Source organism: Camelus bactrianus, chromosome 8 (assembly GCF_048773025.1).
Source record: "Camelus bactrianus isolate YW-2024 breed Bactrian camel chromosome 8, ASM4877302v1, whole genome shotgun sequence".
NCBI lineage: Eukaryota > Metazoa > Chordata > Mammalia > Artiodactyla > Camelidae > Camelus > Camelus bactrianus.
Window position 1 is genome coordinate 84,924,575 of NC_133546.1, and position 72,089 is coordinate 84,996,663.

At 37.3% G+C, this 72,089-nt stretch overlaps 1 long non-coding RNA gene across 1 annotated transcript; it reads left to right on the plus strand.

The window, feature by feature from the left end:
- The first annotated feature begins 9,087 nt into the window (after positions 1–9,087).
- Positions 9,088–55,382, plus strand: LOC141578411 (uncharacterized). The gene is made up of 3 exons (XR_012508804.1): positions 9,088–9,980; positions 46,988–47,129; positions 54,538–55,382. It is a non-coding gene; the product is annotated as an uncharacterized LOC141578411 (long non-coding RNA).
- Positions 55,383–72,089: the final 16,707 nt, after the last annotated feature.

Here is a 72,089-nt window from a genome sequence, read left to right on the forward strand (position 1 = left end):
CTAGGCACACAGAGAGCCCAGGGGTGAGGGTGTATGACTCTAAAGAGTGCCACCTGGCTTCACACCAGGGACTTTATGTGAAAACAGGAGAATCTAGGTTGTCAGCACGTGTCTACTCAGTGACCTCCCTAAGCCTAGCTCTGTCAGGCACCAGGTGGCTGTGAAATGAACATGAAGGTCCCACCCTGAGGACCCCAATGAATGAACATCTTGACATTCTCAAGCCCCTTCCCCTGCAACACCACCCCACCTCATCTGGGTCTCAGGCTCTGACCCTGATATCAGTGGCACCTTTGTTCCCTATATCCAGCTCCTCTGGACGTCTCTGTGATGAGCTGTTCCATGTCAGCGAGCCCCAAACTGAGCTCTGCCTTTACCCCATGAATGCTTCCTCCCTGTGAAGCCCCTTGTGAAGGAGCCACCACAAGCAGGATCCTTCAGCCCTGAGTCTCTGCCTTCCCCACCCCTCCGATTTCCCCCAGCCCATGATCCCCTCTGGAGGTCCCTATTATCCTCTCCCTCCCACTTCAGTCTTGGGCTGCACACCAAATCCCTCTTCACAATCTCCCACAAGACAGGTCCAGGTCCACTTGGGGACACTGAGGTGACACATGCGGGTGTTGCTGGGAATGAAGAGCAGGATCCTGAAGCAGAGGAGAGGCAAGGGCTCCCAATCCACCAGAACACAGGCTAAAGTGGGGGCAAGACACCCATAAAGGGTGAGGCAGGCATCACACTGCAGCCCCGCCCTCTGTTCCCCCAGGGTGCCCTGTGTTTCCTGCTTTGGCCTGGGGGACTTCCCCCCTCATCTCTGTTAGAGGGGTGCCCATTCATTCATTCACACCCTCATTCACCATGTACATGGGTCCTGCTCAGTGCCAGGCCTCAGCTGGATGACAGCTCATCCTTGGGGACACAGCTCAGATCTCACCTCCTCCATGAAGCACTCCTGGATTCCCACCCCTCCTGAAGTTCCTCTGGCCTCAGTTGGGACCACTAGGGCTGAGACCACACTCTGATTACCTCCCAAGTCTGTGATCTCTCTGAAAGCCCTGGGCCCAATGTGGAAAGAGACTCAGAAAAATGGGGCCAAAAGGGGCTAAGAAAAATGTTACTAGTTCTCTATTACAGAGAAGGGCACTGAGCAGAGAGAGGGCAGTGTCTAACCAAAGCTACAGAGGAGGGTCTCAGTGAGCCCTCCCTTGGCCCTGTTACTAGTTCTCTGTTACAGATGAGGACACTGAGCCACAGAGATGGAGCAGAGCCCTGCTATAGCCTTGGCCCCACGGCCTGTGTCCTTTATTACTAGCTCAATGCTGCCAGCAGGGGTGTGGGCCTGGAATGGAGGTTGAAAGCAGCCTGACCCCCAGGACCACTTCATACACAAAGTCAGTCTCAGGAAACACCCCTCAAGACATACTCAACACCCCTGGGATTGGGACCTGATTGCTGTTCCTGGAAGCTGGCTGGGCTTCCCTGTGAATTGGCCCAGGAGATGCTTGGGACAGACACAGGGCCCCTGAGGCTCCCTGTCCCCAGATGAGCAGCTCTGGTCCCCTTGACTGTCCCTGGCAGAGGCCTGATGACACGAGGTGTTGGTCGGGTAGCCAGCTGTGGAGATGAGGAAATGGGAGCCACATGCAGGTACATGCAGAGGTTCAGGTATTCACTCAACAATCATTGATTCAGGCCTTGCAGTGTGGCTGGCCTGGGCCCAGGCCTGGGTGTCCTGTAGTGAATACAGTCAACCCCTTGAGCCTTCTGGGAAAGCAGTGCTCAGAGAAACGGGCCCTCAGAGCCCCCATCTTGCTCCCCATGAACAATCACACTGAGATGAGGCTGCAGCCATGGGTCCCAGTGGAGGGTGAAGGGAGGAAGGAAACCCAGAGTGGGCACTGACCATGAGCCTGGACACTGGAAACAGATGGCCTGGGCTCTGTAATCTGGGGTGGTCACCTCCCCTGTTCTCTCTGTGCCTCAGTTACTTCTGCAGAAATGGGTGATAACGCCTGTCCCTGCCCCACAGATTTTCATGAGGAGTCAGTGATCTCTTATGCGTGTAGGACAGTGCCTGGCTATGGGTCAGGATCCTGCTCACCTCACAATAGTCTGTCCCACTTTAAAGATGAGAAAGCCAAGGCTAAGGGGGTTATGAGACCAGCCTGGGCTAGCCCCCTTCTCATGCTCTGCTGTCCAGGTCTCCTGCTTTTACATCATCCCTCTGCCCCCATATCCACCCAGCAAAGTAGGTGCTGAGAATCTGAGCAAATCAGAGTATGAATGGAGACACACCCTCTCCCCAACTTGGGCTCTTGGGGCGGTGGGCAGGATGGGGATATCGGGCTCCCCCAGACTGTCCAGGAGGCCCAGCATGTCCGTCACCTCATTTCCACTCAACACTGAGGTGTGTGTCCAAGGGCCAGAGGGCGATGGAGTAACCCAGGGTGGGTGGATGCTAGGTAGGTGTGGGAGGCAGAGAGTGGCCCCTGGAAGACAGTGTCCAGGCAGCCAATGTGTGGGGAATGAGGGTGCCCAGAAGGGGCAGAGGACAGAGTCCAGCCTGGACACCACCCCCTGCTGGACCCTGATCTGGGGTGAGAATTGGAACAAGCCAGGGCCCCGCTAGGACTCCTCATCCAGCAAAGAGGTGAGGAAAAGTTAAGGAGACAATGGAGGCTGACCCCACCATGCTCCCTGTGTGAAGGCGCTGCTTCCAGGATCCTGGAGTTTCCTTAGACCTTTGTGAAGTGGCTGCTGTTTCCAGCCCCATGTGGGCAGAAGGACTGAGGCAGGGAGGACAGAGTGACTCAGGACAGAGCTAGGATTCATCCAAGAGTGTCTGCTGGGCCTCTCGCTGAGAGCAGCCTCTGGGCATCATGGACTCAGGAAGTGTCTTGTCCTCCCTCTTAAGGCTCCTGGCATGTTAGGCAAGAAAGGTCCCAGCGCCCATACCTGGGCCTCTCTGGGTGATGCTGACATGTGGGATCATGATGGTCCTGGGAAAGGAGAGAGAATGTAGGCTGGGCGTCAGGTCTGCATCAGATCCTAATGATGCCCCTAATGTTGTGTGAACTGGAAACTCCCTGACCTCTCTGTGCCTGGCTTTCCAGCTCTGACTCAGAGGACTGCTGTGCTTGGCACACAGTAGGACCTCAATCAGAGGAAAAAGCCAGCCCTTCCCCAGGAACCTCTCCTCTTACATGCCCAAAGCTAAGCCCATGTGCCACACATCACCAGAGCTGATACTTGACAAACAGGGCAAGTGAAATCCAGCAACCCTTCCCTCCTGCCTGAGGCCCTTCCCTCCTCAGTGAGTGGCTCAGAGCAGGTCTCTGCATCCCAGAAGCCTGAACTGAGCCTTGTGACCTGGAGGAGTCCCTGTTCCACTCAACTTTTTTTCCAGTTGCTTCCAACAAGCCACAAGAACACCTGGTCAGTCTCTTAGCTGCAAGGTCCTCCCTTTCCAAATTCCCCCATCACATCCGGGCTAGAAGATGTGAGTTCCAGGGCACATGACCATCCAAATGATGACTTCAGGGAAACATCCCTGCCCACACTGCACTCTTCAGAGCCCACCTTCTAAAAGAAGGGGTAGTGACCCACGGTTGTGCACAGTTTTATCACAACACAGCCCTCACCCACCCACCATTGGAAACATGTGAGAAGCAGAGATTCCCAAGTGCCTGGACCCCTGTCATCCAGAAAGCAGAGGTTAGGGTAACAGACAAAAGGGGAGAAAGTAGTTTCATACTATGTATCTGATAAGGGTTAACACCCAAAACATATAAATAACTCTTACAATTCAACAGCAAAAAAAACAAGCAATCTGATTTAAAAAGTGGGCAGAGGAACTGAATAGACATTTTTCCAAAGAAGGCACACAGATGTCTAACAGGTACATGAAAAGGTGCTCAACATCACTCACCATCAGGGAAATGCAAATCAAAACCACAATGAGATATCCCCTCACACCTGTCAGGGTGGGTGTCATCAAAACACAAGAGATAACAAGTGATGGTGGTGGTGTGAAGAAAAGGGAAACTTCTGCAATGTTGGTGGGAATGTAAATTGGTGCCATCACTCTGGAAAAGAGTAAGAAGACTCCCCCAAAATTTAAAATTAGAACTTCCGTATGATCCAGCAAGTCCACTGCTGGGAATATATCCAAAGGAAATGAAATCACTATGTCAATGAGACAACTGCACCCTCACGTTCACTGTATCATTATTTACAATAACCAAGATATGTAAACAACCTAAGTGTCCATCAACAGATGAATGGATACAGAAAACGTGACACATATATATGTATATATAATGGAATCTTATTCAGACTTTAAAAAAATGAAATCCTGCAATTTGTGACAACTTGGATGGACCTTCAGGGTATTATGCTAAGTGAAATAAATAAGACAGAGAAAGACAAATACCTATGATCTCATTTATATGTGGAATCTACAAAATAAACCGAAACCCATAGAAACAGAGATCAGGTTGGTGGTTGCCAGAGGTGAGTCAGGGGGTGATTGAAATTCGGGAAGATAATCAAAATGTACAAACTTCCAGTTAGAAGATAAACAAGTCCTGGGGACATAATGTACTGCAAGGTGACTGTAGTTAACAATACTGTGCTGTGCATTTGATAGTTGTTAAGAGATTACCTCTCAAAATTTCTGATCACAAGGAAAATAGTGTGTGACTATGGGTGAAGACTGAAGACAGACGTCAAGTAAACTTAATGCAGTGATCATTTCACAATATGCACATGTAATAAGTCATTATGCTGCACACCTAAAGCCAACAAAGTTATGTGACAATTGTATCTCAGGAATACTTATCCCAGGAAGCGGGGGTGCGAGCCTGGATTACATACTGCAGGAGCTGCCTTTGTCCTCCAACAGCAGAAGGTGGTAGTTGTGACAGGGACTGTATGTCCCTCAAAGCCTAGAATGTTTACTGTCTGGACCTTCACAGGGAGAGTGTGCAGACCCTGCCCTGGAAGACGGTGGTCATGGCAGCAACAACGGCCTGCCTGTGTGCAGGCTCAGCCCAGACATCTCCTGTGCTCTGCTGTCACCGCATTTACTTCCCTCCACACCCTCAGAGGGAGAGGCTTCAATGTTCCGATTTTACACAAGAGAAAACTGAGGCTCATTTGCTTTGAATTATTGACCAAGTGGTGGGGGAAGCTTTGAACCCCAGTGTTCTGATTTCAAAGCCACATCTCAGTCCTGATTTTTAGAAGGTGGAGGTCCAGGCACTGGGGACCCTCCACCTTCCTCACTTGTAGTCTTACTCTAGGGCTGCCATCCCCGAGGCGTCTGGGTGAACACATTTAATCCGCTTACTCTGCACCAGCTGAGCCCTTGGCTGCCAGTCTGTTGTTGCTGCCTGACACCAGCTGAGTTTTACAAGTGAACCATCACCCCCTGCCAACCCACCTGCCCTGCTATGTGTGGCAGACCCCTCCTAGCCTGGTCATTCTAAACCCTTAGCTCACACATTTGCACAACTGCATCGAAAGGGCCCTACTCCCTGTGTGGAGGTATCGACAAGGGGAAGGGAGGGGAGTTTTGGGTGGCCCCTTACTCTGAACGTGACACATGACAGGGACATGTTCATGTCCATAATGGCACTCAATTTGAAGCTAAGAACATGGTCACAACGAGGGGTAAAAGCTGAGAGGCTACAAGGCTGCTGAGAAGGGGGCTTGACTATTGAATTGTAAATGTGTAATTTAATTTAAAACTTAGCCCCCTGGGTGATAAGAATTTGCCCCTAAGGCCAGAATTGGCCACCTGACCCCTGGGAACCCCTCAATTCCAGGATGTGATCATCTGAGCATGGAGAGGGCTTAAATTGGGGTGCTGTCCTCTCAGTCATGGTGCACCTGCCCACGTATGAACCCATGAACTGCAGTTCTCACACATCAAGGCACCTCTCATGCCCTGCCAAGGAGGCCCAGGTCATAAGGAAGGGATGACAGACTGTGAGGTCACACGTGTGCCCCTGCAGGTGTGAATGTTGTATAGGGAAGAGCCAACCCCCACTCTCACCTCCAGGAGGGGTGCTGGAGGGAGCAGGACTCCTGAGCCCCTAGGCTTAGCAAGCATCCTGGCTGAGGGTGGGGAGGCTGGCCACTCTGAAGTCATAGGTCAGATGGTAGATTGGGATCCCACCCCCACAGCTCACCAGTGAGACCGTCTAGTCTGTTTTCTCTGTAAACTAGAACCCAGTCACCCTCACCCTCAGAAGTGGGGGCAGCCTGTGTAAATTAAAACACAAAGCCCTGGGCTGTTTCAGGTGCCCGGGGGTGTCCAGCCCCCCTAGGCCGGGCAGGTGGGAGAGGAGATGTATGAGTTAGCAGGTGTGAGAGCAGAGCTGAGACTTGGCTGAGTGCATGCACTCTAACATCCAGGAACTGCTAGCTACCACTAGCAAATCTGTTCACTGAGGCCATGTGTACTCTCCCTTGTCATTTACAATCCCCTGTTTGAACAGAGGCCTCTGGAGTCTATTAGCCACATTGTTGCCTGTCACCACACTGTTGCAGTTCCAGGGTCTCCATTTAGCCAGCTTGAAGGAATAGTCAAAGTTTTTCTTAAAACCAGTGACAGAAAACCAAAGTGGCTTAAAGAAGCAAACAGGGCAGGAGAGAATGACTTACCTAACTGAGACATCCACAGGGAGATTGGTTCAGGCAGGGCTGTACCTGGTGCTCAGTCACATCAGCAGAAGTCATCCTTCCCCACCTCTGGGCTCTGCCACTGGTGTCATCTTCACATGGCTCTGCCTTTATGAGAGCAAGATAGTCACCAACTGCCACAGGCTGACATCATCACCCCTCAACTCCCAACTGAAATAGAACTTCTCTGCTCCCAGGATTCCAGTAACTAGGCCTGACTTCTGTGGAGCCTGATTGGGCTGGTGCCCAGCCCTGAGCCAATCACAGTGGCCAGGGAGGATGGAAAATGCTGATTGGCCAGATCAAGGCCATGTGACCATCCTCTCCAGGAAACCTGTGAGCTGTTCACCTGTTTTCAGGTTGGGAGAGTGTGATGTCTCCCAGAGGATCCTGCTACTAGTACAACCTGCAGGTGGCACAATGAGCTGAAATGAGCCTGTCTGCTTGGTGACAAGTGACAGGTCACTTAGTGGTTCCCTGCTCCAGGGAGGGAGGCATGTCCAAACAGTATTGGGGCTTCAGAGCCAGAATGTAGTAGAAAAGCCTCCCAGTCTCCCAAAAGGTGGGAAAGTGAGCAGTGACACTGGAAAGGCACTCCTCTCTGTGGCCCTTGGCTTTCTCCTTGTTACAGTGGAGAGTGCAGTGTTGCCCCTGACAGCCCACTTCCCTGCTGGGAGGCCTTTGCAAAAGGTGGAGAGTGCTTGGAAAAGCCCACTTATTCTGAGGAACTGTTATTGCTCCTGGTGGCATTATTATTTTCATGTCACTTGTGAGGTGGGCCCTGAGGGGTCCCTGATCTGGGGGCACAGACACCCACAGAAACTTGGCCCAGTACTGCTGTTCATTCAACAATGACTTACCGAGCACCTACTGTGTGTCAGATTCCCAGGGTAGAGTAGTGGTGTTGACAGCACAAGCCCCTGCCTCACCTCATCTCTGCATCCCAGGTGGGGTCACCAGAATGGGAGTTCAGGAAGCAAAGGACGTGGCCGAAGCCTTGTGGGAACCCCTGGGTTTTTCTCTGTGCTGAGGGCACTAGCAGCACACCGATTGTGGGACTCAGTACCCGCAGGACCTAGCATTGATGGGTAAAGGAGAGAGGCATTTCTACAAGCCCATCCTCACTAACCCCAGGCTCTGGAGGGCAGCTCCAGTCTGCCCAACCTCAGGGGGCATCTTCCACCATCCTGATCACCCTCTGGTATTACTCCCCGCTCAGATACACTTTTCCCTGTGGCAGCTACACTCAGAATATGTGTTTGTTTCTCTCCCATGTGTTTAAGTGGACTTCAGACACATGATAGTGATGGAGTGGCTAAGCCTCTGGGCAGATTGCTGGGTGACCCGCGGAAATTGCTGCACATGGTGAGCTCCCTTCTGCCAACCAATGGGCCAGGCCCCACCACTTTTCTGTCTGTTCTACCTCACTTAATCTGCACAGACACTCTGTGCAGGACATCCTGTTATCCCCCATCTCTGATGACCTTGGGTGGACAAAGCTTGGGTTTGAGAAAGTTGCCCAGGTCACATTGTTGACAAGTGGGGAGCTGGGGATTTGCACCCTGGTCCCAGGAGTCTGGATCATGGAAAGGCCTGGGTGGGGCAGCTTATTGCCAAGGGAAGTCCTGCCCAAGCCTCTCCCATGAGAGCCCACCCAACAGCACATCTAGCAGAGTCAGCATTTCCTGGACCAGATGGACAGAACCTCAAAACTTCTTTGCAAACAGATTGTTTCCATGTTCTTTTGCAAACACAGAAAGGCCACAGGCCAGGGAAGGATAAGGCCAAGAGTGTTTTCATTGGGGAGAGTGAAGGACAAGTGTGAAGACACACAGCACTCCCAGCAGCCTTCTCGGCAGAGCCTGCACTGGGTGAGCAGCTACCATGACTACCTATCATAACACTGTGAGGTTCATGCCTGTACAACCCTGCCTGTGAGAAGAGCAAAGTGAAGCTCAGAGAGGTGTGGGGACACTCCAAAGACAAACAGATAAGGTGGGATCATCACCACCATGCTGTGCTGGGACAGGCAGTCACCTGTCACACTGCTCATGCATGGCCCGCTGGGAGTAGTGAAGGCCTGATAGGAGCACAGGAACACTGTGGTGAAGGTGATGTTTCTACCTGGGACAGCTGGTACAGGGGGCTCTAGCTGATTCTTCATTGTGCCTGCTTTGAGTGTCAGAATGTTGCAGCCTCATGTAGAGGAAGGGCTGTCTCCTTTCCACACCGGTGCACAAGGAAGAGCATGCACACACTGGCATCACCATAGACCACCGGAAGGATCAGGATCTGGAGCTCAGAGCAGAAACTGCCAACACCAGGAACTGGTGCAAGAGGAGGACCTGAGTGCTCCCTGAAACATTTCTAATTTTAAAAACATACTTAATTAGGGGGAAGTGATAAAAAGTTGATCCCTTCAAAATATTCTGTTTTCCAAGGAACAATAGCACCTCAGCATTGTAAGAGGATTAACTCAGTCGTCAATAACCATCACTATAGGTATGAGAAAACAGTGTTAGGAGTTACAAAAGGGTCTCAAAATCATGCAGGTCAGAACTGAGAACCGTCCAAAGCATGTGCTGCATGATAGCCTCTCTAAGCTACCTGAGGCTTGGTCTGCTCCTGACACAGGGCAGATGGTTCTGAGAAAACCAGACTCCTCAGGGGACCCCAGGGAGTTGACAGAGTTGAGTTTGGGTTCCTGATCACCTTCTAAGTCTGGAATTTTGAGATTCTTCTGCACCTGTCCTTCCTCCAGAACAGAATCTGATTCAGGCGGGATTCCAAAGACTGAGGCATGTGCCAGGCAAGAGAGCAGGCATGGCTGGATGAGCGCATCGCCAGTGCCATCAACAAAGAGGCCAGGGCACTGAGATTTCCAGTGATTTAGCATCCTGGCTGGGAGGGGTCATGTGTTCTACAGTGAGTTCTGAGTATCCTGCACCGCCCTCGAGGACCTGCAGGGGGCGCGCGAAGCCAGCGTGTCTTAGGTGGCGGTGCGCATACGCAGTCCGCGTCAGCAGCCAGCATCTTCCCTGGGGGCGGAGCTTGTTTTCCTCAGGACTGAGCGGGCGGCGCCATGGAGGCTCCAGGACAGCGCTGCCTGCGTGTCCGCGGGAGGAGGACGCTCCCCGCCCACTGTCTGAAGTTACGCCGGTTTCCCACTGCCTGCGCCCGCTTCCTGCCGGGGTGTGTGTGGACCTGACCGAGCTGGGGCCCCGGCCGGCTGGGCAGGAGGGGACGGGTGCGCTGGCGGGCCCGCTTCGACTATTCTCCTCGCCCGCAGGGAGCCGGTGAGTGTCCGCGCCCCTGGTCCTCACCGCCCGGGTCCACCTCCCCCGTGTGATCAGGGGTGTGTACACCGCGGGTCAGGAGCGGGGATGCAGGTGTGAGTGTCCCCGCTCCCCCGTGTGATCGGGGGTGTGTACACCGCGGGTCAGGAGCGGGGACGCAGGTGTAATGGGAAAGGGGCTGAGAAAGTACTGAAAGAGTTAAAGTGTGTAAATCACATTATGTTAATTTTTATATTTTAAGTGTGTCAAAGTCAGAGTTTATCGTGCTTTTACTTTCTTGTCTTTAAAGGCATGCAATCATTTATTTTATACTTAAAATATGCTTCTCAGCTTATCTCGTTTTCAAGTCAAAATACTGCCATGGTTGACATTTTCTCATAATATAGTGACAATCTTCAACATGTGTGAATATAAACTCATCGAAAAAATCTTGCACCATTCCATGGTGAGTAGTCTTGTTAAAAATAATATCCGGGCCATTACTTAATTATTACAAAAATATAAATTTTTTGAATCACTTTTAGAAGTTCCACACACAGTGGTATTTTTAAAAAACCAACCACTGCATAGTGCTTAAGACCATTTAAGATGAAATATATTCAAACCTAAAACTTTAGAATACTCAAAAGGCAGGATAATGGCTGTTTTTTCATTGCAAATACATTTTTTCTTCGTAAGTGCAAAATACGAAGGTATTCAGCTAAATTTTGTATATCTTTATTCAAAAGGTGAAATTAGAATATAATCTCATTTTTTAAGGCTATATTTCCCATAAAAATTGGTATTTTTATCTGTAGGATCTTAATTGTCCATTCATTTGTTTTTTCTTTTGGTTTATTTTCTTTAACAGAGAGTGCATTTTTGTGTCTTGTTAAGAGTTTTTAATTCTCCTAACTTATTCCAAGAGACTTTCTCACACTGATAGTAAATAAGGGGAGAGGCCTTATAGTAACTGTGCATCTTTTCATGTAGTCAGGATTTTTTTTTTTTTGGATGACTTTTTTTTACAACTTCCACTTGGTTCACAATATTCCCATTATGACAACTCAATAAAAAATTGTAATCTATTTACACCAAGATACTTATGTCAGCACAGTGCTTTTGCTGATATGATTTTACATTAGATTATAATATTTTATTTGATTTACATATATACTAATACATATTTTACATATGTACACACATATATGAATATCTCCTAAATGCCATTAATTTGCATGGGGTGGTAGCTGGTAACATGTGATCTTTCTGACCATTGGTTATTCTTATGTGTGTCTAACGTACTTCTTAGAACAGATACTAGAACATCACACCTCTCATTATACAGTATTTTAAAGGTTATATTTTATTTTACTTATTTTTAAACATTTTTTATTGAGTAATAGTCATTTTACAATGTTATGACAAATTCCAGTGTAGAGCACAATTTTTCATTTATACATGAACGTACATACATTCGTCACTTTTTTTTTTTTTGCTGTGAGTTACCACAAGACATTGCATATATTTAAGATTCCACACATGAGTGATCTCATATGGTATTCCTCTTTCTCTTTCTGTTCTGCTCCACCTAGAATAACATTATCCAGGAGCATCCATGTCTCTGCAAATGGCGTTATGTTGTCAGTTTTTGTGGCTGAATAGTATCCCATCATATAAATATCCCACATCTTTATCCAGTCATCTGTTGATGGACATTTTAGGTCGTTTCCATGTCTTAGCTGTTGTAAATACTGTAGAGAAATCAGCTGAAAACCTTATGGGGGTTCCCTTGTAACTCACTCTGTTTTTCTCTTGCTTCCTTTAGGATCATTTCTTTATCCTTGACTCTGGCTATCTTGATTAGGATGTGCCTTGGTGTGGGTCTGTTTGGGTTCTTCCTGTTTGGGACCCTCTGAGCCTCCTGTGCTTGGATATGATTCCTTCTTTAGGTTTGGGAAGTTTTCAGTCATGAGTCCCTCCCATACCTTTTCAATCCCCTTTGTTTTTTTCCCCTTCTGGAACTCCTATTATGCATAGATTGGCACACTTTATATTACCCCATAGGTCCCGTATATTGTTTTCATTGTTTTTTATTTGTTTTTCTCTCAGCTGTTCTGATTGGGTGCTTCCTGTTGTCCTGTCTTCTAGATCACATACTTGTTCTTCTGTATTTTCTAGTCTGCTTTGCACAGCCTTTAGGTCAGCTCTCATCTCAGACAATGAGTTTACTAATTCTACTTGGTTCTTCTCTATAGTTTCTATTTCATTTTTGACATATTTTATATCCCTAAACACTATTTTTTTTAGTTCCTTCAGTACTTTGATCACTCTTTTTTGGAAACCTTGATCTAGTAGGCCATCAATGTCTATTTCCTTGATCATGCTTTCAGGGGATTTCTCATGATCTTTTAATTGGGAGTGGTTTCTCTGCTTCTTCACATTGCTCATATCTCTCTGGCACCGTGGCTTAAGGAGTATCAGTTACCTACTTAACCTGGAGATGGTGTGCCCTTAATGATTTGATCGACAAGTCTTTGTATCGTCACCCTGCTTTGCGAACTCAGCTTGCTGTTTCATAGGCCTTCTGTTGGCGCCCTCATCTGTGCTGCTCTCAGTGGCTGTTGGCTAGCAGATTGTGTCCCCTCCTAACACAAGGTCAGGAGCTGAGCTCTTACCCGGTGGGCGGGCAGGTCACTCCCCCTCCTGATGCCACAGTCAGATGCTGTGATCAGGGGGAGGCAGGTGGGCAGATCACACCCCGTCCCAGCACCGTGGTCAGGTGCTGTGTTCCTGCCAGGAAGGTGGGTGGCTGCCCACCTGCTCTCTCCTCGTGCTGGTCACTCTGCTGCTCTGTGCAGCTGCCTGCTCTGCCTTGGGTAGGCGGTCTGTAGGTGGGCTCGGGGAAGACTGCGGAACAGCCCCACCTATGCTCTGTGCCAAATCTTAGCTCCTTGTTTCTCTTGGCAGCACAAGTTCTCTGAGGTGTCAGGGTAGAAAGATCCTCTCTGCCTCGGGCTATAAACAAGTCTCAGTCCTGCCTAGGAGGTTGTGGCGCCCCCACGTGCAGATTCAGGCCTCAGCCCCACCCCCGCCCAGGCACTATGCACAGGAGGAGATGGTAGCTGTGGCTGATCCCTGCCTCTCTTCTTGCGAGATGTGCCAGTAATGGCACAGGTCTGAGGAGACAAAGGCTACAGCACCCCTCCCCCCAGGGCACATGCCTGTTTACAGTTTTGTTTACCTTCTGAGTTAAAATTTACCTGACAATGAAATGTATAAATTAGGCTTTTGAGGTTCATCCTTGTATCAGTAGTTGATTCTTTTTTATTGTTGAGTAGTATTCCATTGTTTGAATATACTATCATTTCTTTTATCCATTCTCCTACTGATAAATACTTGGGCTTTGGATATCTTTTTTTGCAAGCAAACTTTTTTTAAAAAAATGCAAATATAATATACATGCTTAAATGTGAACACATCTTAAGTATACAGCTCAATGATTTTTCACAAAGTAAACACATCTATGTAACCTTCATCCAGTCAAGAAACAGGACATTGCTGTTCCAATTTGGGTTTCTTCCCAGTTACTACGGCACCCCTTTGATGGATTCACCATCCTAAATTCAGCCACCATGGATTGGTTTTTTTGCTTTTGAAATTTTTGGTCCCGTACTTTCCACTCAACATTATGTAAGATTCATCCACTAGTGTTTTCTGTAAACTAGTATATTTTTTATTGCTTTAAAGTATACAACTTGTATGCATGTGCCACCACTTATGGTTATGTATTTATTGTTGACAAGTGTTTGGGTCATTTTCTATTTGGGGGTATAACAAATAGTGATTATGAGAATTTTCTGGATGTCCTTTGGTGCTCAGATGTAGAAGTTTCTGAAGGGTACACATATGGGTTACCCTTGGTAATAGGGTGTGGGTGTGTGTGTATGTGTATGTGTGTGTGTGTACATATACACACACACACACACACATATAACTTTCATTCAAAAAGCCTATTTCCAAAGTATTTGTAAGAATTTATATTCCCACTGGCCATGTGTAAGAGTCCCCATTGCTTGTTGCCCTCACCAATGCTTCATATCACTTAACAACTAACTATTCTAGTGGATGTCTAATGGTGTTCCAAGTGTGGTTTTAGTACGTATTTCCATTATTACTAAAGAGGTCAGCCCCTTTTCATAGCTTATGTGGATTTTTTTGTGTGTGTGTGAAGCACCTGTTCAATTATTTTGCATATTTTAATATTGAGGTTCTGCCTTTTTCTCCACTGGTTTTTGTTCTTTATATGCCCTAGATACAAGTCTTTTGTTGGATATAGGTATAGCAAATATATTTTCCCACCGTGTGGCTTAGCTTTTCACTTTCTTGATGGTATCTCTTGATAAAAATAATTCTTAATTTTACTGAAGTCCAACTTAAAACTCTTCTTTTATGTTTCATGCTTTGTCCGGTTTAAGAACTCTTTGCCACTTCAAAGTCATTAAAATATCTCCTACACTATTTTCTTGATGCTTTATTTTGGTGGGGGATTAGGTTATTTATTTTAATGGAGGTACTGGGAGTTGAACCCAAGACCTTATGCATGCTAAGCACACATTCCACCTGAGCTTTACCCTCCCCCAGATGCTTTGCTTTATGTTTCAAATATATTAGATTTATAATCTATCTAAAGTTACTGTTCATGTATGGTACAGGGTTTAATTCAATGCTGTTCCATTGGTCTATATGTCTAACTTTAGGTAGTTATCACATAGACTTAATATTGTTTTATAAGTCCTTTAACATTGTTCTTTAATATCATCTTGGCTATTGTTGGCCCTTCACGCTTCTCTATGTATTTAGAATCAGCTTGTCAAGTTCTACAAAAAAACAGTAACAACAATTAACTGTTGGGGATTTTGATGTGCACATATAAATCTTTGAATCAGTTGAAGGGGAACTGACATCTTTAAAATGCTGAGCCCTCCAATCCATAAAGTTGGATTACCTCACCTATATTTATTTTTATCACTGCTGTAACAAATTATCACAAATTTTGCAGCTTAAAGCAACACAAACTTATTATTTTATGGTTCTGTAGGTCAAGTCAGGAACAGGTATCATTTGGCTAAAAATCAAGATGTCAGCAGGGCTGTATGCCCTGTAGGTCAAAGGAAGAATATATTTCCTTGTCTTTTCCAGCTTCTAGAGTTCACCCACATTTCTTTACCCATGGCCCTTCCTCTATCTTCAAAGCTAACAGCTTTACAGCTTTCTAATCCTTCTTCCAAAGTCTTATCTTTCTGACCACAGCTGGGAAAGATTTTCAATTTTTAAGGACTCCTGTTGTTAGACTAGGCCCATGTAGATAATCCAGGCTAATCTCCCTGTCTCAGAGTCCTTAACCTGATACATCTGCAAAATCCCCTTTGCCATGTAAAATAACATATTCACAGATTTCAGGATTAGAGCATGGATATAGGTAGGGGTCAGTGTGGTGCACTATTCTGTTTATCAAACTGTTTAACATTTGACGCTTTCTGACAAACGTACAAGATAGAAGATCCTGATCATGTTTAGAATGCTTCCTCTGCAAAATATTGGGCACTGAGTTTATTTGAAAGGACTGAAAATAATATTACCACAGGAATGGTTTCCTAATTCTACTGACATTTACTTACTTTATACTTAAATACCCAAAATGGTCAGCCAGGAGTGGGATCTTGGCAAATAAAATAAAAGTATAATTCAAGCTTTTATCACTGAATTTACTAGCTAATTCTATTTTAGAAACAGACAGAAAATAAAACAATTTAGAGTAAGTCTGATTACTTATATATTAAGTGAAAATTAAGTTTTAAAAGCATGTCTGAATATGGGATAAAGTAAGCATCATAAAATGTAATGTTAATATTTAGTACCTGCAAATCTCAAACTCCCAATTTATAAACAAGTTCATACTGTATAGCACAGGGAACTATATCCAATACTGTTTTGTAGTAACTTATGGTGAAAAAGTATGAAAATTAATATATGTATGTTCATGTATGACTGAAGCATTGCGCTATACACCAGAAATTGACACATTGTAAACTGACTACATATATATATATTTGAAAGGGCTGAAAGGACTATATATACCAAGAAAAAAAATTAGATTGATAACCAACAAAAAAATCTGTCAGTAATATAATGCTAGAAACACAGACACAAAAGAAAATCTCAGGCATACATCTGTTTATAGAGTCCTAGAAAAAATAGTGCCTATGCAAGTCCCTGATAAACATGAGAAAATAGGAAAGGCAATATAAAAGTTCAAAATGCTTTGCTATGTAAGAGCTGCAAGGTGACTCAGACACAAACTTAAGTGGTCAAAATGTTTATATAATTAATGATAACTTAAAGTAATTGAGGACATCATTTTAAATGAGATAAAAATAGCTGCTCAATTTTCATATTACTAAGCAAGTCATTTCTGTTTATAGTAGGTTTATATTATTTTTATATGTATTTATATTTTATAAAGACATCAACTTAGATCCTGGCTGATAACTGACAGTGGAGCAACTGATTGATTTAAATGGGTATCATAGACATATCAGATTTCATATGCTTTAAATATACATTAATTATTAGCTGTCAGGAAGAGTCCAATTTTCATTTATTCTAACATAGCTGTGTCACAGGCAGGTTACTCTGTATTTACAATGGAGGATCATGATAGATATAAAGATATCAAGCCTTATTGATCTTCATAGGGGTGCTTTTATAAGAAAAGGAGAATAAAATAAGAAAAATCTAAAATACTACTTTTTTTATAGTGTTCTAACAGTTTTATCTTGTTTTTATTTTTTTACTGAGTTATAGTCTGTTTACAATGTTGTGTCAATTTCTGGTGTACAGCACAATTTTTCAGTACTTTACGAATATATGTGTATTTGTTTTCATATTTTTCCCCATGAGCTACTACAAAATTTTGAATATATTTCCCTGTGCTATACAGTATAAACTTGTTTATCTATTCTATATATACCTGTCAGTATTTACAAATCTTGAACTTCCAGTCTGTCCCTACTCACACCCTGTAAAATACTATTAAATCAACATATATTTATGAAGAACTATGAAAAATGGGAAACTATAAGTTGTTTCTTTAAATTGGAGCAAAGAGAACTACTTTAACTGGAAAATAGTTAAAATCTGGCAAGTTTTATGATTTCATGTTCACCCCGACAGCTTTTTTTCCTCCTTTCTCCTTCAATCTTTTTTGGACCTTCTAAAGAATTAAATTAAAAAAAAGAAAAAAAAAAAGAAAGAAAGAAAGAATAAAAGAAAATTAAGAAACAGATTTGCATCTAAAATAACCTCCTAACTGGAAAGATTGTATACTTTGTGAAAAATTTACAGCTGCCGACTTATGATCTTTGTCTCTGTCCACACTGCCTTACTTGTTAGGAAGGGTCTTAAAAAAAAAAAAAAAAAGTAAAGAAAAATAGCAAATTATAATGGCTTTTACATTTTAAATTCTTTTCTATGTGTCTACAATCTGCTCTATCATGAGTTATTAAGATAAACATTATCAGCTATACTCTACTTTCCTATCATGCACATTGTGACTCTGAGAAGCATGCACGCTCTAACTTACCATCTGCAGGTGGTGTACAGGTTAATGCAGTTCTTTTGACAATATATGGTTTTGTAGTCTAGTTGTCTAACTACTACATAATGGAAAAGATGTAGAACTACTGGTACCACTGCCCTCGGTCTCTGTCATTTACCTTAAACATACCTGGAAAAGTAGATTCAAAAACTCATTGGCAAGAACATTTTTCACACTCCAGATATGATATTCCTCTAGAGTTAAGATGGCCATTCTGAAAGAGAAACAATATTTAAGAATATCTTAAATCTTCATCTTCTTATATTATTTGAATAAAATCTGTTTTATTAAACTTGCAATGGTCATTTGTCTGAAAGAAAACTAATGATTTAACGTAGATGCTATGTGTTCATCTGAAAGCAGGCCAGCAAGAATAAGTTCAAAAGTAACCAAACTCTGAAGTAGTCAGTCACAACGTGGGCAATTTATCACCAAAAATCTTCTTCCTCCAGTAAGACCTGGGAAATAACTCACAGTATCTTCTGGTTCAAGGTGAAGTTTACTAACAGAACCCACAAAAGGTTCTGGTTAGAGAAAAAGGACTATTTACTAACTTTGAAAGCATCTTTCCAAACTCTCTGGATTATGCCCTTTGACCCTAACAATTTTCTAAGATCTTCTTTAAAACATCTGGCAATATTATTAGACTTCTTAAGAGATTTAAAAAAACTAAATATATATAATAAATGAGTATCTATATTAACATTTCCTCAAAATAAAATTTAACATTACTTTCACAAGTTGAATAAAGCAGTACTTTTTTTTTTGGTGTCAAAGTGTACCAAAAATTACATTTATATACAGTAGACAATATTTCTTGGCAGGCAAAAATATAACCAAATGCTTCTTACTTCATGTTTTGAACAATCACCTTAACAATCCTAGATGAATAATAATGTCCTTAGCTTTTATTAATTATATTTTTATTATCTAATGATTTATTATTTAATGATATTTAATATTTATTATTAATGATATTCATGTATTCATTCAATATATAATACCATGTATTATAAGAAAAGATTTTAAAGCACTATGATGGTAATTATTGGCTTTCATGATGCAACTTCCATAAAAGTATAATACCAAAGTAATGGTACAAAATAATGGGTAATATTGTCACAGTCTATTCACCAGTGAATATGGGTAATAGGTTTGGTTGAAAGGTCCAAATTCTATTCTAAATTTTTACCATTTCATTATTATGGTTACACGGAGATGGAGCAGCTAAATGATCTTTTTTTTTAATGTTCAAAAGTACAGCCATAAGAAGAAACACGGTCTTACATAAAAATAGACAGCGATGATAACCTCCATACTTATCAAACACCCAGAAAAAAGGCAATGGAAATTGTATCTCTACATAAGGTATTTCCTAACAGAAACTTTCCTATGTTTCTGTTTTCATATATACCAAATAGAAATGGCTACCTTAGTTTTGGGCAGAAAAGTAAATGAAGACGGTTATCTGAGTTGCCAAACAAAGATCAAGCCCTGAAAAATTCATTTCTATTATTTATTTCTGTTGAGTGTCAGTTAATAAGACTATGATGATTTCTTCTGGATTTGTGATTGAAAAAAAAAAGTTACTTATTTTTCTAAGCCTGTATAAGACCACTATGGTCTACATCCTACCATCTGCTACTTGGTACATGTCAACATTTGAATACAAAGGGTCAAATTAACTCATATGTGTCTCACATATATGGATTATCTTCAGTTTCACAGGGATACATAGACATTAAGGCAAACCTATTATAATATCTTTAATAAATGTTGTGAAACTAAAAAAAATTCAAGGCTTTATTCTTTGTAAAGTACGTGCTTGTTTCTGCTATTATACACTTATTCTGGCTGCTATTAAAAAACTTAGAACAGACCCTCACCAATATTATTGAAAAAAAAAATTTTAAAACTATATACACCACCCAGATTGAGATAAAAAATAATTTCCATCAGCCCAGATATCCTATGGTCCTTCCCAGTTAAATGACCCATCTCCAAAATCACTATTGTAACAATTATTAACATGAGTTGTCTCTGTTCTAGAACTTCATATAAATTGAATTGTACAATGTGTTCTTTTATTCTGTGGCTTCTTTTGCTCAATATAAGCTTTGTTTTACCATAATGTATTAAAATGGGAGAAGTAAAGATTATAAACTACAGATGTCAAGGGCTGTCTCTACTTAATTTTTATAAAATGCCTAGCTTATAAAATATAATGTTTTTATGTAAATAACTCTTAATGGAGTTGTTTAAAGGTGGAATGGGCTTTCCTTAGGGACAACTTGGAGGTATTGTAACCACAGGTCCAAATAAGCATTTAGCAGGGATGATGTAGAAGAGATTCAAGTATGTATACGTAAGGTATGTATAGCAATTCAGAATATAATGTATTTTTAGAAAAGAATAAATTAGTCTCTGCTAGACTCACCTTTGTGGTGTCATGTGCATTCTATGTGTCTTCTACAATGTTGGATACATCCACATGTAATTCCTTTAAAACCAGAAACCCAAATCAGTAGTTAGGATAGAGAAGGTATCATTTTTATTAGCCAGTAGCTGAAGTATAAAGTATTTTCGGTCAACTTTTTTTTTCTTTTTTTAATTACAGAAATAGATTGCTTGTTTGCCTTAAAAATTTATGACAATTTTCCAGTGGTTTCATTTTTTTAATATAATACATTCAGCTTATTAAATTTTCTAAGGCAAATTCTCTTCCCAATTTTGCATCTTTGGCTATGAATATTTTGAGTAGCATAATATAGAACCTAGAAGTAGTAAGAAATCTTTTTCTCAACCTGTTTTAAAAAATTCTTCACTCTATGTTCCTGTTGGAAGTTTACATTCAAGAAGATGTATACAATCAGACTTTACCAGGGTATCATCGGTGCAGTTGTCCTTCCAGACCTCTAAATGTGCAACCACGTGTCTCTCAGTTCAACCCTAGAGAGAACTCCATCACCGTCAACATCAAATACCTTGAAGCAAACTAAAGAAAAGAAACTCTTATGGAGGGAAATTACTTTCATATTCTGAAGTATAATACATTTTATTACAAGCCGCCCTAGTAAAATTACTTAGTTCCTCAAACAATTACATTCTGGATTAAGTTCTTATTTGGAGGAGATTGTGTCATTAAAGTCCTTTGAACTTGTAGGAATTCCTGTACACTTCACAAGTCTCTCTCCTTATATCATTAGCCAGCTTAGAGAACTCTATCCTTCACCTAAATCTAAAGTTAAATTTCTTGCAAACTGAAAAAGAAGGGCCAAGTTACTATACAATATCTCACAGATTTTGTGAAGGTAATTCAAGCTTTTAAATTAATTTCTAATATTTAAAACTGATCACTTCAGAGTTGATTCTTACAATGTTGAAAATATTCCATCTACATTAAGAATCAACAAAAAGCTGGTACAGTCAGCCCCCTGTATCCATTGGTTCTGCATTCACAGGTATAAACAATAGGTCAAAAATTATATAAATATATATATATAAATTTTCCCAGAAAGTTCTCAAAAGCAAAACTTGAATTTGCTATTCACTGACAACTATTTACATATCATTTACATTGTATTTACAAATAATTACATCGTATTAGGTATTACAAGTAACCTAGAGATGATTGAAAGTATACAGGAGGATGTGCATAGGTTATATGCAAATACTATGCCATTTTACATAAGGACTTGAGCATCCATGGATTTGGTATCTGAGGGGGTCTCAGAACCAATCCTCAGCAGATAATGAGAGATGACTGTACAAAGATTTTGCCTCTCCAGTGTAATTAATGTGCACCCAATATTTTTGCCTAAGAACAATCTCAAATCTTCAATGAAGTTTATATACAACAAGCTAAAAATCCGAAATATCAGCACTTTGCTAATTAACATCAATATCAGCAAAATTGCTAGTTAGTCTAGTTGGTTAACTTCCACTAGTCCACTGGCAAAAAATAAATTAAAAAAAAATTTACGACAATAATTAACCTCAATTGAGAAACAAAGACTTCAGCCTCTTTAATACCAGAACTTTAATGTGAACAAATAATCTATCACAAAGCCAGGTTAGAGTAATGGTATACTATCAGGGAAGATAAAAGAAATCTAAATTTTTAAGATTAAATAATTATCTACTTCACACACCCGTGTGTGTAATAATTATGTATTAATTATGCTATTAAATTAACTGAGTACATCACAGTACAACATTACTAAAGAATATTGAATAAGTATCATACCCAAAATACGCAGTATTTGTGAAGCTGTATTTTAGAAATATGCAGAGATAATGACCCTAGTGAATATATAAGAATTAGGTTCCAATTAAATGTAAACTGCTGCATTTTCCTAACCAAATATGGTTAAGATTTATTAATGTAATATGCTTATAAATTACGCTATAATATTTTAGCTAGGTTTAAAAGGTAAATTTAGTATTTAATAAAATTGTTTTATCATAAATTTAATTTTGCTAATATCAATATACACAGTGCTAGAAAATAAGTTGGAATTCAAGTTAAGCAAGACAAATTTTCTATATAGACTACCAGAAAATATTTTCTATATGCTTAACATTTTCAAACACATCATGAATGATGTAGTTCATTTATCATGAATTGTACATTCATCTGGAAAATCAACCATTATTAATAACAAAGATCTTAAATTACTCCACAGTAAAAAAGAATAGATGATTGAACCTTTACACTGACCTCAGTAAAACCTCAGCAAGAGATTGCTATTTGCCAGAGGGATGAAAATTCAAGCCTTAATCAGATGATTTTTTACATGAATGGATGCTAATTTTTTTCTCTGTATAGCTTCCAAATGTTGTGATGTTTAACACACTTACATTTCTGTCTTTCAGCCAGAGGTCCTCTGCAACAAGCTGATAACCCACAGGATATCTCCTTAAAATCTATGTGGCTGTCATGATTTTCACCAAAAGCATTAAATAAACCTGTAAAATAGGAACACAGAATAAATCACAGCCAACAAACTTCCTGTTAATAATGACATGCTTATGAAAGGAGGCATGACTCGCATAAACTGACTTAGTTTTTAAAAGTTATCAGTAGTTTCCACTGTCTTAGGAAGTTTTTTTTTTCCCCCTGGAATAATTATAACCAAAATTTAACTTCCTAGAAGAAAATACTATCATTTAGTGTTTGGTTTTGTCTGCCTACCTGTCTCTATCTTATATTAATTCCAAAAGTCAAAAGTGATTGTAGAATGTAAAAAATTAAAATATATTTTAAAAATTTAACTGGAAAAAAGTCAGAGACACAATTATCCTAATTTGGAAAGACTAAGAAGAAAGAAGAAAAAAGAAAAAAGAAGAAGAAAAGTTGAACTCTATCAAAGATATACTGTGTTGTTATTAACAAGCTTCATACAACTCCTTCATGAAGCAAAGAAAACTAACACACTATATTATAAGAGAAAGAAATTCTGTACTGCAGTCTTCATTGTACCACTTAATCTGTATAAATAAATATATTAAATTTCAGAAATAAAGGGCAATTTATAATCTAATCTTGTGGTTTTTAAACTTTTCATAAAAAATAAATGGAATCATTTTGTTTTCAAATGAAATGATTTCTCAATCTCTAATTCTAAAAAGGTAAAAACATAACTGCACTGCTGAAGTGGAAGCCCTGTCTGTTCTAGCTCCCCTAACAAATATTACTAAAACACACTAGAAACCTGAAGAATACAGACTGTCTATTTCAAGAATCTAATTCTGTGCCCTCAAAGAGCAGAAAATTGAAGCTAAGAAGTAGTTAAATGACTTGCTAAAAGTAAGAAATTTTTTTAAAAAGGTCTGAATCAGAAGCAGAACCCAAGCTTTCAGATTTCAAATACAGTTTTTGTGATTATCAGCCACAACTACTCCTTGTAAACCTCATTTAATATATATATATATATATATATATATATATATATATATATATATATATATATAGTAGTGAAAAGTTTAGAGCTAAGTGGGGACCTTAGAGATGGTCTAGTCCAGTGGTTTCTTAATTTTTTAAGGGTGGGGGAAGGATACAGCAGTGGAACCTTCTTCTATATAAAAGAAATACAATAGACACTACTCAGCTGAGGAAGAGGTGAGGTCACGTTTGGAAGCTAGAGCTTTGCCTATTCAGTGTCCACCACCCTGACCTTGCACCAGATGCTGAGGCACCGCACTGGAGCACAGTTTCATAATGATTGTCTTGGTCAAACTGATTTTATATATGAGAATATTCAGGTGCAGAAAGGTAAACCGACTTACACAAGGCTCCAAAGGTGGAACAAGGCTCACGTGTTTACCAAAGAACATTTGTAGAAAATAGAAGGATTCCCACCTTCACTCAGAGATGGACAAATTGGCGGTGAAGCCAATGGGCCAAATGTCTCTAAGTCAAATCATCCAGTTCGGGATTGAGCCCTCAGCAACCAACAGCATTTCTCCAGATGAATGATGTCTGATTCCTCCACTGACAATCAAATCAAAAAAGATTATAAAATCTCACTCTTCTCTTCTGGACAATTAATTAGTTCATCCTGATAATGTAACTTCTAAAGATACATTTTAATTTCCCAGTTAAACTGTTAAAAAACTACCTAAAACAAAAACTCTGAAAGACAAATGTATTGTATCTAATACAAGTGGCATGCAAATTAAATTCAAATTAACATAAAAGAGGCTTTAAAATTGGAAAAAAAATTGCAATTTCCCATTAAGCAGGCTGTTTAATTCCAACATGTAAAATAATAAACTAAGATATTTATTTTTTGCTTCCCACACTTTTATCTGTATTCACTTTGGTGATTTTAATCTCTATCTTGGATTTGAAAATTCTTGATCATAGTCTCTCCTGGCTACACAGGTAACACACTAATAGCAGAATCTCTGTTTGATTTATCCTGTCATTATGGTAACCACTTACACATTTAATACTTATTAAATAAATGTACAAAGGGGATAGACCTAAGCTTCTCCTTCTTGGTCCTAAAATTCTTACTACCCCTCCTATAAAGGCAGGAGCCTCCTCTGTAGGACAGAGTGTAAATGTATCTCCTGAGAAGGATTCCCCAACAAGGGCTGTCTTTACAGCGTGCTTTTAGATAAGATGTTTTTATGGGACATTTCAATAAAAGGATCAAGGACCTAAGCTTCCCAGTATGGTGGGAGTTGTGATGGGCATGGGAGGATGCTCACTTGGGATGAGATGTTAAAGACACTAACAGTGAAAAGGACAGGGCAAGATGAAGGGCAATTGGGAAACAGGACCACAGAGATGTGACAGATACTTCCCACTGTCATCTAAGTGATACCTACTTGAAAGAAACATTTCTACAGTTAAATTCTATAATGGGGGGTTATTTAAATGAAGCACACATATTCTCAAAGAGTAGATCACATAACCTTTAGAGATTCAGAGTGCATTAGCATTTTCAGAGTACTTTTTACATCAATAACTAGTATTTATAAATTCCTGTGCGCTAAATAAGTATGTGGAATTATTTCCATTTTGCTTTTAGACTTACTACAGCTTAACCTATTCACTGCACTGATACAGAGTAATTTTTCTAATGAATAAAAATGATAATGTACAAACTTGTTAAAGATTCTTTAATTTCTCCATCACCAGATTTATGAACATTTAGGCCTATGTGTCAGGCCCCGTTTCTTACCAGCTTTTTCACCAACACCTTACATTTAGGTTATATTGCATTACCCAGAGGTCAGGAAATGTTCTTTCACACATCCATGTCTTTATTAGCTCTTGTGTCCTCTGAGGAGAAACCTTCTCCCCACTTTCACATCCTTCCATTTTACAGCCTAACCACTAATCCTTCTGTAAACACCTTCTAATGCTTTCCAACCTCACCAGCTACCCCAGGGTCTTAGCTTCTCTCTTCCGCAATTGTCCTCCACTGTATATAGTATCCAATATTCAAGTGAAGTATGAGTCCTCATTTACAGGTCTGTGGCCTCTCTAGATTACAAAGTATTTGGATTCAGTAACCTTGTCCTTTTATCACTGTTGCTGCTAGAATTCATTTCATAGGACCTGATACATAGTAACCACACAATAAATACTTGCTGAATGAATGAATGAATGAATAGCCAAGGCAATCTTCACAGCCAAGGCTTCCCCATCCCAGCTCAGTATTCTTTCTGTTACATCAAAGAGACTCTGCCCCATGAAACAACAGACCCTGCACATTTTAACAAATGTATACAATTATTAGGAAATATTATTAGAACACAGACTAGCACTACTGTTCTCATAGTTATGTCACATAAGAAGTGTATTAAAGCTCGTGCTGATGTTATTTATACAAATCAGCTATGTCTGTCACCAGTTTAAATATTAGTAATTTAGAAAACAAAAGTTATTGACTTATCTACTCATCAGAAAACATTATGACAGATCTATTTACATACCTCTTTTGTCAGTTTATATACCAACTGGAAAAGAAGAGGTGTACAGTCAACTCTGAGGGTATAATTGCCTGCAAAATAAATAAGAGAGTATTTTAATACCTCCAAATGGACTTCAAACCTGTATTTAATTCTAACTTTATTTTCTAATTATAAACAAGATATAACAGATTTCAAATTGAAGGCATCATTCCTGGAGAATTAAAAATAGGGTGGACCCTACAGATTATCATATTCAGTGAAGTATGTCAGACAGAGAAAGGCAAATATCAAATTATATCACTTATATGTGGAATGTAAACAAACAAAAAAATGATACAAATGAACTTATTTACAAACCAGAAATAGATTCACGACATAGAAAAGAAACTATGGTTACCCAAGGAGAAAGGGGGAAGGGAAGAGAGATGTTAGGAGTTCAGGATTAACAGATATACACTATTATATATGAAACAGATAAACAAGGACCTACTGTATAGCACAGGGAATTATATTCAGTATCTTATTATAACCTATAATGGAAAAGAATCTAAAAATGTATATGTATATGTATATGTATATGTATATGTATATGTATATGTATATGTATATAACTGTGTAACTTTGCTGTACACCTGAAACTAATATTATAAATCAAATGTACTTCAATAAAACAAATAAATAAGATTTTAGAATAAATAGGTAGGTAGATAAATAGACAGAAAGACAAACAGTCTGGCTAAAACTAAAACACAAGGTGGAAATAACTCTTCAGGAGCCAGAGAGGCTGCAGCACACACTCGGGATAGGAGACTGCAGAGGCAGACTCTGCTGCTAAGGCCGCAGCTCCTGCAGTAACAGTAAGGGCCATTGCTCATTACGGCAGCAGTACCTAGGGGTCTTTGGCAAAGGAAGTGGTAAGGCCATAATGTTCATGTTTTTATTCATTCATTCAATTCAATATCAAGACTTTAGACTAGAGCATGTCAGTAACTAACATGTGTCCTGTGACACTTACCTGGAAATAACCATAATATGATGAAAGCCTACAGATGCACATGCCACATGTCAGGGTCAAAAGGAAGTCTGTAGTGGGTGATTATTTCAGAGTTGGTCCAATACATACAGGAACTATTTCTGTATGAAATATTTTACCCCAACTTTTAAAAATAGCTCCACAGGAAGAATGTCAAAAGTACTAAAGTTTTAAGTAGTAATCCAAGATAGGCAAATGGTAGATATTCTAAAGAAATTAGGATCAATAGCTTAGTTATGAATCATATTGATTCATTTGAATCATAATAGTGTTCTCTCTGGTAAAATGGAGAAATGGAGGTATTATTGAGGCATCTCATAGAAAGAGGATAATCCTAGTTTATGAGTTGGAGTTGATAGACTTAAATACTGGTATACTATTTAATGACAATCTGAAATAAAATTTACCTTCTGTGTATGAGTCTGCATTGATATATGCAACCTCTCTCTCCTGGAGTGTTTTCACATTCTCCTGTAGTTGAAGCAAAGCAGTCACTTAACTCACAGCATTTACAATTGTGGAAATACAAGCAAAACAAACAAATTAATTCAGTAAAAGAGTGGTTTGCAGATACCATTGTAAATCAAACGCCTATGCCTTTGACCATAATTTTAAGAAAATGCTATTAACTGCTTCATAATATTAATGCAATTAAAACAAGAAAGAAAAATATTAGTGATGCTGTAGCCACTTTTCATAGCAACAGCACGGAGACCCAGAGGAAAACTGCCCCTGATCCCCTGCACCATAATATGAAGGGGGAAGGCTCGGAGATGCTCAGCCTCACCCTGGATCTACTGGAAGAGAACTGCTCAAAGTAAGGCCTGGAAATCTGTACTTTTAAAAGGTGTCCCTGGCAATCCTTACAGACATTAAAGTATGAGATCCCTTGACGTTGGGGATCCAAGTAACTTTACCATATTAAAAGTGAGGAAGTTGGAAATTTGATTTATCAAGAATTTTTTGAAAGAGAAGGTATTGATGAAAAAGAAAAAGAAAGGAGGGGAGGATAGAGAAAAAACTAGAGGGAGAGAAGAGTGGCTATTAGGACAAAGACAAGACATTTCTCTCTCACACATACATGCACACACGCACACACATTCTAGAAAAATACAGCAGAAGAAGACTAATGCCATCACACACATGGGAATATGCAGAGAGAACTCCTTTCTTCTCTCTGTTTCTCTCTCTCTCTCTCTCTAGCTTGCTACCTTATAAGAGCAGTTACAGTAAAAACATTTAAAGCTGTGAGTGGTCATCCCACAAATGAGAATTCTCACCTCTGCACTTGGCCACACGGGATAGATGACAGCTGATTCTGCTGCAGAGTTTCCATTATGACAGAGCTACAGTAGAAATAAAAAAGATTCCTTAACTATATGTAAAGGTAAATGTGCTGCTGAATATGATCAAGAAGCTAGTAGAAAATGGGAAACAATATTCAAATTGTCTTTTAACTCACATGAATTTAAATTAATGCAAGGCATATTATCTTGTATCTTGGATTTATTTTATCTGTATTCTAAGCTGCTTAAATTATAGAAAGACACATGTATTTCTATATACATGTATTCACAAGAAATTACATATTTCTAAAAGTAAATGACCTTAATGAATAAGATCTGATTCATCTAAATAAGTGTATTATGAAATGCATGTTCATAACACCAACATAATAATAAGACTTTGCAATATAAATGGAATCAAATGTGATACAAGTAACTGTGATTTTATTCCCATACTTATTTGATTCATATTATTATTGTAAAGTATGCAGAAATGAGTCAGAAGGAAAGCATTTTAAAAACCAGACACAATGATAAGAAAGATATGACATTCTTCAAATCAATTCTATAAAATTTGGACTCATAAATGATGAACAAAACAGAGGATAGTCACAGGAAAGTGCTTTTTGGTGCACCTGCCTTTAAAAAAAACACACAAGCCTACCATGAACATGTAAGAACTTAGAGTTACTGGACAGAGAGCCTAAGGGAAGAAGACGAAAGAAGGGGGCCTATGAAAGACACTTTAAAATAAAGCATTAAGAGCCAGTGACAAATGAAAATTAATCATAATTGAATTAAAAATAAATCCTTGAAATTTTAGAGTAATTCAATTTACAAAATGATTGTATTATACTTCCCAATCAGGCACTTTTGTAAATGGTAAAATATACCTATGGTTGCAATTTAGTACGGAATCCATAAAGGAGAGACTATAATCAGAGTATAGTCATCTTAAAAGAGCATGTTGTTTTCCTAGATAGAAGAAATCCAAGGAAACTGTAAAAACTTGAAAATTAATGCCAAGGATCTATATCAGATTTTCAATAAGCTAATTCACTTGTCAGAAGCAGCTTCCTAGGTTTGACTATTTTCTGAGCTTACAGATTTTACTTACTTATCACAAAACAAATACAAATAGAAACTAAAATATTTTAAAAATAATGAAAAACTTGGTTTGTACTTAGTAATTAAGAGGTTGTTCTGTTTTACCAAACTGATGTAAAAGCAAAAGCAAACTCTATTTCTTAAATTTTCTTGAGTATTTATCCAAATTAAAACAATATCAGGTAATGGAACACATCTGTGATTACCCTGAGATACATGTTGACCAAGAAGATACGTTTTCTGTCTTAGTTACCTCAGCCCATTTATGGAACCCAGAAGTCCAAATTTTTCTGCATCCCAGCTGGCAAAAATGGTAGTTCTTCTCGGTCTCCAGCCTGTAATCATTGTTAACATACATGGTTAGGTACATCTGCCTAAAAACAAAGGAAAATTCACTCAAGTCACTTTCTGTCATCACTTGCCAAGGAAACATTATTTACCTCTACTAATCAGTTTTCCAAAATTCTGGACAACTTCTTATAAATCAGCAGTTCCACTGGTTAGGTCAGTACCTCCAAATACCCAGAAGTCCTGATGATCTCCCAGAATAACACACCTGTTTGGAAAGGAAGGAATTCAAAAGAATGACAACTTAGAATGTATTATAAAGAGCAGTAATTTATGTTTTTAAATTAAACTTCCTCCTGCTTGAGTTTCCTCCATAGAAAACCATCAAGGTAGTGTCTCCTTTTAGAATTTACCTTTTTTCCCCACATTTAATTATATCACATCAACCAGGAAAAAAATATTAAGAGTTGATTAAAATTTATCTTCTCTTACTCCTGTAATCTTTGTAAAAACAAAATGTTTTAAGACATTTTAAAAAATTCACCAACTCACCAAGTTTCACAGATCCTCAGGTAGTTCTGATTACATCGTAAATGCTTGTGATTTTCTTGATGTTATGAACATGCATTTTAACCTTCCTAGAATTTCACAAAGGGAACAAATTACTTCACATAGAGCATTATGTCTAACAGGTTCCTTCCAATGTTTTATTCTAAGTCTCAGAATTACAGAAAACTGTTTAATAGGATGATAAATTCCCATATGCCCACCATCTAAATTCAATCATTGTTAATACTGTTGAACTATTTGCAAGCGAGTTGCGCAAATCATGACAGTTCTCTCCTATGTATTTAAGAATGCACCTTACGGTGAGATTAAAAAAAAAAATCAGTATTTTATATTTTTCCTCCCTCATAGCTCTATTGTTAGTATTTATTTAAACTTCAAAATCATTATTCAACGTGAAAAAGAATCTTGTTCTTAGCAATTTAAAAAAAAAATTGTGTATTTGTCCATTTAGAGCTCAAATCAATTAAAGGATATAAGCCCCAGATGCTTTTTTTGATATTTTGACCAGGGAAAATTTCTGTTTCTGACTTTTCTCTTAAACTGTTACTGAAGCTACATACTCTGTTTTCCTTGTGTCTGTATGTGTCTGTTTATAAATCACATTTTTCATTGTGTACCTCTAGAGGGTATTAATACATGAGATAATAAAGTCTATGTTAAAGGAACTCAGTTCTAATTGAGTTAAATAAACACTTTTTAAAAAATTCTTATAAAATAAAACTGAACTTCTAATATCTTAAGAGTTTTGAAATTTTAAAACAAGCTTCTTACAGAACTTATACAATACTTGCAGAATCCAAATTCACATTGCTAAGGCAAATCATTAACCAACAAGGCTCATTTAACCATTTTAGTTTAATAAAAACAGCTATCTCCTCTCTGATTCATCAGTGTGAAGTTTCCCTTTCCCTCTACATTTCAAGCCAGTCAAACTAAAGTTCTGATCATGCCATGCTGTTCCCCAACCCTGCACAAGCTGTCCTCTGCAGCTGGCGTTTACTGCCTGTCTTGATTCTGTGGAAATCTTAGTTTGTGTAAAATTAAGCTCAATGAGCACACGGTCCGTGGTCATGCCTCCTTAACACCAGTGCTGTCCGGGGTTAGTAACAGTAACGACTATGCTGGTAAGCGCACGGGGCCATGTAGCAGTTAAGCGTTCACCACTGTGACCATCTAACCCACCCCCACAGAAGTGACCAGTGAACTTCGCTCCTTCCCCTCTTCTCTCCTACTCCTTCCCTTAAGTTAACCTAGGGTTTTGCATGCATAGCGTTTTGACAGTTATCTGAAACACTGTTTTAAACCCTCAGTTGAAAAGGGAAGACAAAATGTTACACCTGGCCCGGAGAAGGAGAGGGGTGGGAGTGGCCCAGAGGAAGCCGAACGGGACGCGCGGCCTCGGATCACAACACAGCCCCGTTCCTTCCCGAGTTTCGCAGCCGGGAAAGCAGAGGCCTGGGGCCCGGACCGCCTCGGGCCCTTCGGGGGAGGCCGAGGGAGGGACGGAGACCCGCGCAGGGCTGGGGAGGGGCCCGCAGGGACTCACCGTCTGTGCAGCGGCTCCTGACCCACGGTGGACGGGCGGCGGTGGCGGTTGAGGCTGCGGTGCCGGCTGAGGGGGCGGCGGCTGCGGTGCCGGCTGAGGGGGCTGAGGCGGCGGCGGCGGTTGAGGCTGCGGTGCCGGCTGAGGCGGCGGCGGCTGCGGTGCCGGCTGAGGGGGCTGAGGCGGCGGCGGTACCGGCTGAGGCGGCGGCGGCTGCGGTGCCGGCTTAGGGGGCTGAGGCGGCGGCGGTACAGGCTGAGGCGGCGGTGGCTGCGGTGCCGGCTGAAGCGGCGGCGGCTGCGGTGCCGGCTGAGGGGGCTGAGGCGGCGGCGGCGGTTGAGGCTGCGGTGCCGGCTGAGGCGGCGGCGGCGGCGGCTGCGGTGCTGGCTGAGGGGGCTGAAGCGGCGGCGGCTGCGGTGCTGGCAGAGGGGGCTGAGGCGGCGACGGCGGCGGCGGTTGAGGCTGCGGTACCGGCTGAGGCGGCGGCGGCTGCGGTGCCGGCTGAGGGGGCTGAGGCGGCGGTACAGGCTGAGGCGGCGGTGGCTGCGGTGCCGGCTGAAGCGGCGGCGGCTGCGGTGCCGGCTGAGGGGGCTGAGGCGGCGGCGGCGGTTGAGGCTGCGGTGCCGGCTGAGGCGGCGGCGGCGGCGGCGGCTGCGGTGCTGGCTGAGGGGGCTGAAGCGGCGGCGGCTGCGGTGCCGGCTGAGGGGGCGGCGGCTGCGGTGCCGGCTGAGGGGGCTGAAGCGGCGGCGGCACCGGCTGAGGCGGCGGCTGCGGTGCCGGATGAGGAGGCTGAGGCCGCGGCGGTACCGGCTGAGGCGGCGGTGGCTGCGGTAACGGCTGAGGGGGCTGAAGCGGCGGCGGCTGCGGTGCCGGCTGAGGCGACGGCGGCTGCGGTGCTGGCTGACGGGGCTGAGGCGGCGGCGGTACCGGCTGAGGCGGCGGCCGCTGGAAGGACTTGAGGGACTCGAAAGCCTTCGCCAGCTTTTCCAGGGTCGCCATGGCGGCCTCCCGCCCCGCGGGGACAGCCCACGGAGTCGCCAGGCCGACTGGCGGCTCCGGTCAGCAGCGGTGGCAGTTAACGGGGCTCGAGGCCGCCAGCAGGTGCGGACCCCAAGCGCGCGGCCATCTTGGAGCCGTCCCGACAGCCCCCGCGGCCCTGCGTCCTGCCACGCTCCGCCGGTGGGGCGGGGCCGGGCCGCGGGATTGACAGCCGGAGGCAGCGGCCTCCGCCAATGGCTGCCGCGCCCGCCCCTTGGGCCCAAAGAGCCGCCACGGCTGCTGGAGTCACTTCTTCCCGGCGAGGGGCGAGGGGTACTGCGCGGAGATCGGGAGGGCGGTTCGGGGGCGGGGTTGCGTGGCACGGCGAGGAGGGTGGGGAGGGCGGGGTGACTTGTGATTGAGGGTCTCTCTCGGCAAGGGGCGTCCCCGGACGACGCCTAGCGGGTGGCGGGGAGGCGGGGCAGTGGGCTGGGAGCCCGAGACCCCCGCGGGGCGCTTGCCCACCCCGCGGCGCGGGCGGAGGGCCGGCTGGCCGGACAGCCTGCTGTAATATGCTGACTGTTATATATTTGGCCTTACCCTTGTTAGTTGCCTCAAATCACTCCTTGTTCACCTTCATGATCATTACCATAGATATACTTCTTACAATCCTCGTACTTACTATGTTCCCTCATGCTACAGGGCCATACACATGCTATTCTCACTCTCAGAAATAATCTTTTACACATCAATGCCCTACTCCCCTCAAGAGATTTGCCTATCTAATTCCAATCACTCTCAGTGCTCAGCTAATTTGTGAATTCATAAAGCCCATTACATTAACATAATTTCTTAACACCATGTCATTCTCCTTTATCACATTATTAAAGTATACGTTATAATAACATAAAAACTCTTCCATGCCTGAAGGTAGATATTAAACAATTAAGTTCACAGTATAAAGTTGTAAGTACATATACTGTATATTATGAAAAATGTTAAGGAATAACATACTATAGTTAAATGCATTCATAATTTTTCATAGAAATATGGGAATATTTATTCCAAGTTGGATCATCACTATATGTGTGTGTGTATATATGTATATATCTCTCATCCTTCATTCACATTAAAAGTTCTGATAAAATATTGCCAACAATTAACTTTTATACCCCAAATTACCAATAAAGGAATAGGAAAGAAGGGAGAAAAGAAGAAAGGAAAGAAGGAAAGAGGAAGGAAGGAAAGAAGGAAATTGAGGGGTTTTAGAACTCTTGAGATTGAGACATATTAGATAAAGACTCAGATGTGTACATTTATATATGATAATTATTTTCCTGAAATTATATAAAAACACATAAAGAAAACTGAAAGCTAAATATAAAATTATTTACAACCCAAATTTGAGGTTAATTTATATCTTCAATTGATATGCATTTTTTAAAATTTAATATTACACTGTTCCATTGCTATAATATAATCAAATTCATAAACAGAAAACTATATATGATATATACATCCTCTCACCATTTATAACATCTCTGAAAGCATTTTTGAAGTAGAATATTTTATGTTTAAAGTTTTTATCACTAGAAAGGCTTAGAATGTTTTCACACTACTAGATTTAATTTACTTCATCGTATAATTTTTTTCCAATACATGAGAAATAATATCTTATATGGTTTTGATTCATTCTTTAAGCAGTTTGTTAATATTGTGTAATAAGTGAATTCATGGAATATTGTTATAGAGTTAGACATTTTTTGATTGAAGATGTCATCTTTTGTAGTATAATAATAAGGCCATTATTGTAGGAATGTGAAGGAGTCAGACATTGCTTTTAGTAAAAACATCACTCTAAAGGGCATATTGGCAATAGCAGCATGTGGTTAAGATCATGTCAATTTTTTGTAAATCTTTAACAAATTCTGAAATCACTCTGGTTGCTTACAAATTTATAAAACACAATTACTTACAGGAAGAACAAAGCTATAGTCACTGCATGACAAAGGAATGCTGCTTAATAAATAAGTGAGGAGAAGAATTAAGTTTAATTCAAGGAAAGCAGCATTCTTAAAATATTTTGAATTGATTTGAGAAACAGGGATTTTATGATTATTTATTTAGTAGAGTTTATATAGACATTTATGTGTGTGTGTGTATCCTTCATCTCTGTATCAATTCAAATAAGATTTTGCCAAAAAAATAAACTTTAGAGCAAAAAATACCAATCAAAAAGAAAGAAAAGAAGAGGGAAGGAAAGCAGGAAGGCAATTTAACATCAAAAAATTTCATCATTATTTAGAGTAAAGATCTATATCAACTAAACATGTGTATTGTGACCTCCACATTCCACTAAAACTTATGCCATTTACCTATAAATATAAGCTTTTATTTGCTTCTACAATAAATAATACATAAATTTAATGAAACTGCAGCTCAAAAGAAGGAAATAACATTAGAAATTCAGTCATCCAGTGCAGTTGCTAAAGTATGGGTATGACCTGACTCTTAGCAATCAGAGAACAACCAAGAAAATGTGCCAAACTGTTGGATACCCAGATCTGTTCCCAGGGCAGGGAAATAGGCATATCAACATAAGTAAAAGAATATACCATGTTTAAAGCTTAATTATAATGCAAAATAGATATTTATCTATATCTATTTCAAAATGTTAAATTTAAAAGTGGACCAGAAAAAAATATAAACAAAATTACTTCTCTAGAGAAAACAAAGAATAGCCTTGTCTTCTTCTATTAAAGACTGACTAGCCACAATATATTATGGAAATAGCTATAAAGCTTTGAGGAAAATATTATAATTCTATAATTGTGTTACCACTAAGGTTGTTATGTTTGTAGTTAAGCCAAAGTAATACTAAGACATTCAAAGAATCAGAAGGAATGGTAACTATATATTTATCCTAAAAAAATAATAGTAAGTACTAAGAAAAGGATACATTTTTTAAAATGTAAGAAGTAAGACAAGATTATATAAATGCTATGTTAAAGGGTATTGAATCTACAGGTAGACAAAGTGAGGATCACGTCTATTTTGAAAATATTTCAAAATAAATGCCAATAAATAAAAATAATTCTTAAAATGATATTTCAGTCTAACTTGTTTGATTTTGTAAATGCATGTTACTTTATATCAATTTACATTATTGATTATTATATGGTTAATAACACATATACAATTAAAAGAAAATGTATAAAAATGTTGAGATAGCAAAAATAACTTTCTTTTCTAATATTTACAAATAAAAGATTTAACAGTGAATTTTTATCAATCATAAGTCTTTATATTTTCAAGTAAAATATAAAATTATAATGGAGAAAAAAGTAATCAAAAATAATTCAAATAAAAATGTTAAGGAGAATAATCATTTATACCATTTGCCATCTACCTCTGCTTGCTACTGTAACCAATCACAAGCCACTGTAACCGCTGACCTCCAACACTCCCTGAAAGTTCACGGTGGAGATTAGGAATGGGGCACTTTGTGCTGTGGGAAAACTGACAAAATAGAGATTCAGATAGATGTTTTCAGGAGAAAATTTTATGAGCCCCAATTCTTGCATCTTCTTATATCTAGAAGAGCACTAAATTCATTAACAGTGATGTCTGCTCCTCATAACTGGCAAAAGAACTCAATGTGTGTTTGACTGCACATACTCCCCTTCACTAAAATTACATATATAATACTGAGTTTCCCCCTGCCTCTTCAGAAAAGTTCCTCAGAGCCACCTGAGGTGCTGTCTCCTAGATTATAGTCCTCATTTAGCCCCAAATAAAACTTAACCCACAACTCTTACGTTATACAATTTTATTTCAGTAAACAGCATGTATATTAAAATTGTTCAAAACATTGATGTCACAATTGATGAAAAGTTACCTCTGCCTATATAATTTCGAATTGAAATAAAAAAAAAAAAAACTGGGCCACCGTGATAATGAATCTGCGTAAGGAGAGACATTTTCATCATGATGAATGGAAGATAAATCACTCTAAGCTTAAAACTATGCATCTGGACAAATTGGCAGTTGTGAGAGTGATAGCCAAATATACTTCTAGAAATAAAAAGGATGCCAAAAAATTTACACCCAGACATCTTCACAGAGAGAATTGCTGGAGGATGTACTTCAGCCCAGTCTGCTTGATGATCCACGAACTGGTCCAACACAGAGGGGAAGGAGAGACCATAGGAAGAAGCAGAGCACTGCAATTTAGTGGGTGGCAGGTCTTATCAGCAAGATAACTTACTTATGAGACTTGTCTTGAGCAGCCACAAGAGTCTCCTCGCAACCCCACCAGAATCTTAAAAGTTTACATAGAAGCCTTAAAATACTGTCCAGGTAGTCTTGGCAACAAGCACATTACTGTCACAAGGCTGAGTACTTGGTGGGGCTTCTTCAGAGAAGGCAAGTGAAACACATTCCAGCAGTCATGTCCTCTTGATGATCCCTTCAAGACTGATCCATATCAGGTATAAGAAGTGGGGAAAAAGAAGAAAAGGAAAACAGAGTTAATGACTTCTTGGATATGTAAAACATTTTAAAATTTCTGTGCAAAATTTATGATTACAATATTGAGTATATTTTTAATGATTCCGTTCTGGAAGTCTCTATATCAAAGATTAAATTTAGTTAATTATGGGCTTGTGAGTAATATTTTTTCTGTCTCTAAATTTCATAACCTATATTATTCACTAAAGATTTTTGAGAATTTAATTACAAAGTTAAAGTCGTTTCAAATGCATAAATAAAGAGATATTAGAATGGTTATTTTAATAGAAAAATGCCAGTGTGAAGCATTAAAAACAATGTAACAGCATCAGTAAAGCTGAGTAATTATATTTCTTATGGTTTTCACAAATAAAAATTTACTTTGTTATTAATTATATTTAAACTCTTTTAAAACCATAAGGGATTCTCAATATAGAATGTCTAATGTTCATAGAGCAAAATTGTGTGCATAATTTGATTCTAGCACAAAAACATTCATATATATAACATACACACACATAACTAATACCCAGGAATTACATGCAAAAAAATGTTTAATTATTTGTTACATTACAGTAAGATTTGATTATATTTTTTTCTTTGCATTTCTAAATTATGAAACATTTGATACATACAGGTTATGATTATAAAATATATATCCATTACTCTACCACCCAAACTGAGAAATAAAACATGACATTTCCAATATATTTACCCTTGCTCTTTTATGTTGCTTAAATCTAAAACTGATATAACTACTTTTTATAGTAATAGGTATTTCTTTCTGGTGTTTCTTTTTCCATATTTTATTTTCAATAATTTTTGTAGCATGTTTAAGTGTTCCTCTTGCAAATATCATAGAGATTCCCCCCAAATATCTGAGAATCTATGCATTTTAATGTCTTTTAATAGGAAAATTGACTCAATTTAGGCTTATCCATATGTATTATTGACTAATTTATTTATGATTGTCTATTTTGTTTTCCACATAAAACTTTGTTCATTTATTTTCATTTTTTTGTGTGACTTTCTTTTGTTTTTCCTTCAGATGTATTTTTCAGGCATTAAACCCCTCATTCTTTATATCACTGAAGATAACTTCATTTATTTCATACTTGTATAATATTTTGGCTATTTCTAGTATATAAAATTCAGGATGACTTTTCTACAAAACATAAATTTCAAGAAGCTGTCTTCTTTAATCCAGTTTTGCCAATATTATATAAAAAACAACCTGTTTGTTGTTTTTTCCTGATAGTTATTATTCTGTAGTTAAACTTTTTCTAATTATATATTTTTATGTATTTTCTACTTTATATCAAGAAACTAGTCATTTTAACTGGTTTTTATATTATAGGTACATTATGGTATTTTGCTCCATCTTTGGAAATTTGGTTCTGTTATTTAAAGGATTATCTAGTCCATATTTTGACTTTGTTCACTTTTCTTTTTGATAAAGCACCAAAGGCATGATCAACGAAAGGAATAATTTCAAAGTTGAACTTTTAAAAAAATCACAATTTGTTTTCTTTGCAAAAGACATTGTCAAAAGGATGATAAGACATGCCACAGATTGGGAGGATGTATTTGCAAAAAATATATCTGATAAAAGACTATTAGCCAAAATATACAAAGAATTCTAAAAAGCTCAACAATAGAACATTAAACAACCTGATTTAAAAAATGAGCAATTTACCTGAGCAGACACCCCACCAAAGAAGATAACAGATAGCAAGCAAACATATGAAAATATGTTCAGCATTATATGTCATTAGGAAACTAAAAATTAAAACAAGAAGTTACTACTACATACCTATTAGACTAACCAAATCTAGAACACTGACAACACCAAACATCCTGCCAAGATGTAGAGCAACAGGAACTCTTATTTATTGCTGATGGAAATACAAAATGATTAAAACAGTTTGGAAGATAGTTTGGCAGTTTCTTACAGAACTAAATGTGCTCTTACCATAAAATCCTTCAAGTCAACTCTTTGCAGTTTACATAAAGGAGCTGAAAACTATGTCCACATGAAAACCTACACAAGGATATTTACATCAGGTTTGTTTGTAATTATCAAAACATGGAAGCAACAAAAATATCCTTCAGTAGGAGAATGGATAAACCATAGTACAATCAGACAATGGATTATTATTCAGTGCTGAAAAGAAATGAGCTATTAAGCCATAGAAAGATAATATAGATCCTTAAATGTATAATGATAAGTGAAAGAAGCCAATCTACAAAGGCTATGTATTATATGGTTCCAACCTCATGATATTCTGGAAAAAACAATACTATGGAGATAATAAAAAGATGAAAAATTGCTAAGTGTTATGAGAAAGGGAAGATTGATTAGGTAAAGCACAGAGGATTTTTAGGGCAGTGAAACAATTGTGTGTGGTACTGTAATAATGGATAAATACCATTGTACACTTGTCCAGACATATAGAGTATTCAACACCAAAAGTGAGTCCAAAGGTAATTATGAGTGATTATAATGTGCCAGTGTAGATAAATATATATTTATATATGCTGCTGGGTCCTACAGATCCCAGGACATGGGCTTCCTCTGGGAAGAATGATTGTGGCATCAGGGTCTTGGTCCTCTCATATATGTAGATATAGGGTAGACTGATAAAAAGAATGTCGGGATATTGAGAAACTCAAAATTAAAGTGAGAGGATTTACAGTAATAAAAACAAACAAATCCCTTGAAACTTTCTAGATTAATTAGACAAAAAAAGTATAGAGAGGATTTTCTTATAGAGTTTCCAACTTTTGTCTAACAATTTGTACACCTCACAGAATATATATTTTTAAAGGTACATATAAAAATGACAAAAAGTAACTATGTAGTAAGTCAGAAAGGAAGTGTCCACAAATTTCATAAGGCTAAAGTTGTACTATTTTCACAAAAATAAATAAGATAAAATTTAAACAACAAAAGTGGATAATTGTCTGGCTAACTGAAATTTATGAACCTTCTTTTTGAAATTAACTAAACCATGTACTTTATTATTAAAGCCCCTAATGTGCTTTTATTTTTATCCTATTTACCTCTCTTTCTTCACTATGGAGGTATCCTGAGATTTTAAAATGCATTCTCCTGCTTTTCTTTATAATTTCTTGAACACACATATATATCAATAAAATGATATCATTTAGTTTAAGTTGCCATTTATATTTATTAAATGTTATATTTTTGTTCAATTTCCCCCGAAACATTCACTTTACTACAATTTTTATATTTAGAATTATTAGTTTTTATAAAACTGAAATTTTTAGAATGCAACTTAGAAATTACTCCATTAATCCATTTTCCAAAAAGTGGATATTTGAGTTATTTACAATGTTTGATTACTATAAGCAATGATGTTATGAACATACTTGTATATTTATCTTGGTGAACACAGAACACATGCAGAAGGTTGAAGGTAACTTAGGAAAAAAATTGCTGGAGTTCGTGTGTGTACACCTTTAATTTATAAGGATATTATAATTTTCTGAAGTTAATGTAATAGAGGAGAACAAATCTGACTCTATATTAGATCTGTTCCTTTTGTTTTGACCACTGTGCCCTGTTTCCTAGGCTTAGTCTTGCTAGCTCTGCACTCACATAAAGATAAGAAGCTGCAGAATAGAGAATAACACTTGTTTGTTGGAGGTTTACAGGGACACCATGAACTGACCCACATGGACAGCTGGAAGAACAAAGAATTTCTACAGCAAGAAGTTTGCAACAACCAACCATACACCCTCCCTTGTTTTTGTTGTTTGTTTTTTGTTTCTGTTTTTGTTTTTGTTTTGTATAAAAGAAGCCTGTATTGTGACTGGATCTGGATGGTTCTCCAAGACATTAGTCAGCCATCCTCTCGGTCTGCCAGCTTTCCAAATAAAGTCGCTATTCCTTGCCCCAACACCACATCTCTTGTACTTAAAGTTTAAAGTTTAAACTTAAAGTTTCACATTTGTGTGTTTTTCTATCTTTTCTGCTAAGTGTTACTGGCTAATATTTATGGCTGGAATTTACACTCACCTAATTTTCTTCAAGAATAACTTGACTATTATTGGCTGTGTCTTTTTCCATATAAATTTTAGAGTAAGTTTGTTGAGTACCATTCAAACCTCTGCCAGAATTTAATCATAGAGATTAAATCTGAATCACTTTGGTAAGATTTTATATGGTTAAGATATTGGCTTTCCATATTCATGAAGAAGCTATATTTATCCAGTTACTTTTGTATCTTTAATGCATTTCCACACAGTCATATTTTTTTTCGGATGGCATGCAAGACTTTTATTTGGTGAATTTCTTTTCTTCATATTTTTCTGTGGTTAAAATTGTATGTGTTTATTGCATTTCAAACATTTTGTTTCTAGGCATAGAAATACACCTGATACTTAGTCTCTGAAAACTACTCTTTTTATACCTATCTTTTTGGTTTTTTTAACATAAACAGTTTAGATTACTTCATTCAGATTCTAGTAAATAATACACTTGATTCTGTTTCTTACTAAGGTCTTAAGTACCTCCCTTACAATGATGAATGGAAGAGGTCATAGAGGTTATTGTTAACTTGTTTCTAATTTTGAAGTTAATGTTTTTACCTTTTTTGTATTCATCACAATAGTTTACTTTGTTGTTGTTTTTTTTTTCAGGTATTCTTTGTCAGAATAAAGAAGTTCTTTCATTTCTTGTTTTCTAAGAGCTTTTTATTAGGACCAGTATTGGACTTTAATCACGTATTTTCTCTGCATCTTCTGAAATGATCAATTGCTTTTCCCCTTGTAGTTTTGTAATCTATTAATGTGCCATACTACATTAATTTATTGTATACAGGCAAACTAATTTGCATTGTTGGAATAATCCCATTTATTTTTACAGGTCAATTTTGCCTACAGATTTATATTTTTCTACTGTATTTACCTATTTTTGTTCTGTTATTTTGTGTGATAGTAAATATGAGACAGTTTACACTTTAAGAGTTAAATATGCAATGCTGAATCTCGCTTTTTTCATAAGGCGTACATGAGCTCAAACTATTTAAATTTTGAGTTGTGAACAAGTCACATTTAGTCAACCTGAGGTGAAAGAGTCACGGTGAAAAAACGCCCACTATAAAAGTATGTAGAGTGAACGCTAGGGCCTTGCTTCACCTAATCCACACAACTGGATGTTTACATTTGCTTTTCTCACAGGAGGGTACGTCCTTCTTTCAATTTTATATTTACATATAATGTGCTGAAAGAAGCATTTTCTTGTCAGAGATTTTACAGCTACTAATAATTTAATCTAGTTTTTAAAAGGTCCATGTCAAAGTGTACCAAATAACTGCTTCCAGAGATTTGAGGTGTGACTATAATCACTGAAAATACAGTTAATTTATGCCAGATGGCTTTCTATTATTAATGTACATGTGTACATGAAAAGGTTGTTTTAGTAAATTTAGTAACTTATACAAGGACTAACAATACAAAGGTCCCTAAACATTTAACTTTTCATTAGTAATATATTTATGTGTGATCATTGAGTCACATAATACTATTTATTGCTCATACATGATATACCAACATCATGAAAGACATAGCTCTAAGGACTAGAGGTGTATAATATAAAATAAGAGTGTGCTTTATTTTAAGGAGTTAACAATTGCATATTAATGGCTTTAAGTCTAGCACATATTTCTTTCTCTTAGTGTCCTTGAATTTTTATATTTATGTTGCCTATTTGTCATTTTTTGAGCCAACTCAGATGAAACACAAACACAACTCTAAAAAATTACCTAAACACGCTGACACAACTTTTTTTTTTAAATCAAGAAGCAACTCCATCACTGTCTTCCATGTTTATGTAAGCTGGTTAACTACACAGGGAGCTTACAGGGCCTTCCGAGGAGAATAATTTGCCTATACTTTGATGATCACTTAAGAAATTGTCATGGATACATTTGGCAGAATAGAATCATTCATATTATTACATTTATACCATTGATGTTTTCACTGTTTCTGCCTTTGTTGCTTGGTTCTTAAATTATAGTTAAATAATGATGAAGCCTCTGTTTCCTTAAAACAGAGGACACATATATATACTCTTGTAAATATTTTTAAATACAAGATCTAAAAAGAAAAACAGATCTGTTATTGCAATCATTATAAACCACAGATTCATTTGTGTCTGTCAGCTATGGGTCTGCAACAAAACATCCCAAAGCTTAGAGGCTTATAAAGCTAAGTATTCTTATGCACTGACTAATTGTTCATCTGGGGTTCTACCTCAAACTGCTGACCCACTGGGCCAGCTCTGCTGAGAACTCTGATGCCCTCACTTAGGTTTAGTTCCAGGACATGGGTTCAGTTCAGGTCTAAACTTAAGTGCCTTTGAATTGTTTGAGGCCAATCAGTCTACTCAGCATGTCCTCATGGTAGAGGTAGAGTACAAGACAGAAAGCCCAGTGCATAAGCACATTTCAAGCCTTGGCTTGCATCACGTCATATCTGCTGATAGCCTACGGGCCAAAGCAAGTTACAAGTTCAAGCCCAAAAGTAGGAGAAGATAAATACTCCTCATGTGGAAATAGAATGCCAAAGGATATTTTAATACACACCATAACCTTCTCTGAATTCCACTCAAAAGTTCCCCACTGAAAATTAGAAGCTTAAGTTAATTATAATGGTTAGTAATTTAAGAAAAGATCCTTTTGAGAAAAAGGTCTCTATATTAACACTTTCTATATCACTAACATTTAACACAGTGCTGGTCACGTATTAGGCACTCTCTAAATGTTTACTGGCTAGCTGACTGGGTGACTTGGTGTAAGACATCAATATAATAATGTCCAACTAAAAGAAAGTTACATTACTGTACCAAGAACTGGATTGTCTTTCCCACACAGTTTTTAAAAAATATGCATATAAAATATAATATACACTATAATTCACTCAATTCACAATATGAAACACAACAATGAAGGTAATATTCCCACTGGATATTCCCCATTGACATTCTCTAATGTATTAACTCTCCTGGAAGGAGTTGCATTAATTATTAGATATTTAATTAGATTTTCACTAATGGTGTAAACACAATATGAAAATTCACTTTGATTTGCATTGTCATTTAGAATTACTAATCAACTGAGAGGTATGAACAATCATGGCAGGAGACTGAAACTTCAGCATTGAGGGGTTTTTAAAATATGCTTGGCATCATTAGATGAACATATAGTCTCAATTACAGAATGTGAAATTCCATTAAATTATCCCATATGAGCCAATGCCCAGAGGACCATTTCTGATCAGGGTAGAATAACTCATTTTTGAGGACCTTAGGATGGAAAATTTCATATTTTAATGAAAAGTCACATCATGAATACTCTTTATTCCTTCACTGTAAAAGGCAGGAACTGTTATTCCCCTTCACTAAGAATAACAGTAGCTTGAAAAAATAAACAGATTTTGGATTTAAAAACTAGAAAAACTCTGTAATTTTTACTTATTTTGCCAGTGTTTTTCTTTAGAATTATTAATAGTAAAAATCACAAAGTCACTTGGGATCTATGTCCCACCCCTTGTTTTTAGTATTGGCTAAACGAGCTAACCCTGCCAATAACACATACCTTTGCCCACAACAGGCATGTGTGTGTGTGCCCCCACATGCACAACACAATGTATCCACACATCCTCCTTACTACTATTTATTGTAGTATAAAATCTCCTAAGTTTAGGACCAAAGTCATTGTTTTGAACTCTATGTCTCTGATGAAAACACAGAAATGAATTCTTCACTGCCTCTCCTATGAAACAGTCATTGTCAAATACTTGCACTGCTCTGTAACTACTGACTACATGTCTTTCACTATCTTAATAAGACCACATACTCCCAACATCAGGCACTGTGGTTTGAACCTCAGTCTATATACCATGTACATAACAAGGCCTAGCCCAGATTTGTTAAAATCTGTTTTCTGCAATAGGGCCATAGGTTTGATTGGGATAGTATCTTGCAAGGTCTCCTTTGATTTTTGTTTAAAATGAATTTCTAATTCCTCAGTTGTTTTAGTTATGATTAGGTTTGCAAATCCAAATGAATTTGGAACAAACCATAATCAACATTTGTATGACTGAATCATAGAAATATGTGCACAATTGGTAACATATATACCAATTGGTGGTTGGTGTAAGTAGTCAGTTGTATTACAAAAAGCAATAATAAAATAAAGCAGGCACATGAAAATTTCAGTAACTTATACAAAAAGTTTATTTATGATCTATATAATTTTTCTTACTTTATCTGGGTAATTTTCTTTTTTTATCTATCAAATGATAGGATTAAGAAAGATAATTTTGAAAGTTCTCTTCATTTCCAAGAAAAATATAGTAGAACTTTAAAAATCTATACATTAATGGCATTTGCATTTATTTATACACAGTTCCTATGTGTTTCTGGCCAGAAGTAGAAATTACCAGCTTAAATGTGTGTTGGTCTCCACTGTTCATTAGCTAAAATTGAAGTAAATAAATATTAAAAATCATAACGATTAAAAACTCAAAGCACTGAATTTCCTTCCAACTAATTTTATCAGAGCAGCAGTTACATAAAATTCAAATCTGTATTTATAATTTTCTTGGTAGTACAAGAACTTCAGAATTCCATGTAATAGATTTTGTAAGCTATCCACCTCTTTGTCTGTATGTGTCATGAACATTAAATTATTAATGTATTATCTTATAAGTCACAAGTAAGGATTTAGTTAACAGATGATTATTGAATTTTTTATGTAAATTGTGCATACTGCACTGTAAAAATTTGAAATCTACAATCATAGACTATAGAACAAGCAGATACACACAAGACAAGTTAAGCCCACACTGTTTCAAGAGGCTTCTATTTTTAAAATGTATGAAATATTTATTTTCACAGATTGATGTGTTTAGGCAAATCATTTTAAAATATGTTGTCACAATTACTTTGAAACAACAATTTTTATCATTATTGTAATTTTCAGTGTATATTCACATGTGATTCCAACAACTATGACACTGAGTTGCTGAAGCAAAATCAAACATTTTAGAAATAAAGAAATTAAAGGACAGGAAAATTAATTGACTTGCAGCAATTTTTTTATACTGTCATCTTGGCTAAGCTAGAATAGTTTACAAGAATCCCCTATCCTGTATGATAGTTTGTTAACTGGCCCAAATAAGAAATTCTTTTTACAAATTTTGGAAGGGGAAAATAAAGCAGCTCATCTGAAATCTGTTAATTTAGAGGTACGAGTAACAAAGAGATACATGTGGATTCTAGCTAGTTCTTGCTGTCTTTGGCTCCACACCCACATCATCTTCCCAAATGAAAATCTTGCTGACCAAGAGCCACTGAGACCCAACAGATATGTGGAGACAGCAGCTTTCCATAATCTTTTGCACCAGGTCTCCTTTGCAGACCCACTTGGGCAGCCCAAACTGCTTTACTTCAAAGGGTTGGTTATTGTCTTTTCCATGAGCCTCCAATTCTCCCTTTTAGAAATTTATGACCCCAGCAATACACACAATTTGGGGAAGTGCTATCACATATCTAACCCCTTTTCACATAATACTCATACTTGTTTTCATTTTCAGATTGAATCTGACTGAGACATAACTTCGATGAGATCACACTGCTATTAAACGTCAGTATTGAAAATCAAATATTTCATACTATTTCTCAATCTTGAAAGAAAGAGTATTTCCAAAAAAAAAAAAAAAAAGAGGAGTTGTTAAGGTATGTATTTACTAAAAAAAGAAGTTGGGAGCAAGGAATAAGAGGTTTCAAGAGAGATAGAAGTGAGAAAAAAGGAGATAATCTAGCAGGAGAGAATGATTCATGCTTAAGAATGTTTTCATGGTAGCCAATGCTAACTACCAGGTGGCTGGTTATATCAGGAAATACAGGTGTAATTGATAACATGGAAAACTTTCAAAGCTTCATGCCCTTAACTTTCATTGAAGATGAAAATGTCCTGATTTTGTATATAGGCTAAATGTCCTCATATATTTGTGTGTGTGGATTTAATCCAAATTTCAGTGGATTAAACAACAAAGATTTAGAATTTACTCTAGCAAAGTCTGTATCCAGATAAGAAGCAAGATGAACTGTCCCACAACCAGCAACTCAGTGATTCAGAATACAAGGAAAGTACCACCATCTTGAAGCAACATCATATGGAGCTTACTGCCTCCTGCTGGGCATCTCAGAAAAAGAGGCACCTGCAGAGCCATTGCTGGTTTTTCCTTGCTTTGTGCCAAAACTTATACATGTAAATTTGACTCATGGCCATTGGACAAAGCTAATCACATGACCTTAATGATCTTCAAGTGGATAAATAATGTAGTCTTGCTGGTGCACAGAAAGGATACTGATGAACACTGATAATATTCTTTCCATAAAGCTTAATATTTGAAATAATTGACTTTTTGGCATAGGGCTTTATGATATTGGTCATATTAGTTAAATTATCTTTTCCTCAATTTTCTCATTAATAAAATGGAAGGCAGTAATATTCCCCTATTAGAACAATTAGGGAATCAAATGCAGGCATATAACACTCAATAATATTAGACATTATCAAAATCATCATTATCATCATCATCATTCTCTATATCTCTAGTCTTTGACAACATGTATCACTAAGGCTGATAGATTTTGACAAAAAAAATAAAATATTAGAGCTGGAAAGAATTTTAGAAATTACCTACTCTGATCCTGTCCTTTCATTTATGAGAAAAGAGATGTCCATCATTTAAGTGACCTACCTGGGCCCAAATCTCCTTAACAGCAAAATTGGAAACAGATGTCTAAGTCCAGTGTCCTTTGTTATGAAGATAGGGAAATTAGAACTTTCTATCAAGCATAGACTGAAGATATCCAACTCTTTCGTATACTGCTAAATCTGTTCCATGTTACCTTTGTTCATTTTACTCCATCAATTAATTGACATTTTGTAATTAATTAAAATCTTCCCAAAGGTGTCAGCTTAATGATTTTATAAGCATGGCAGAAATATGTTGATATAGTAAAGGCCTTATTGCCTGAGCAAATGCATTTTCCAATTTCTAAGATCTAGTCACCCAAGGAAATTTTGCTTACTGTGCTAAAAATTAGGGATTTTCATGGCGGGAAATGAACAAGAAAAAATTAAAAAGTTAAACTGTTAATAGGTCAGTTTACTTAAAATATTTAATTATTGAAAGAAAGTAGTATTTGACTTATACTGATACAAATGATTTTTTATTCTCCCATTTCCACCAAAAAAGAAAAAAGATGCTATTAGAATTGTATGGTTCAATAAAACCTTACAGAACACAAAATCAAGAATATAACTAAGATTCTTGCCATTATGAACTTTCTTTGGGGAAGAAATTTGTACCGTCTGGAAATATATGAATAAGACAGAAAAGGCCAGGTGACAAAAACACATTAAATTGCTTAATAAATGGATAAAACTTAAAATGTTAAATGCCAAAATGTCAAAATTCCACTTCAAGTTTAGGAATGCTATTTTGAAAGACTTTCCAAAGCATTTTACCACTGTTTCTATGAAATCAAAAATTTCTTTTTAATCAATCACTTACAGATGCATAAGAACCTCATTCAGACTCACAAAAAGACCAACCAAGAAATATGTTTGCTATATCCATGGCATGTTGCTGACACAATTGAGAAAAAAAGAGAGAGTGATGACTCTGTGTGTGTGTGTGTGTGTGTGTATGTGTATGCATGTTTTTGGGGTGGGGCAGGAGGTTTGAAGGTGAAGTAGACAGGGAAAAAAGAGGCTTTGTTTATGGTGTTTTAAACTTAACAGATAATAAAAACACTGATGTAAATTTATTTAAATCTGCAATGTTTCATCATTACAAAGAATGGAAATCAAAATGCATTAAGGTTAAAGAAACCTAGATGCTAAAAATAGAAAGATGTGTTGCATAAATGAACTGCATCTAAAAACTGTTATTCTCATTAATGTGTATTAAGAATCACAATTTCTGAATGACGGCCATTCTGACTGGTGTGAGGTGATACCTCATTGTAGTTTTGATTTGCATTTCTCTGATAATTAGTGATATTGAGCATTTTTTCATGTGCATATTGATCATTTGTATGTCTTCCTTCGAGAATTGCTTGTCTAGGTATTCTGCCCATTTTTGGATTGGGTTGTTTATTTTTTTTCTTATTGAGTCATATGAGTTGCTTATATATCCTGGAGATCAAGCCTTTGTCGGTTTCACTTGCAAAAATTTTCTCCCATTCCATAGGTTTTCTTCTTGTTTTATTTTTGGTTTCCTTTGCTGTGCAGAAGCTTGTAAGTTTCATTAGGTCCCATTTGTTTATTCTTGCTTTGATTTCTTCTAGGAGAAAATTTTTTAAATGTATGTCAGAAAATGTTTTGCCTATGTTTTCCTCTACGAGGTTTATTGTATCTTGTCTCATGATTAAGTCTTTAATCCATTTTGAGTTGATTTTTGTATATGGTGTAAGGGAGTATTCTAGCTTCATTGTTTTACATGCTGCTGTCCAGTTTTCCCAACACCATTTGCTGAAGAGACTGTCTTTATTCCAATGTATATTCTTGCCTCCTTTGTCAAAGATGAGTTGACCAAAAGTTTGTGGGTTCATTTCTGGGCTCTCTATTCTGTTCCATTGGTCTATATGTCTGTTTTGGTACCAATACCATGTGTCTTGATGACTGTAGCTCTATAGTATTGTCTGAAGTCTGGGAGAGTTATTCCTCCAGCCTCTTTCTTTCTCTTCAGTAATGCTTTAAACAAAAACAAACAAACAAACAAAAACAAAGCGTAAGTAAAGGACAGAAATAGACTCACAGACAGAGAATACAGACTTGTGGTTACCAGGGGGGTGGAGGGTGGGAAGGGATAGACTGGGATTTCAAAATTGTAGAATAGACAACACTGTATAGCACAGGGAAATATACACAAAATGTTATGATAACTCACAGAGAAAAAAATGTGACAATGAGTGTGTATATGTCCATGAATAACTGAAAAATTGTGCTAAACACTGGTAAAAATAAAAAATAAATAAATAAAAAAAGAATCACAATTTCAATTTATTTCTCAATTATTCCTGAGTTAAATGAAAAATAAAATTAAAAAGTCACAATACACTGTATTATATCTTACAGAACAGAATGGGTCTTTAAACAGAACAGCAATGATTTGGGGGAAGTACACAAGGCAGAAGTCAGAAAGGCTAGTTAGGAAAGTACTGAAGTTGACCAGGAGAGAATGTAAAGGGTTATAAAAAGGTGGATTTATTCAAGAATTATTAAGGAGATAGAATTGATGGGCTTATGTACTATTTAAAAGTAGGACATGAAGTTGGCAAATATAGATTGACCTTCATTCAAGATTCTTGCTGGAGTAACTGAGTCAAAGGAGTGACTTACAGCAATAGAGAGTGGGGAAGAGATAAGAAGATAGGGAAATGCACCAAGTGTACTGAATTCAATTTTAGATATGTTGGGTAGTCTGTGCCTGATTTTAGAAGACATATGCAATTTTGGTATATAAATGAGTACTAGTTTAAACCACAGCTTTTGATATTATTCCAAAACTGTATATAAAGGACGATCCTTAAGAAGACCAGCATTTTAGGCATTATAGGGGATGGTAAATCCAAATTTTTTAGAGACATAATAAAGATGAAAGAACCTGACAAGAATACTGGATTTGATAAAGAAAAGAAAAGGCTATGTATTAAACGATGAGGCCTGTATAATACCACAAACTAGATGGCTTAAGCAGCGATTTATTGATTAGGATGCTAAAAGTCTGAGATCTAGGTGTTAGTGGGGCTGATTCCTTTTAGGGTTTCTCCCCTAGTTTCTGGTGCTTTTCTGGCAGTCCTTAGCGTTCCTTGGTGTGAAGAAGCATTGCCCTGATCTCTACCTTCATTTCCACGTGGCATTCTCCCTGTGTCCATGTGTGTCCATGCTCTAATATTCCCTTTTCACAGGGACTCCGTTCGTATTAGGTTACAGCCCCACACTAGCCCACCATGATTTCATCTTCACTAATCACATCTTCAACAGCTCTATTCCATATAAGGTCACATTCTGAGGCAGCCAAGTTTTAGACTTCAGCATACAAATTATACAGGGACACAGTTCATTCTATAACAAAATTCTAGATCAATGGTAGAGTGCATGCTTAGTATACAGAGGATCCTGGGTTCAATCCCCAGTATCTTCATTTAAATAAACAAACAAACAAACAAATAATAAATAGATAGATAGATAGATAGATAGATAGATAGATAGATAGATAGATAGATACCTCCCCATCAAAACAAAATTTAAAAAATATGACCACAAGGAAAGTCATATTTACTAACCAGTTTCAATTGGTAGTAGAGGCTGATGTTGAAAATTATTTACTTAGTTTAAAAGATAAACAAGAGACAATAAATTTAAACTCATTTAAAAAGGCACTTGGATTTGAAGTGAAGGTCAAATATAAAGACACATTTAGAAGAGGGATTTTGATCTTGAATTAAATATGAGAAAAAAATAGATGTTCAATTTTTTATTTAATTTGGCCTACCTGAAATTTCTTTTGAGAAAGTAAACTGTGGAGATAGATCTGGGCTGCCTGGATCTATTTCTGGAAGTAACATGGTCTAGCAGAACGAGTAAGAGATTTGGAGTCACAAGATTCACTGTGTGGTTCTGAATCTGAAATCTAAAATGTGCAACTTTGAACATGTTTACTGACCTCTCGGACTCACTTCTCTTCAATTGTAGATAATAGCATTCCTGCACCAGAATGTTATGAAAATTAAATATTATTATGTTGTCTAAATGCACTTTTTATCAAAATATTATATGTGTATACTATTTTTTATATTGTCAGCATCATTTTATTCTGTCTTATGTTCCCTCATATTAAAATTATTTGTGGTAGCTATAAAGCTTTTATAAACATTTAGAAAATGCAGAATTTGACTTCCTCTGATTGCCAGAGCATAGGAAGGATTGTTAGAAACATAACCATATTTCCAAAATACTACATCTTTTTGTCTTAAAATACGAAAGGAATGTATTACTATAAAAATGTGTTGTATTGTGGCAATGGCAGAAACAAATCTTAAGAAAACTTTATGAACATCACTCAAGACACAGAATGTGCAAACCAAATGGCAGCAAAAACAGAAACATTTTTGAATTTAATAAAATAGTACAATTGCATTCTGGTGCATGGACATCAACCCACAGGAAATATTAATAGCTATTTTACTCACATTTATAATTCAATAAAATGTAATTTTATATCCTTTTTAATATCAGAAAACACTAATAAGATGGATTGATTAAATTAGATTTGAATAATGACAATATGTCATAGAGAAAATGGGAAACCACGTTGTTTCAATCACAAAAGCCCTCATTGTTTGCTTCCCCAAGCTAAAAGCAGATAGTGGCCTTTAAAGATTGATATGAAAATTTTGAAATTGTGAATTTTCTCATGTTAAAATGTTCTATTTTTTCTACACAGGGAATTAAAATGTGTTAAATTTGTATTCTATTTACCTGTAACATCAGGTTTTCTGACAGACTATAACACTGCATAATTTGTCCAAAAGTTTAATTGAATTAAACTAAATACCTAAGGAGATATATTATATATATCTATAATACTATTATATATATAATACTAAAAAGTAGCTTATTTTGGGGGGGTACACATTGTAAGAGGAGTAGTAATCTATCGTGTCATATTCCAGAGCATTCTGTGCCCACCATCCCCTCCAGCCATCCACAGGTAGTGTGATTGCCCTGATCACCTACTCCAATTACCTCGCAAGCATGCTGCATGTAAGAAGCATGACCTCAGTGTTTCACATACAAAAGGGAAACTTAAATCGTCTTAGTGCTGTGCTTAGACATTTACACTGAATCTGTCATTCTAGCCAGTGGCAGAATTCTCCAGTTGAGTATGCTATGGAGTTTCCTATTGAAACACTTATCTTCACCCAGCATCTTCATGATATGTATATGTTAGTGATCAAAATGCTCAAGTACACTTCTGCAAGAAAGTACATGTATTGAGGAACACATAAAAAAAGGAAGTACCCTCAAATCATTTGTCTTATTGATTGAGTATATTTACACCTTGTCTCTTTCCCAAAACAAGTGGAAACATTTCTTCTTCTACTTACCCTTTGAATGCAAATTACTAAGGATTTATCTCCTGGAAAATGGGAAGAATGTATTACTCACCTCTACAGTAAAGTGTATAGTATAATACACTATAGTATAATATAATATGTAGCATATATGTTGTAGCATGTATAACATAACATATTCTATATGTGGCATGTGTATGTGTGGTAAAGTTGTTCATGCTGGTTGTTGAAATACTTGTCATTTTCTCATTGTACTATGAGTGTCTGGGGTTCTGTAACACATCACAATTTGATCTATATTTTGTTCTCTTCTAAAGGAATTATCAGGACTAACACAGATCTTGATATGCATTAAGTCCGACCAACATTTACTCAATGAATAGCATCATCCAAATATATTTAAAATGAAATACAGCTACCTGTCCCATGCTCTAAGCACAAACTTAAAGGAACCAAAAATAATTATAACAATCACAAAACATCCTGAAGGCCTTCAGTGTCGAGGACTGAGCAGTGTCTAAAGTTTCTTTAGAACACACTTCAACTCTTTCACAATAGATCAATTTTGCTTTTGGCATCTGAGAAATATTTTCTCCTCTGAATGAGCAGCTGACTTACTGAGAGCAAGTGACGTTAGAGCAGAGGAAGGCAGGACACAAATTCTTACTCTTGATTCTGAAACTCACTTTTCTTTTCTGTGAGACAAGGGTTGAGAGTCATAAAACTACAGGTTTATAAGAGGATTTACACTGATTCTTTATTAAAGGAGATGTGGGCCAGACTGCCAGTTATCTATCATTCAATGTCCACTGCTCCTTTCCTGGGTAGAAATGATACTTGTACTTATCTGGGAACATTTCCCAGCATGACTTGTAGCTAGATTTAGTGACTAAATTGTAGTCAGTCACATATAAAAGTAAGTGTCACTTGTTCTTTGAGTACAATTTTAAAGGGTTTCAATGCCCTTCTTCATCCTTCTTCTTTTCAGCTGCCCCAGATACATATGCACTGGCTTGAGGACCAGCATATTGAAGGAACTTGAAAATGGAAGACCACCTCCACCCTACTGCCCTCTTCAACAGAAAAGCAATGGGACTGGTTCCTGACATTGTGCCCTGTGGAGCTGTCATTACAGCTTAATCAATCCACTCACCAGAGAACTCGACATATCACATCACACGTCTTAAGACTATTTAGGATGATGGCACACATTCCAAGCCATCTTTATGATTTCCTTTTTGGTGATCTCCTCCTGTTGAAAAGTAAAATGTCCTCCCAAAAGTTGTTTTCTGACGTTGGTTATTTTAAGTGTCCACTATCAGATTTCCATTCTCCCCTCTCTTTTCTCATGTTCTCCTCTGAATGGATATCCATCCCTTTGTCATCATTTTGTCTAGTTTTCTGATATCCTAACCATTCTCTTAATTTCCAGTTCCACCTCCTGTATACAAGGAACATTATTCTGGAAGACACTTCCCTGAAACCTGAGTTTCAACAGAAACTTGGGGGCAAGGGTTCTGCCCATACAGTGAGAACAAGCAATTATAACCTTAAGAGAGTATGGGAATTCTGATGTCACTACTCCGTGATTCTTTATTTTCAGTCAATAAATAACATGTACCTCTGATGATGGCTGTATGGTCAGGCAACTCAAGATGGCTTCTCTCTATACATCTCCTGCTTGACTGGTGCCTGCTTCACCTACACACAACTCATAAGACTGATCTTCCTTCATATTCACCCCAGGCCCCAGCTAATGACTGTTCTAGATTTAGATCAGAACTCACCACTATGCTTATCCAAGGGGTGGTGAGAGGCATGACCCTGTGCTGATTACCCTCGTAATCAATGAGCCAACCTGACATCAACTCCCATATGACTGGTAACCACTTCTTCCCCACCAGGAGCAAAGACTGCCATCATGTCCTGCCCTCCAGCTCCCACACATGGCAGGATGTTGCTCCAGGACTTTGCTTCAGATGTGTAAGATCACCCTAATCATTAAACTATTGATTATCTCTGTTGCTGACTCTGGGATCTTTCTCAGGTCTTGAAGCTGGGCAAGTACAGGGCTTGTAGACCTGCAGGGTGCAGTCCAGTGCTGACATAGCTAATTAATACCCTCACATAAAACACTTCATTTATATAAACATAATGTAACTAGTAGCCAAATTGGGTTCAAAAGAATGGAAATACATGGAGATCAGAAGCAACCTTAGCTCTAGGGTCCTCAGAAAGCCCAGATTCAGTGGGATATCATGGTACAGCACAAGGCTTGTGGGGAGAAATGAATAGCAGGCACAGCTTTGCCCATCTCTTATCTAATTCTCAATAGTTCCTTCTGTATTGGACCAACCTGGGATGTGTCTATGTCCATTCAAATACTATCCCTTTCTGAAACTCTTATGAAAATTTCAGTGCACATCATGTTAATTATGATGTTTCACTCATGATGCCACTTAAACTTATCATCATCTTGCATTGTTTCAAAATATTGAATGTATGTAATTACTCTAATTATTTATGTTGCCTTATTTTAGTTGTGATGGTTATATATTTTTCCAGGTTTATTTTCTTCTCTTGTAAAACTGTGCTCAAGCAAAGTAGATCTACCCAATGTTTCACAATGATACCCTGTACATTTTGCCTACCCAAAATGTCACTTTAAATATTCTATTTGAAGAGTTTTCTCTCTCTTCTCACTCTGTGTGAATAGTGTTCATCCTTCAAAAACCAGTCAATGCCAGTGACTTCAAAAGGGTCATTCCTCTCACAAAAGTGTATCTGACCTTGTGAGTATTCTTTTTCTCAGAAAAAAAGAATCATGAATTTGCATAATTTGTTTGGCAGTTTCTATATGCAGATATATCTTATTTTATTGTGCTTCACTTAACTGTACTTTGCAGATACTGAGTTTTTTCTTTACAAATTGAAAGTTTGTGGCAACCTGGTCTCTGGCAAGTCTATCACTGCCATTTTTCCACATTGTATCTCTCTGTCACACTTTGGTAATTTTCCCAGTATTTCAAACTTTTTCATTATTATTATATTTGTTATGGTGACCTGTGATCTTTGATGTTAATATTGTAATTGTTTCAGAGTGCCATGAACCCCACTCACATGAGATGAAAACCAGATTCACAGATGCTGTGTGTGTTCTGACTGCTCCATTGACTTGACTGTTCCCCCATCTCTCTTTCTTTCCTTGGGCCTCACTATTCCCTGAGACACAATAATATTTAAATTAGATGAGTTGATAACCCTACAATGGCCTCTAAGTGTTCAAGTGAAAGAGGAATCAATCAATATTTTGCTATCAATTATTATTTATTGTTATTTTAAGAAATTGCCAGATATCTCGACTTTCAGCAACTGTTAGCCTGATCTGTCAGCATCGAGGCAAGACCCTTCACAAGTAAAAAAATTATGACTCACTGAAGGCTCAGATGATGGCTAACAGTTTTTAAAGTATTTTTAATTGAGGTATGTGTATTGTTTTTTTAGATATAATAGTATTGCAAGCTAGTCTACAATGTAGTATAACATAAATTTTATATGCACTTGGAAACCAAAAACATTATGTGGCTCATTTTACTGTGATATGTGCTTTATCGTAGTTGTCTGGAATTGAACATGCAATATCTTTGAGATATGCCTGTATACCTCTTTCTATCATGTATCTAATTATGTCCCTATGAATCTACTTTCATATCTACACATATATCACTTAGTTTGTAAATGCTAAGAAAGTTAATACAATTTGAGGTACCACTTCACACCTACCAGGATGGCTATCATTAAAAAAAAAAAAAAGACAGGCAATAACAGAAAAGAATGTGAAGAAGTTGGAAAATTCATACATTGCTTGGAGTCGGGGGAGATGTAAAATGGTGAAGCCAATTTGTAAGGCAGCTAGTTCTTCAAAAAGTTAAAGAAAGAATTATCATATGATCCAGCAACTCCACTGTCATGCCCAAGAAAATTTTAAAAATACATTCAAAAATTTGTACACAAATTTTCACAGCATCAGTATTCATGATAGCCCCAAAATGGAAACAAGCCAAAGTCTATCAACAAGTAATTGTGTAAATAAAATATGGTACATCCATAGAATACAATATTATTTGGCCATAAAAAGAATGTAGTTCTGATTATGCTAAGTGAAAGGAGTCATACACAAAAAGCCACATATTGGATACAATTTATATGAAATGTTTAGAATAAGTAGGATGATAGAGACAGAAAGTAGGTCAGTGAATGTCAGGGGCAATAACCAACTGATATATGGTTGAATAGAGGACTGACTAAATTATAAATAATAAGATAAAGGGGGTACTTTGAAACAATCCAATCCAATTTTCCTCTTTTTGTTTATTATATTTGTTGGCCATCTTTTTCTTTTTTAAATTTTTTAGTTTCTTTCTTTCTTTCTTTCTTTCTTTCTTTCTTTCTTTCTTTCTTTCTTTCTTTCTTTCTTATCTTTCAATTGAAGTAAAGTCAGTTTACAAAGTTGTGTCAATTTCTGGTGCACAGCATAATGTTTCTGTCATATATGTATTCATACATATATTTGTTTTCATATTATTCTTCATTATAGGTTACTACAAAATACTGAACATACTTCCCTGTGCTATACAGAAGAAACTTGTTGCTTATATATTATATATATAATAGTACATATATCTACAAACTCCTAATTTATTCATTCCCACCTCCTTTCACCCTAGTAACCATAAGTTTTTTCTATGTCTGTGAGTCTATTTCTGCTTTGTAAAGAAGTTCATTTGTGTCTTTATTTTTAATTTGTTTTAGATTCCACATATGAGTGATATCATATATAATTTTCTTTTTCTTTCTGGCTTACTTCACTTAGAATGATAACCTCCAGGTCCATCCATATTGCTGCAAATGACATTCTTTTATTCTTTTCATGGCTGAGTAGCTTTCCATTGTATAAATATTCCAGTTTCTTTATCCAGCCATCTGTCAATGGACACTTAGGCTGCTTCCATATCTTGGCTATTGTATATAGTGCTGCTATGAATATTGGGGTGCATGTATCTTTTTGAATTAGAGTTATCTCCAGATATATGCCCAGGAGTGGGATTGCTGGATAATATTGTAAGTTTATTTTTAGTTTTTGTTAAGGAATCTCCATATTGTTTTCCATAATAGCTGTACCAAACTACATTCTCACCAGCAGTGTGTGAAGGCTCCCTTTTCTCCACACTCTCTCTTCCGTTTATCATTCATGGACTTTTTAATGATTGCTTTTGGTAGTGTGGCCATTTTAACAATATTAATGTCTCCAAACCAAGACCATGGGATATCTTTCTATTTCTTTGAGTTATCTTTAATTTCCTTAATTAATGTTTTGTAGTCCTCCTGATACAAATCTTTCTCCTCCTTGGTCAGATTTATTCCTAAGAATTTTTTTTTAATTGGATGAGATTTTAAGAGATTGTTTCTTTATTTTCCTTTTCTGATATTTCATTGTTAGTGTGAAGAAATGCAACTGAATTGTCAATGCTAATCTTGTATCCTGCTATATTGCCAAATTTTTTTTATCAGATTTATTAGTTTTGTGTGGAGCCTTTAAGGTTTTCTATATATAGTATCATGTAATCCACATTTAGTGACAATTTTACTTCTTCTCTTTGAATTTAGATTCCTTTTATTTCTTTTTCTTGTCTGATTGCTGTGGCCAGGACTTCCACTATTCTGTTGAATAGAAGTGATGAGAATGGGCATCTTTGTCTTGTTCCAGATTTTAGAGGGAAGGTTTTCACCTTTTCACTGTTGAGTATTATGCTGGCTGTGGGTTTGTTATAAGTAGCTTTCATTATGTTGAGATATGTTCCTTCTATGCCCACTTAGGTAAGAATTTTTATCATAAATGACTTTTGAATTTTATCAAATGCTTTGTCTGCATCTATTGAGATGATCATGTGATTTTTGTCCTTTCTTTTGTTGATGTGGTGTATCACATTGTTTGATTTGTGTATATTGAACCATCCCTGGGATGAATCCAAATTGATCATTGTGTATGATCTTTTTTATGTGTTGTTGGAGTCTGTTTGCTAATATTTTGTGAGGGATTTTTGCATCTATGTTTATCAATGATATTGGCCTATAGTTTTCTTTTTTGGTGGTATATTTACCTGGTTTTGATATTGGGGTGATGGTGACTTTGTAGAATGAGTTTGGTAGTATTTCCTCCTCTTCAATCTTTTGGAAGAGTTTGAGAAGGATCAATATGTGTTCTTCTCTGTATGTTTGGTAGAATTCCCCAGTGAAACCAAATGTACATTTTCTTTGCATTCGTCATAGGATGTGTTAAAGCCTATATGACTACCATTCTAAAGCAAATAGATATACTAATGGGCTAACATAATTAAAAAACAGGGTAACCACAAATCAAAAGCAGGGTACACAGACCCACGGTTGATGCCAAACCCATCCCCAATGTGCACCAAATCTCCACTCATTTGTCTTAGAGGCACAGGTCCACAAATGCACCAGGAGAGCAAATCAACCACCTCTGCCTGGGACCAGAATGACAGTCTTGCCTGTGATGTTGCAGGGCCCCTGGGTAACAGTTCATGTTTCAGCCCCTCCTTTGCCCAGAAGACAAGCACCAGCAGTTGTACCCCTCCAGAGCAAGCTGAGAAGATGGCTGTGACTGAACCCCACCTCTCTTCTCACAAGAATGCTCATCAACATTGGTGCAGAGCAATACCCTGTGCACTAGTGGAGATGGCAGCTATGAAGGTTGCAATGCACCCCTCATCCCACATGCAATGGTGCTTTCTATGGAGGGATCCAGATTGATTTGCACTCTCTTCTAGCCACAGCCCGCACCACACTCCAGGCTCCTGAGGCTGCCTGTGTGCAGTCAACCCCAGTCCCCTCCCCAGGCTCATCCATGGAAGCCTGAGTTCCAGCAGTTCAGCCCAGCCTGTCCCCACTGGCATGCATCTTAGGCTAGGGTTCACAGAGACTCTCACTGCTGGTTTCTCTTAGTTCTTTCTGCTAAGCTGCTGTTGCTGCCTCCTCTAAACCTCTGAAGCTCCTGTTTTGTCCCTGTGGATCTCTTTGCTGGAGAGGGAGCTTCCCAGGGTGAGGGCACTTTTCTTTCTATGCTGCTCTCTCTCTGTGAAGCATATCATGCACCAATTTCCTTTTTCTTTCTTTTTTTCCTCTACCTGGTTTTGTGGGGCTTTCCTTGTATTTCCAAAGTAAGAGAAATTATGTCAAATTTCAGGAGTTATTCTGTGTGAATTGTTCTGTATTTGTATATAATTTTTGGTGTGTTCATGGGACAGGGTGAGCTATGTGTCCTTCTACTCTGTCATCTTGGCAATCCCTTTTCTGGTCTTCAAACTGCCATACATTTTCTTAACAAATAACACCAACTGTAAGTGCATAGCAGTTATATGACTGTCCACTGCTGTGCTTCCCTAAAGAGTCATAAAGAATGTGAATGGATCTACACTTAAAAGTGCAAGTATTCAATCTTTGATCTCAATTTTTCAAAGGCATTCCTTGCAGTTGCAGTCAGTGCTTGGCTGTGTGGCTGAATTGCATGAATTCAGTCAGTGAGTTTATTGATGTTGAACAGCAGGAACTTGTAAATACAGACAGTTGAAATTGCCAGTTTACTGATGAACCCTTGCATGGGTAAGCAGTTGAAAGTCTCCTGCAGTCAGCCTTGCTGAGCAATCCCTGGTAAATTGGTAGAATTTCTTAACTTTTTTCTCCCAGTTTTCTGCCCTAAAGTAGTCAAATACAATTCCTTGGTTTGACCCATTTTAATTATTCACAAGAAGTACGATGCACAAAATTTTGCAAATGATAACTCAAGATTAATATCAAATAAAGAGAAACAAAATATGAGGTCAAGCTATGGCCAAAGGTGCTATTTTAAATACCAACATCTAAAATTTAATATGGAAATATCCTATCTTTTGTTTCTAAAGTTATTAAATGGAAATAATTCACCTTATCCCACAGGAAAACCACATAGCATTCAGATATGAAGACACGAATATATCTGAGTCCTTTTTAAGACTCAAATAAGCTGAATCATCTATAGAAGCAAGTACTGATATTGCCAAGTACTGCACTTCTTTTCATTAAAGGCTTTTTAAAATTTGCTCATGACAGGTAGCTGAAGTATATTTTAAGTTAGTGTGTTATTTTTTCTTTATACTTTGTTAGTAGAGATTTCATATCCTTTCACTCATATCAATTTTTATTTAACATGCAAAAGCATTGCAGGGAAATGAGCAAACTGCATAAATGATGGTTATTTACTGAGATGGCCAAACTCCCTTAGCCAAGCACTTCCCTTTAGCATAGTTTAATTTAGTATAGTTTAATTTTGTACTGAGAAACAAAGCTGAACTTATGCTTGTGTTTTGGAATTTGCATTTACACAAGTTTAGTAAAACAGTATTATTCTATTTGTATTATTTTATCACAAGCTTTCAAAAGTGTATCTCAAAAAAGTAACTATTTTTATTATTAAGAGATGTCCCAACAAGATGTCATAAAAAATGACATCTAGAACAGACTGTGAAATAAATGTTTTAAGGAACAATTAGGCCCTTTGTCCCATTCAGTTTCTTGCTGATTAATTTTAACTACCATTAATTGAATTTATCTTCAGCATGCTGAGTAAAAAAATCTTAAAATCAAATGTTTTGTATAGAAAATATGTTTTCTATTTCTCCTGTTACAATGGTGAAATAAAGAGACATTATATCCAAAGTTTTTGCTGGTGATTATCAGTTATAGGAAAGTACATAAATGATAAAAACAAATAGTAGTAAATATTTGCTTAATCAGTCTATGTTTAAGTAAATTGTGTTGTCCAGATTTAATAAAAAGTCAATAGTTTAAAATCCTGTTTCTCCCTTCATTATTTATGTGTTCACAGAAAGTTTATTTAATCTTCCTAAACCTTGATGTTTTCACATTGGGAAAAAAAAAAAAAAAGCTAAACTGAATTCTGGGGATAACAGAACCAGTGTTGGAGAATTAAGGAAATAATTTATTTTAGGGCCTGACATGTAAAAGTTTGACTACAAATCCTTCCTTCCTTCCCTCCTTTTTCTCTTTCACTCCCTCTCATCTTCCTTTCTCCCTCTCTTCCCTACTTTCTTCTTATTCTGTCCTGATTTTAATAATCAGATTTGCTAGCTAGCAGGACCATTTTACTACCTCTGTATATCTAGTCATCCACAATTATAGCCATCTTATTCTACATTGTATTAGCGTGATAAACACACATATAGATTACTTTTATCAAATATGTAACTTATTATAGTTTTGATTTTAAGTTAATTAGCTATTTAATTCAGATTGTCCATCATTTCTTAGAAGTCACTGAGTATTCGTTCCAACACTTAAATGAGATATGTAACCAATGGAATTTTTTCAACAGAATTGTGAAATTGAATTTTAGCAGTGACATGCAATAGTTTTGTGGATATTTATTGATAGAAGTTTGTAAGATCTCTTCTGTAATGTATACAGTGTGTACATTTTTTCCACCTGTCAAAGAACTCCAGGCTTTGAAATGTGAGGTTCTAATGGATCATGTGTTAAACTGCATTGGTTGCTTGATCCTTATAAAAGCATGTTTAGTCATTGCTATTTTTGGTAGTGGTTTTACCAAAAGAATCTGACAAATTTAATTCTGATAGTTAAAAAATAATTGATAGATTATGTGTTATCACATAACATAGAATGAATAATTGAATGCAAAATGTTCAGCATGACTACTTCTACTCTATTGAAGTGTTCATATTGACAACTGCCTTCTCCTTACACTATAGTTGCATTTAGTTAAATGTCTTGAAAAACATTATTTGGAAAACTCAAGTTTCTTGGGTGCCAGAACCTTTAATGTGCAATTAATTTTCACAATTTATGATTCTAAGAGAGTTGCTCCAAGTCAAGATGAGGGAATCTGTTAATCAAAATTCACAGAAAGCTACAGAAAGGGCTGCTTCCAGGTAGTTTTCTTTTTTCAAAGACACACAGGCATTGTGTGAACAAGACACTTCTGTTGTTTTTGTTTTTGAGTTAAGATTTTATTGCTGAATTCTGATCAAAATAATTTATACATTCTAAACTTGCACTGAATGAAGGGAAAATCTGCACAAGATGGATTGGTTAGATTGAACTTTGTATTCTCTTTTGAGAAGTGTGTGTCCCTATACTTTTGCATATAGATCAAGAACAATACTTCAAGGCATTCTCACCAACAGCAAGCAGATCTCCAATTTAGAGTGTCTTGTCTTGCTTTTAATTTGTATTTAGAGTGTACCTTATTCTAATTGGGAAGTTGTAGTCTCACTTCTGTAAGTGGAACAGTGAAGCTGTTTATGTCTGAACTTGTTACATGTTGGTATTATTGTGCCTGTTGGGGACTGGGAAATAAGTAAGCTTAATAAATTGATTCAATTTTGAGTGTGTTTGAATTTAATGAAACTTAAATTGTACTGATTGATTCTCAAAACTTTAATTACAGGTTAATTTCAGATCACTGAATTGTTTTACTTACATCAGGGCATCACAGATAGGATAGAATATGTTGTAATATTTTGGATACTGTTATTTTGGTTTTCACACTATTTAAAAGTTTTACCTCCATCTCCACCAAGGACAAAGGGACAAGAATACAGTTGTTTAGAAAATGATACATTTGTAGACCATCTGCTCTTTGCATAGAACTGCATGAGCATTTGCTTATAAAAAGGAATTATGCTCCTCTTTTTAGTGTGCAGATTAAAGACAAGTCAGGAGAGAAAATGTTAATGCAGACAATGAGAGGGCAAAAGCAATATGATTTGTTAATTACTACAGGAATGTAAAATAAAGGTGGAAAGGTACATCAGTGAAGGTTAAACTAAATCTTGAATTGTGAAACAAGCTATAACCGTGTAATTAAGCTGAACTATTTACAATTGTTCAAATGCTTTGAATTTTTTAATCTCAAATCCTTTGCTCAGAATGTTCTTCCCTGTGTCCTATTAGCTTGTTATTTATTTTGAAGATTTTTCAGAATTGCTCCATATTATCCTTCTGTAACTCTCCTCTGAACTACCCTCAGTAGAATTAAATGTTTCCTCCATTGTGCTCCATTAGTAGCTAGTACATATCTTTATCATATAACTATTCAGATACATGTATATCTCTTCAGCTTGACCTTAACCCCCTAGAAGTCAAAGCTTTGTACTATTTTTTCTGTATCTCCATTTCCTAGTGCATGCTCCAAGATTTTATTCCTCTACTCAAACCTTACTATTGAATCTATACTGGAAGTATCTTCTCTAGACACTCTTTGGGGAACCTGTTTTTATGACTTGTAATTGCAGCCCAAGACACCTCTCATTGTACCTCTAACTTCAATCTGATCACCTCCTCTGAAGTTTGACCTATACTCAGCTTTCCACCTGACATCTCTGCTTTAGTGCCAGAAAAGTTGTCTCTAACACATTTTTCAAACTCATCTCACTCCTTCCATAAACTATGTCCCCTGTTTTGCTGCTTAAGCTCAGATTTTAGGGGTCATCCTTGATACTTCTGTATTCCTTAGTCCTCACATAAAAAATATCACCAATTCCTGATAATTATATTTCCAAAATACACCTTCTTGATCTTCAGCATCATGGCCACCACCCAGCATCTTCTAATATCTTTCTCTCCTTTTATTCACTGAATTTCAGTTGCACTGGACTCTGGTGTACTGAAGACTGTGACTTTTACCCATCTCAGTACTTAAATGTGATGATATTCTATCAGAAAAACATGAATTTGAATTCTTGGGCATGACTATTTCCTTCTCTTCACTCAGCTCTTATGTTGACTTACTTCTTTAAGGACAATACTGGGCTGCATATTCTATACAAGAATCTGCTACCCAGATTGTTTTCTTACAGAGCATTTGTCTCTTTCTTAGTACTTAAAATCTCATTATTTTGTATTCATGTCTGCCTTTATTATATAATATTCATTTCCCCATTCTAATTTAAAAACCATGAAGATAGTAATCATCTCACCATTATGTACCAAACATGTAGAACAAAGCCAAGCACATAAGAACACCATAAATATTTGTTAAAAAGATGAATGTATAGATTGAGAAAGAATCAAGAGAAACACCATAATCAGAAGGATAGAGGATGCTATAATGCAAGCTTCGTGGAGGCAAGCATATTTTGTTTTAATCATTATATCCCTTTGTCTAAGGATATTCTGATGTGTTATATGTATTCAATATTTGTTGAATAAATATAAGAATTTAGAAAGTAATGCTTAAAGCAGTTTTGAATGACAACATCAATGTCACGATATAGATTCAAGAAAAATAAAATTAAATTCTTCCACATACATGAGACACTTCAGTTTTTACAAAATTTCTGCTAACTATATTCACTGCCTTATCAATCAGTAAATAAAAGGGTTAACAGCAGTTTTTTGGGTCACTGTATAAGATAATGTAATCAAGATAATGAAGAAGCAGAAAAAACAAAATTAAGGAACACAGTAATAAACGGACTAATTATCAAAATGACTTTAATGGAGAAGAAAAAATAACAAAAAGCAATCATTTTAAATTTTGATCTGTAAGTAACAAAGGCAAAAACAAGAATTTCAAAAAAATTAAGTATACTTTTAATGGTATAAAACTTCTATAAAAATTGGTTTTCTGTCACTTCATACAATAGTTATCCAACTGCAAAAGTGTACAATAACAGATTTCACATTTATTTCTTCTTAAAGTCAATGCATTAGGCTAATTTCTCCTATCCCATTTCTTTTTCTTTTCACTCTCTCCAGGAGACAATGGAAAAGACTTCTAAATAACTACAGCATTTGGCCAGTTCACAATGGAGGAAATAATGAACAGCGTAAGGAGCTAAAAATCATCTATAGTTTGAGTTTTAACTTTCAGATGATAAACAACCCTCAACCTATTTTAGATTCTATTTTAGAAAGAATGAGAGGAGTAAATATGATATAACTAAATGTCCATCCAAATAAATTTCAGAAGTACATGTAAATAGATTTTTTAAAAGTTAACATAAAAGCATAATTTAAATTACAACTTAAAAAAGGCTTAATTTAATCCTAATTAAGCTGCACATATCTTTGTATACTGTTCAGTGTGAGGATCTCATTAAATAAGTGTTTTCTTTTAAGTCTTCTCAAAAAATAAGGGCATTATATTGCTTTTCATATGCTTAATGATATTTGTTTTGTAGTGTACTCTGATAGACACTAAAAAAATTCCTTTTATGGGCCCCAAGATCCCTGACATCACAAGGAAATGTTTCATTTACAACTTGGGTAACAGGGGAGTTTTTTAAGCAGTGATTTGGGGCTATTGTTAATAACAAGGTACATGAAAGCTTCTTTATAAAACTAAAATTGTATAATAATAATAAATAATACCATTTAGTAAATGGTAAATGTATTATGTAAATTGTTTCATGGAATCCCACACTGGGGACCTGGGCCTATTGTTTCCCTTTGAATAACAGATTCTTCCCTAAATCATTTGAAATCTGTTCCCTGTAAATTTTAAATAGGATAACATTATTTTGCTATAACAGAGTAGTTTAAATTTAAGCACAACCATTCTGTTTCAATTATAGTAGTGTCATTGGGATTTAATTACACAATTTGAAAGACTGAGAGCAAAAACTACCTGCGTGCTCCTGATCTGGGAAGGAAGGCCTGGCTCCTCCAGACCAGGGTTTCTGGACTTTGGCATTATTGCCATTTTGGACAGGATTGTGCTTATGTGTGTGTCTGTGGTGGGGGGGAGTGAGGAGGGATGCTGACTTGTACATTTTATGACATTTAGCAGCATCTTAGATGAGATTGCAATAGCAATGCACTCCTAGAATGACAATCAAAAATCTTTGCAGATCTTACCAAATGTCCCAGGGAAGAATTACTCCACGTGGAGACCTACTGCTTAAAAAAAGAAATAAATACATAAAAAACTCTGAGCAACCCACCTAGCCACTTAAAAGGATAATCCTTCAGCCTCTCTTCCTTGGAAACCTGGTGGAATCAGTGCTGCAGCTGTCACCCATTCTCTACGAAAATCACTGCCTTTGTCTGAAGTAGTAAAGCTGAGATACTGCACTCAAGAACTCACTACCGAGCAGTGAGCAATCTCCTCTCTACAAACATCATGGACTCAAGTCAGGAGCCCTTTATCCTTTACCCTCTTCCTCCACCCTCTAAGGTAGATGGAGGTAGTAACCAGATGTGCTTTATTCAATCTATGGTTTCTGCTAATAGCCATATTAGAGAAATGAAGCTGCTTTTGTTGGTTTAAAAACTGACCCCATGCATGGAGGGCAAAGAGAGCCTGAAGAAAGAGGTTAACCACTCCAGACTGGTAGGTGGCAGGTTTAATAAGCATGGGAAGTTACATATGAGGTTTGTCTTGGGTGGCTGTGGGACAAATAGACTTCTGAACCTGCCCACCAGAATCTTAAAAGTTTATTTGGAGGCCTTTACTGGATTCAGTCACATGTACTTTCCATATGGTCTCCATCATACATTGCTCTCTCAAGGCTGTGTCCTTGAAAACAGCTCCAGCTGTGGGAAAGGTGGTCAGAAGGTACATGGCAAGGGCAGGGGAGGGGTTGAGGAGCCTCTGATTGGTGGGTCCAGCTCATGAGTCAGCTGAAGTCACATCCTCTCATTGATGACCTCCAATAGCTCTTTGTTTCATTTTTGAAGCTCAAAGATCAATCTTTACCTAAGCCTTTATTAAGGACCTGTATGTGTTAATAAGCCAGGGCTGTTGACATTTTACATCTATTTAAAAGACCATGGTGATGTGTCCTTCCATGGATTGTGATCACATGTAACCATAGGTCCACAGTTTCCGCTCTGGAGAAAATAATAAATAGGAACAGTGCAGAATCCCACATTTAGATGAGCAGCTACCTTCAGATGTGGCTGACAGAGGACAAGGCCAATAAGCAGGCTAGTCCACTCTCATCCATCCTTTGTAAGAAAGAAGCAACCACAGCTCAGGGTCTCTAGAATTTCTAGACAGGTGAAGAAAGCCACATTCTGGCAGGGGGCATGAATAGTGAACTTAATATCTAGATATCACTTGATATTTAATTTGTCAGGGAAAATTTATTGAAATAATTTTGTCCAATTCCTTTTGGTCAGTGTTGTATCAGTTATTTTGTGTTGAATGAAAGAAACACCTGGAAACTTAACAACTTAAAAAGATAACCATTACTTCTGTCAGGTTCTCTGGGTCAAAGCAAGTCATAGGCAAGCCCAGATTCACAGAACTGAGATGCAGATTCCATCTCTTGAATAGGAGGTGCTATAAAATATGTTAGTCATTTGTTTTGTAATTTTTCTTAGATGTTCTGAATTTCATTAATTTTGCAGTTTAAACAATTAAATGAGGTGTTTTTCAAAGTAAGAAAATATCCTTAATTTTGGCAGAAGCTATGAAATTTACAATATAGATTTGCACAATGTTTATAAATGATTCTATTTGAAGAGCAGGCATAGACAATTGTATTTTATAAAGTGCCAAGCCCAGGAAAAATGTACTGCTTCTAGGAAAATTGACTGCAAGCCTTTTTTCTACTTATTTCTTTTTCTTCCTTTGTTCTTTCCACTCAAATTCTTGATAATTGGATGTCCTCACGTGGTAGAAGAGAAGTAGTATTTTTTTAAATAACATTGAATAAATATTTTACTATATCCTCTTACACAGTTTTCTTTAATATTAATCTATAGGTTTATTTACTTTTAGGGGAAATCATGATTCCATTAATGTGCCCAGGATCTTTTAAAGAGTGTTTTTGGTTCATATTCAGATAACAGATGCTCTGAGGCTATGTAAACTACATAACTTTCTCTCTGCCATGACAACAATTATAAGCACTTTGCTTCTGGCTTATTTCCATAGCTTTTAATATATAAAAATTCCAAATTATATCATTTTATATTTGCTGTCTGTGTATTTGCAAACATACTATTCACATGGAGATTTTGCTTATAAGCTTAAAAATGACAAAAATATTTGTATAAAATTATAGATTTAGGAGTCGTATAAAGTTTGCTATTCTATGATCATATATATATATTACATATTTTTCTCTTAAAAAGATAAGATATATTCACAAATGAACTATAAGACTGTAGATCTAAGAATAAAGGCTTATGCCACAAAGAAAGCACAGTACAAAAAAGGACATGAAGAAGGGACATAAGAAAGTTTGAAGCCATTAAGTAAGAAAGGACAATAGAAAAGAGGATGAGGAGGAGAATGATATAGAGTAGTTTAAAAAAATTACAAAAAAGCAATGTATATGTTTTCTTTCATCTTTTTCATAATTTTATGTGCTTTTACTGTTTTCAGAGTAAGCCACACAGTAAAAGAAACCCACATTCTACTGCTGAATACTCAAGCATGCTTTGAAAGAAGCCATGGTTTAAACTGTGTGGGACAGCAGAATAATTCGGTGGACCTGAGCTCAGATCTAGTCCTACCCTGACATTTGCCATCTGAAATGAGCTGGGGAAGCCTCCCTGAAACTCATTTTCTTCAACAGGAAATTGAACATGATAATAGTTCCCTGTTAGTGTCAATGTAAATTTTGAATTTTTTTTAACACAATCTTTTTTTGAGGTGAGTGGGGGCCAAGGTAATTTGGTCTGTTTGTTTGTTTGTATAATGGAGGTCCGGGATTGAACGTAGGACCTCGTGCATGCTAGGCATGCACTCTACCACTGAACTCTAACCTCCTCCTCAAATCTGAATTCTTGAAAAATTAAAATATGTGCAAAACAGTGTAATAGTCCAATAAATGGTAGATATTTTACAAATATACACCAACATATTTTTGAGGAACCACTTTCTATTCTGTTTCTGTTATACAAGAAATTTTTATATTTGTAGTAAATAAAATATATGCAGATACTTGAGAATTCAACCTCTCAACCTTTGTTCAACCTTTAAGCAAACACGTCTAGACTGTTTAAAATTTTAGGGATGTCAAAAAATTTCAGTTGCATCTTGCTGATATTTATGTTTTTTGACAAAATTAAGGGTTTAAAAAATGTTAGTGTAAAGTTGATTCACCAATACTTAAATACTTAAAAAGTGCTTTTTTCCTCTTGTTCATCTGGACTGGAACTCAAAGCTTTCACAATTCAGTTCTCACATTGATTCCTTTGGACATCTTTCAGTACATGGTGTCCTATCTCTGTGTCTAGACAACTTTTTCATAAGACAAAAGATGTTGGAGTAGTGTGTGTGTGTGTGTGTGTGTGTGTGTGTGTGTAAATTTTTTAAGAAATTATCTAATAGATAATATCACTGCCTTAGAGAAAATGCTCCACTGAAGATCAATTGAAATTAGAAGAATACCTAAGACTTTTTCATGGCCAAATTGAGCCCATATTATTCCTTCACATCCACCCCATAAAACTTGTCATGGTTTTCTTCAATCCCACTAACATTTTGTCATCTTTTTCTCTCTTTCTCTCTCTCTCTCCCTCTTCCTTCCTTCCCTTTCTTCTTCAATTCTTTGGAAACCTCAAGCCACTATCCTCCTTGGAAATTAAGCCTGACATTCTCTTCTCCCAATATCCTGTTGTGGCTGAGTGTCCATTTGTCACACCCCAGCTTGAAATGTAACTCCCTAAGAGAAGACATTCAGAACACTAGCTCTAAAATAGCCATGAAAACATCCTCACTCTATACCTCTGCCCCCTTATTTCTTCTTTACATTTTTATTTTTTGCATTCTGAAATTACTTTACTTATTTTTTTTTCATTTACAGTGTCTCTCTCCCAGTTAGAATGTAAGTTCTTGGAATGCAAAAATTCCACAGGCCTTTAGTATAGAGAAAATGTGTGATGAATACATAGTATATATATTTGAATGACTAATCTTTTGAATCAATAGATGTATGAATATATTAATAAGGGCTGGAGAGGGGACAGAGAGACACACTTTGACTTACTCCATTCATAATTATTTCCTAAAGAATGTGTGAGTGGTTTATCTCCTGGAACACATGTAAGTCAGTGTTACACTCCTATGTGTGCATGGGGAGGAAGTTTATTATGACATCACTGAGTGGCTCACTCGAATCTCCTTTTATCCTGAAAATGTTTAGATATATCTGCTGTGCTACACACAGAAAAAGTGATAGAGAAAGCTGGCCACCACTTGGTTTATTCCCTTCCAAGTCCATTATATTTTTCAATTTAAATATGAGAGATAATCAATACACTTGGTGCATTCCAGATGTGTTTTTAAGACAGTAAACTGTAAATGTGATATGACCTGAGGTTGAAAAAAGAAAACTGTGTGCAGAGGCATCAGTGAATTTCAGTGCCATCACTGAGCAGAAGTAGCAAGAAGGATTTTGAAAGCAGGGAATGCAGCTTGTTCCTAGGGGCATTCTAAGTTTTAGGCAGTTTCTGCTTTTTTTCTCTTCCAAAAATATTAAATGATCT